At 46.8% G+C, this 72089-nt stretch overlaps 4 non-coding genes across 4 annotated transcripts; 3 read left to right on the top strand and 1 right to left on the bottom strand.

Moving 5' to 3' along the window:
• Positions 1 to 39497: 39497 nt before the first annotated feature.
• TRNAW-CCA (transfer RNA tryptophan (anticodon CCA)) lies at positions 39498 to 39569 on the top strand. Its single transcript has one exon. It is a non-coding gene; the product is annotated as a tRNA-Trp (tRNA).
• A 6967-nt stretch (positions 39570 to 46536) lies between these two features.
• Positions 46537 to 46610, bottom strand: TRNAN-GUU (transfer RNA asparagine (anticodon GUU)). Its single transcript has one exon. It is a non-coding gene; the product is annotated as a tRNA-Asn (tRNA).
• A 10424-nt stretch (positions 46611 to 57034) lies between these two features.
• Positions 57035 to 57106, top strand: TRNAW-CCA (transfer RNA tryptophan (anticodon CCA)). The gene has a single exon. It is a non-coding gene; the product is annotated as a tRNA-Trp (tRNA).
• A 14404-nt stretch (positions 57107 to 71510) lies between these two features.
• TRNAW-CCA (transfer RNA tryptophan (anticodon CCA)) lies at positions 71511 to 71582 on the top strand. The gene has a single exon. It is a non-coding gene; the product is annotated as a tRNA-Trp (tRNA).
• The last annotated feature ends 507 nt before the right edge of the window (positions 71583 to 72089 follow it).

The raw sequence follows: 72089 nt of genomic DNA, 5'->3' as shown, positions 1-72089 counted from the left end.
CATGTTTCGGAGCGTCATTTTGCAGAAGAGCGTGCAGGGGAGCCATGACTTCCGGCTCGTCAGGGAAGCAGGGTGTGGCGGACTTAATGTTTTGTCGCAAGCGTACGTATAGGAATGTATCCATGATAGAGGGTGCATGTTCCCCAAAGAATTGGGCTGCGCTGCGAAACTGCCCCTGAATGTATAAGTCCCCCCATGTATGCAGAGCTAGCTTGGTAAGCAGTTTGCGGCCAATTTCTTCCTGTGTGATGCTCAATCGGGGGTCATATGCCAGGGTCATGCGAGGGGAATATAAAAAGGAGACCTCCATGCGTTTCGCTATTCTACGCCAGGCTATCACCGTGCAGTCCACTGTGGAGGGGTCACGGCTTGAGGCAAGGGCCTCCGAGTAAAGATAGCCCGATGGTTTCTCGGGTCTCATGTACCCGTCTTCCACGGCCAGGTGTGCCATAAAGGGAGGTGGGTAGAGCCAGTAAGCGGAAAAGTGTCCCTGTGCGCAGTCGTAATACAATCTAAAGTTCGGCACATCAAATCCTCCCTGGTGGTACGGCAACATTAGTGTTCCTAATTTCATTCTCGCCTGTTTTCCCCCCCATATGAGTCTCGATAACTGGGAACCAAGGGCGTGGAAAAAGTGAGATCCCGGGCTGTATGGAATATTAGTGAATAGGTATAACAGCTTAGGGAGGAGTACCATCTTAATCAGTGATATGCGTCCTGCCATGGACAGTGGGAGGTGGATCCACTTAGTGACGCTATCCGTTAACTTGTCCAGGACAGTACCATAGTTCGCCCTTATCAGGGCTTCCCGGTTTCTGGTTATTGTGATCCCCAGGTATTTGATCTCATCATCTTCCCATAGCAGTGGGTAGTCTAGGGGGAACCGAAGCATCTTATCCGTTAGGGGGAAGAGGGCCGATTTCGTCCAATTTATCTGTATCCCCGCGATGGCCCCAAATTTGGTTATTTCGCGCAGGAGTGGGTTCAGATTTTCCTGCGGTCTGTAAATGTACAACGTCATATCGTCAGCATATAATGAAATGAGCAGTTGTCGCTCTGGATAGATCAATGACCGATGATTATGATGTTGTCTAAGCTTGGCCGCGAGTGGTTCAATAGCTATCGCGAAGAGCACTGGGGAGAGAGGGCAGCCCTGGCGAGTGCCCCTATGTATGTCAAAGGGGGCCAACCGGGAACCATTTAAAAGGACTGAAGCGTGTGGTTTAGTGTATAATAATCTGATCCAGTCTAAGAAGTTAAAGGGAGTACCCATCCGCTCCATCAGTTTCAGTAGATAGTCCCATTCCAGGGAATCGAACGCCTTAGTGGCATCCAGGAAGACAGCAGCCGCCTCGCACCTGGGATTAATGTCTTGAAGTACCGCCTGTAGGGTGCGCAGGTTGTGTGAAGTCGCGCGATTAGGGACGAATCCGGCTTGGTCCGGGAGAACCAGCCGATCCATTAAAAGGTTCAGGCGGGTCGCCAGGACCTTCACAAGGATTTTAACGTCAGAATTTAGCAATGACAGGGGCCTGTAGGAGTCACATTGTTCTGGTGGTTTGCCTGGTTTAAGCAAGGAGATTATCAGGGCTTTGCGCATGCTAGGTGGCAGGAGTCCTTCCTCCAGCGCCGCATAATAGACTTGCTTAAGAATGGGGGCTAGCAAGTGGATGTAAGTTTTATAGAAGTCTATCGGTAGGCCATCCGATCCCGGGGCTTTGCCGGATTTCATGGACATGATGGCGTCCTTGATTTCATCCAGCTCTAGTTCGTGGTGTAGGAATTTCTGTTGTGACGGGCCCATCCATGCTATACCGGTGTCCTCAAGATATGCATGTAGGTCTAGTGGCGACTGCCTATGGGAGGTATAGAGTGTCTGGTAATGATCAGAGAGTACCCGCAGCTGCCCTGGGAGGTTCCTCTGTGGCTCCTGTTGGTTATCAAGCAGGACGGTAACATAATTGTGTTGGCGGGGGGCCGAACCGCCGAAGCCAGTGCTTTCCCCGGCCTATCTCCCTCGTCATATATGCGCGCTGTAAAAGGCTTCCCCAGAAATTTGCTTTCCTTATCTGCAGCTTCGGTGTATGCATTTATTTTGTCCCGGAGCTGGGCTTGCGTCGCGCGTCCCTGCGCCTCCTGGGGGATATCACGCTCAAGGGTACGAATGTCTGCCTCCAGCCTACGCAGCTCGCCTCGTAGGGACTTTAGCACCCCCCACCTTTAGAAATGCACCATCCCCTTACAGTGACTTTAAATGCTTCCCACACAGTAGTAAGGCTCGATACAGAATTAATGTTACGGTCAACGAAGTCTGTTATGTCTTGCTCTAGGTCCGCCCTGAAGGCCGAATCTGTGAGGTGCGCAGGGTTGAGGCGCCAGTTCAGGTAAGGAGAGACAGCAAGGGGGATGCGTAAAGAAAGGAGGACAGGTGAATGGCCCAAGAATGTGCGCGCTAAGTGTATAGCTTTTAGTACCCAAGGAGCGAGGCCGGCAGTCAAGAAAAAGTAGTCGATGCGGGCCCACGTATTGTGGACGGCCGAGAAATGTGTGCCTTGTCTAAGGAGGGGGTGTAAGTGTCTCCAGGAGTCCGTCAGGTGGTGTTCCCCCAGGATGCCCTGCAGTATGCGTTGGGTTCGTGTATAGTGTTGAGACTGTGGGTGCGACCTATCCATGGCAGGGTTTACTGCAGTATTGAAGTCACCCCCCAGTACAACATGGGCTATGCCCAGGGTTTGAATTTTGCCCCACAAGGTGAGCAGCGCAGTCGGATCATCAATATTGGGACCATAGTAACAGGCAAAGAGCACCATGTGAGAGTACAGTTTCCCCCAGACCATACAGTATCGGCCCTCCGAGTCTGAATCAGATCCCGCCGGGGTAAATCCCACCCCTTTTTTATTAGGATAGTGACTCCCCTGGCATAGTTCGAGTAAGATGAGAAAACTTTACATGACGCCCATCTTGAAGCAAATAGGGGGGAGCAATTCGGCGCGAGGTGTGTCTCTTGCAACATAGCTATAGTGACACCATGCCGATCCAAATACCCCAGCACCTGTCTTTTCTTTCTAGGATTGTTCAGTCCCCGTACATTCCATGACAACAATTGGAGTTTGTGCGCAGGCATCGCGTCTGTTACCTCACCCATCCCCACATTGTAAGGTCAAAATGGCTGGCACGTATAACAACACAAGTCCGACAGACAGCAACGGATCGAAAAACAGCAACATCTCCCAAAACCTCCCCTCCCTCCCCTCCAGTGCCCAGTACCGCAACAAAACTGATACTCAAGGAATGGCTATAAGCATCAGTATGTAGCAAAAGATTGTGACATCCATGTTCCTATATCTCTTAGTACCACATGTAGAACCAAAACCCCAACTTCCCTCTTTGTCACCCCAACAACTATAATTCATGTCAAAATTGTCAGCAGTTCCAGTAACGTGTTGGAGCGAGACCCCTCCCACACCGGCAACCCCAATCCGCCGGGCACATAACTCCCGCCCTCCCCCAACCATTCCCACCCTTATCAAACCCAAAAACAGAGGTAGTTTCTCAAAAACCCATACTCTACTAACAGAGTGGGGGTGATGGGGCTCGCCCATTGGGGGTCGGTTCTAGGGGCGCCCAACCTGCCAACCACCTCCCTACTTACACCCACTAGGAGCTAGGAAGGTACCTAGTCTCTCTATGTGGGACGGAGGTGGTTGACCGAGCACGAAGTGTAATGGTGACCAGATCATGTAATAACATAAAATTGTACCTCACCAAACTTGTGGAGTCCTGTTGTTGACGTCTGAGAATAGAGTCAAAAGTCTTGCGCCACACGTTAGTCTTGTTGGTTCATTGGTGAGGGAGAACCGGATCGACGTCTTTCTGCATTGTCTCTGGCTGTGTCTTTCTTATGTTGTTTAAGGAAATCTTCCACTTGCTGCGGTGTTTGAAAAAAATGTTGCTTGCCTTAATGGGAGACCTTTAGTTTCGCCGGATATAGCATGGCGTACGTCATCTCTTGATCCTGCAGCTTCTTCTTGACTCCTGCGAATTTCGCCTGGCCTCCTGTACGGCAGGGGTGAAGTCGGGGAAGAAGGAGAGTGTAGTGTTGCAATATCCCACCGTGCCGATCTCTCTTGCACGTCTCAACACCGCGTCTCGGTCCCTGTAGTTTAGGAATCTCGCGATGATGGGTCGTGGCTGGGCTCCTGGCGGTGGGCGGGCAGCTAAGGATCGGTGGGCACGCTCTACTATGAGGTGCGGGGAGAAGGATTCTTTCCCAAAGAGTTCGATCACTAGGTTCTCAATGAAGACCTCCATTGTCCCCGTATTGGTGGATTCTGCTAGGCCCAAAACGCGAATGTTATTGCGGCGGGACCTCGCTTCCAAATCCTCGTTCTTTTCCGCAATAATTTTTAGTAGCCTGTCCATTTGAGTTACTTGTCTATTGTTAGAGGTGGCACCATCTTCCAACTCGGAGATTCTGTCTTCTGCCTCCTTGATACGAGTGTCATGGTGCTCCAATTTAGTGACAACGCTGTCCATGCGCGAGTTTATGGTGTCGATTTTGGAGTCAATGTTCGACAGGCTCTGTTGCATGTTGATCAATAAGGACTTCCAGTCGTCTCCTGGGGTTTCCGTGGCAGTAGGGCTGGTCTCGGGGCCCTGCGACCCTTTGGGGTTTTTCCTTGTTTTGAATGGTATTTTGGACTGCCTGGCATCGTTGCGGCCCATGTCGCGTCTTGGCGTTCGCGAGGCCGGTGTGGCAGCAGTAGCCAGGATGTAGGCAAGATTTGGCAGGCTAAGCAGGTGGTGAACAGCTTGGGCGGTGTGATCTCATAAATCGCGTGCCCTTTGCGAAATGTGGTAGCGATGCGGCGAGCAAGTGTCTCTGGGAGAGTGGCTCAGGATGGCAGGCAAGGTATCAGCACCTCCCGGGGGGTTTCCTCTATCAGGTATCTTGGTGCAATACACTGCTGCTGTTGTAGCGCTGGTGGTCACAGTACTGGCAGAGGTCAGGTGTGGAGCTGTATTTCTGGCCTGTAGTCGGGAAGTCTGTTGTGAGCCTCAGTGGGCCAGTAGTTATTTCCTATGAGAGTCTCTGGCAAGGGAGCCCCTCTCCACTGTGTGTAAAAAAGCGTATCTGTACACTGTGCTGCAAGGCCCAAGGCAGTGGCTAGATGGTCGGGGGGGGGGGCTGACTCACGTTCCGGTAAACTTTGCTGTTAACAAGGCACTGGGTCGACGTGCTTGGCGCCTTTTTTTGTTTTCCCCTTCAGTGCCGGTTACATGCAGGCCTCAGTATTGCCCATTGTCCACAGCGCTGTAGCTTGCAGTATGAGTCAGCAGTGCGATGGGGGGGGGGGGGGCCGTGTTGCTGGCCACCTATTAACTCCCCAGTCTCCGCAGCGTAGGACCCGAGCCCCGGGGGTCGAGCAGCAGCCTCCTACTTCTTCGGTCCACCCACGAGGCACTCAGGTTCTGGTAGGTGTCGGGGGAGGGAGAGGCGACAATATCCTCTGTGCGGCAGTATTAGAGATGCGAGGTGGGGTGCCTCCTGGGCCTATGGTCTCCCGCCCAGTATTTTCAGCGCAGTTGTACGCGAAGGGGCAGGGATAGCGGCCTGTTTACCTCTGAGGCAGCCCAGCAGCTGCATTGCTCCCCGAGGCGGCACCGGCAAGGTTCTCCAGCTCCGGTCCTCGATGCCGCCCACACTGCGCCTCCGTCGCACAGGCCGCAAAGCCCTGAGCTCTCCCAGCGGTAGTTCCCCGCAGGACCACAGGTCACGGAGCTCACTGCCCAGGCGCTCCAGACTACGGCTCCGTTCACTCGGCCGTCCTCCAGTCTTCCCGAGAGTTCTTGACACCGATGCGTTCCGCAGGCACTCCTGAGCACTGTGGTGTAGGTTTTGGGCAGGTTATACTGGTCAGGAAGGGCAGAAGGATAGTTTATGTGCTCAGTCCGGTGGGAGCCTCACTACAGTGCGGCCATCTTGGTTTGGCACCACCTAGCGCCCCCTAGAATTGCGAACTTTAGAGCTGGGGAGCTACGTTCGAATCTCGGCATCGGCTCAACATCCTGTGATTCCAGGCAAATCGCTTTGTCTCCCTGTGCCTACCACAAATGAATGTGTTCTTCTGTAATGTAAATTGTTCTCATGCCATGTTGTCGAGTTCGCGCTTTATAATATTGCAAGGAAAAATAAAGTAGGGAAACTCGAGTTTACACACTACTTAACGCGCACTCTTAAGTGCATCTGCAGTGTACTGTGAATCGGAGCGTTTCACAGACCTGTCACAGATAAGAAAGTCTACCAAAACGAAATCCTACAAAACAATATACTACTGGCCGGCAGCAATTCATACCCGGACAACGTCGGGGCGGGCTGCTAGTAAGCTAATAAAGAGACAAAATATTTTCATGATCTTTCCATTTGCACGTGTCAGGAATTTCCAACCATCTGGCCTCTATGTATCCCCTTTTTGAGGCCTGGATAACTTATGTATGTTCTTTGCTCAGGGGACAATATGAAGGTCATATTCTTGGCCATTTAAAATATACATGCTATTTTTTGCTGGTGACTTATATGAGTTTCTTACAGCACTGAATTATGAAATATTCTCAACTCACAAGAGAGTCTATTTCCTTATCCTTTTATCACAACAACAAGAGCCTATCCCTCATTCTCCAATCGGGGCAGCAACAAAGTCCTGGCACTAGTCAGGTGCACGCACTAACAGACCTCCCAGGCACTCAGATAGTGCCCAACACTTGAAACAATGGAGGCAACCAAAGCTATCTAAGTGTATCTTTTGTACAGTCCAGCCTCCTGGTGTCTTAATAAGTTCCATATCCAAACCTCAGGGTCATGGCCCTCTTCCATAAACTGTCAGAGGAATCATATTTACCCATGAAAGCCAATAGCCAATCACCGGGATGCATATTCATACTAGACAGGGTCAGACTGGCCTGTAGGGCAATCGGGCAGTGCATGGACTGGGCTGACGGGTCAGTGTGTGGGCCAGTTTTATAGCCTGCTGCCCAGTTTTACCTGTTGATTTCCCTGATGTTAAATCAGACATTGCCTTTAAGAGTCTCGGATCCATAAAGTCCTCCTTAATTTGCAAAGCACTTTTACTGCCTGGATTTGCAAACATGGGCCACTTTTTTAGTTTCTAATTCACTAATGAGGGCCACTTTTATTTTGATGCCTGGGCTAATTATCTGCCCCAGTCCCACCCTGATCCTAAATGGGCCCTTAGTCAATCAGTGTCTGAAGCTAGGCCTTCACAGGCTGAATTCAAGATATGGACTCCTTCCTCCGATGTACCCCATGTTTCCCTAAAAAATGAAATTGTAACCTTTTTGAGGGAGAGGAAAACCGGCAGAAATCCTTCACCCCTCCCATCCCATCGTGTGCACAGGAAGTAGTGGTGTAGCAGAAAGGCAAATCTGTCAGGGAAGTATTTACACCCACCTAGCCCCAGCCCAAACACCATAATTAGTACACAAGCTTAAACAACAATATTTTATTACCCATTACCATTTAATAGAGGCACTTCACCTGATGAACATTTTGGCAGCCCTCAGCAAACCTTTAATATTGGCTGTATTCTCTACTGAAGACGGTAAAGAAACCAGAAACACGCGCTGTGTCTAGAGATCAGTACTTCCTGCGCTAACTCTAGTGAAAAACTTGAACACTTGAAGAAAAACTACACTTCCCAGCAAGCCAGAGGCGAACCCGGGCTGAGAGGTCAGCGGGGTGCTCCCACACCATCTTTGACCATTTAATATATGCTATTCTTGTACGTATTGCGAAAACAAGGATCAACATCATAATTGGAAGAAGACATAGAAAGGGAATATGAATTCCAGTAGGAAGCCGGGTGTTTAAGTGATTTTAAGTGTTTTTGAGTGCCATTTTGAGTGGCAAGGTTGGCATTCCGTGCTAAGAGCGGGAATAGTGAGCAGATAGGCCAAAACTGTGAAACCAAACCGGCCCCATCTTGTAATAACCACCAGAGTGCATTGCTGCAGCATTAATATAAATGCAAAAACCACAGGTGATGGACAGAATGCAGAACAATGTCATACATTCACCCCAGTACAGAGATCTGGGCCTAAATCCATCGTTTTTTTGCACTCCACACCACCCCAGTTCAGACATGGCCATATGCAAATCAGTCTGACCCTGTGCCTCATGGGAACAGTCCAGCCCGAACTGCCAAGCCACGCCTTCCCTGGACCGGAAACAAGCTTCCGAGGACCGGTTTGCAGCAGTAATATATGCAAGGGCTTCAGCAAAACACACTTCAGAGAGTATTTGCCGGGATCAGAAATGAAGGCATAGGAAGGCAGGGAGTGGGATATGAATGATGTTCTCCTTTACAATGTTTCTCACGGATGCAGCAGCAGTGGGAAGAGCAGGCAGCTGTAGGAGGAGGGGGTTTCTACATGATGAGTGAATGCACAACTGACATCAATGCTGGAGAATCAAACTGCTGGGTGATTCTTGTTTGCTGGGAGAGGGTATATCTGTCTGTGCTTAGGGTTCCTGTACCAGACCCTGCTTCAGCATTAGCTCTTCGTGGGTTATTTAGATGAATACATTTCGCTCTCAAAGAAAGATCCTGCTAAATAATCGTATTTAAGAAACCAGCGTTGACAGCTGCCCTAGTGCAGGGCAGGAGAGGTGGCACGTGACCTGGTCTGAGCCAATATAAGCACAGAAGCCCAGAGACACAGTGTGTGACTGGTGGAGCCATGACATGTCAGGGACAAGGGACCTCCCTTCTCTCTCAGCCCTAATGAACGTCTTGAGCATGGGTACTCACAAACTTTCTCTCGGGGGGCCAAATTTGCAGTGTGGTTTGTGGCCGAGGGCCGCACCGGTGGAGGCGGGGTCAGTGGGGGAGGGGGAAGGGGCTATAAAGAAAAAAACTGTGACCATGAAGTTGAACACAGGCCCCTGCAGCTGACACATTCATCCACTGAGCCAACAGACCAGCATACACACACATCTCTCTCTCTCTCTCTCTCTCTCTCTCTCTCTCTCTCTCTCTCTCTCTCTCTCTCTCTCTCCCTATCTCTCCCTCCCTCTCCCTATCTCTCCCTCCCTCTCTCTGTCTCCCTCCCTCTATCTCTCTCTCTCGCTCTGTCCTTCCCTCTATCTCTGTCTCCCTCTGTCTCTCTCCCTCTGTCTCTCTCTGTCTTACCTCTCTTTCTCTCTCTGTCTCCCTCCCTCTCTTTCCTTCCCTCTCTCCGTCTCCCTCCATCTGTCTCCCTCTTTCTGTGTCCCACTGTCCATCTCCCTCTGTCTCCCTCCCTCCGTCTGCCCTCTGTCTGTCTCCCTCCCTCCCTCTGTCTGTCTCCATCCCTCCCTCTCTCTCCCTCCCTCCCTCCCTCCCTCTCTCCCTCCCTCTGTCTCCCTCCCTCCCTCCCTCTGTCTCCCTCCCTCCCTCTGCCTCCCTCCCTCCTTCCCTCTGTCTCCCTCCCTCCTTCCCTCTGTCTCCCTTCCTCCCTCTGTCTGTCTCCCTCCCTCCCTCTGTCTGTCTCCCTCCCTCTGTCTGTCTCCCTCTGTCTTTCTGTCTCCCTCCCTCTGTCTGTCTGTCTCACTCCCTCTGTCTGTCTGTCTCCCTTTGTCTGTCTGTCTCTGTCTGTCTCCTTCTGTCTGTCTCCCTCTTTCTGTCTCCCTCTCTCTCTCTGTCTCCCTCCCTCTGTCTGACTCCCTCTGTCTGTCTCCCTCAATCCCTCTGCCTCCCTCTGGCTCCCTCCCTCCCTCTGTCTCCCCCCCTCCCTCTGTCTCCCTCCCTCCCTCTGTCTGTCTCCCTCCCTCCCTCTGTATTTCTCCCTCTGTCTTTCTGTCTCCCTCCCCCTGTCTGTCTGTCTCCCTCCCTCTGTCTGTCTCTCTCTCTCCCTCTGTCTGTCTCCCTCCCTCTGTCTGTCTCCCTCTGTCTCGCTCCCACTGCCTGTCTCCATCCCTCCCTCTGTCTGTCTGTCTCCCTCTGTCTGTCTCCCTCCCTCCCTCTGTCTGTCTCCCTCTCCCTGTCTGTCTCCTCCCTTTGTCTGTCTACCTCTGTCTGTCTCCCTCTCTCCCTCTGTCTGTCTCCCTCCGTCTGTCTCTCTGTCTGTCTCCATCCCTCCCTATGTCTGTCTCCCTCTCCCCCTCTGTCTCTCTCTCTGTCTGTCTCTCTCTCTGTCTGTCTCTCTCTCTCTGTCTGTCTCTCTCTCCGTCTCTATCACTGTCTGTCTCTATCGCTGTCTGTATCTATCGATGTCTGTCTCTACCTCTATCTGTCTCTGTCTCTATCTGTCTCTGTCTGTCCCTGTCTCTGACCCTATCTAGCTCCGTCTATCCCTGTCTCTATCTGTCTCTGCCTCTATCTGTCTCTATTTGTCTTTATCTGTCTCTATCTTTCTCACGTCACCCGGCTCTCACTCCCTGCTCGCCTCTGTCACCTCACCCAGCTCTCACTCCCTGATGCCCTCCCACCTCACCCGGCTCTCACTCCCTGCAGCCCTCCCAACTCACCCGGCTCTCACTCCCTGCTGCCCTCTGTCACCTCACCTGGCTCTCACTCCCTGCTGCCCTCAGTCACCTCACCCGGCTCTCACTCCCTGCTGCCCTCTGTCACCTCACCCAGCTCTTACTCCCTACTGCAATCCCACCTCACCCGGCTCTCACTCCCTGCTGCCCTCAGTCACCTCACCTGGCTCTCACTCACTGCTGCCCTCCCACCTCACCGGGCTCTCACTCCCTGCTGCCCTTCCACCTCACCTGGCTCTCACTCCCTGCTGCCCTCCCACCTCCCACACCCGGGCTCTCACTCCATGCTCTGCCCTCCCACCTCCCTCACCCGGGCTCTCTCTCCCTGCTCTGCCCTCCCACCTCACAGGGCTCTCACTCCCTGCTCTGCCTTCCCACCTCACCGGGTTCTCACTCCCTGCTCTGCCCTCCCACCTCACTGGGCACTCACTCCCTGCTCTGCCCTCCCACCTCACACAGCTCTCACTCCCTGCTCTGCCCTCCCACCTCACCCAGGCTCTCACTCCCTGCTCTGCCCTCCCACCTCACACAGCTCTCACTCCCTGCTCTGCCCTTCCACCTCACCTGGCTCTCACTCCCTGCTGCCCTCCTACCTCCCTCACCCGGGCTCTCACTCCCTGCTCTGCCTTCCACCTCCCTCACCCAGGCTCTCACTCCCTGCTCTGCCCTCCCACCTCACAGGGCTCTCACTCCCTGCTCTGCCCTTCCACCTCACCTGGCTCTCACTCCCTGCTGCCCTCCCACCTCCCTCACCCGGGCTCTCACTCCCTGCTCTGCCCTCCCACCTCCCTCACCCAGGCTCTCACTTCCTGCTCTGCCCTCCCACCTCCCTCACCCGGGCTCTCACTCCCTGCTCTGCCCTCCCACCTCACCCGGCTCTCAGTTCCTGCTGTCCTCTCCCCTCTCCCCTGTGTGTCAGCCTGGCTAACACAGCCTCCCGGGCACCCCAGTACTTCACAGGTCTTTAAACGACCATTTGTTTGTTAATGAGGCTTTGTTCACCTCTTAGCGCCCCTGCAGCTCCACTCTTGACTGTGTCTGGAATCGCCCGGCCCCCACAGAGCAGTCTCTCTGATTACGCACCGCTGCTCCCCGAGGTGTTGGCTGAAGTTAAAAAAAAACACACAGGTGCGAAGTGTCTCAAGCTCCGCGGGCCACCACTGAAGGCTTGGCGGGCCGTTACTGGCCCGCGGGCTGTATTTTGAGTACCCCTGGTCTAGAGCCAGGGCCGGACTGCAAACCAAAACTGGCCCTGGCAAAGTGCTCGGCCGCCCCCCCCGCTTAACGGCCCTGTAACAAAAAACGGCCCCCTGGGCCCAAAACCGGCCACCACCCTTGCGGCGCACCGGGGGATTGCCCGGTGCCCGCAACGGCCAGCCCGGGCCTGTTTAGAGCTCTCAAGCTTCCCACGTCCAGGGGTGAGTTGCTCACCCAGACCAGGCTTGTACTGTGAAGTCTGAGACTCGTGGCCTGGATTTATAATGAGGCAAACAGGAACACAAACAAAAACATTAGCCTCGGTGAGCTATTCATGCCTGGACTTGGGAAATGGGAGACTTCTAAAGTTTAACAAGAATATTCTTGACTGGTAGGATAAGCTTCGATTTCCCACCCCATTAACACATAAACATCTCTGTTGTTTCCTGCATAGGTTTGTACTTTATAAATTCCAGCACATATAGACATACATTTATACATTGAAAATGTGCTATTGGTGGACAGTCTATTGAATTTGAGGGATGGGGGTGTCCAGTGGCCTCATCTTCAGCCACCTCGGACTTTCTAGAGAACCCTATGTCTCAATCTGGGCCTTGCACTTTTATTGTTCTCAATAAAACCATCAGCCAAGAAGTCTTAGGGGCCCATTATGATGTCGGGCAGATTGCCCCCGCCAGGCTGGCGGTAGCATCATCACCAGAATTCCCACCCACCATATTAGGATGGCGGGAGGGACCACAGCGGCCGGAAAGACCGTCCGCCGCTTTTCCGCTCCGGTCGCCTTGCGGCCGGGGCTGAAAAGGAATAATATGGTGGCGGTGTCTAATAGACACCGCCAAACATATTATGATGGGCCAAAGGAGATGCCTTTCCGTGGAGGCGATGCCGCCATGGAAAGGCATGCGGTCTTCAGTCTAGGGACCCCCTGCGGGCCCCCAGAGTTAAGGTGAGTAGGGGGGGTGCACATGGGGGATACCTGTGGTACCCCCCAGCATTTGCTTACAAAAAGCAGCAGGTATCGCGCGGTGCCTGCCGCTTCTTGTATGCAAATGCATACATTCATTTTTGACATTGCGGCGGGCGATGCAGAGAGCACCGCCTGCCACAATGTTAAAACTGAGGGATGCGCCCGCCACTGTGGCGGGTGCATCCTAATTCCACCATCGGGATCACCGCACTTATGGCGGGCGGTCCCTAGTCCCGATAGGATGGCGGGCGGACTAGGTCCACCCGTCATCCTAATGACCCCCTTAATGTTCAAAGTGCCGCTGGTTAAAGACCAGGACTCCGCTACGACCACACCACAGATTCCCGACCCCAACCACCTTCAATGCATCCTTCTCAACACTCGATCGGTCCACAGACACGCCATTGACCTATGGAATCTACTAGACACCATCTCCCCAGACGTCGCCTTCCTAACAGAAACATGGATGAACGCCTCCTCCGCCCCAGACATCACCATTGCCATCCCAGAAGATTATAAGATCATACGCAAGGACCGTACCGGCCACACAGGAGGAGGAATCGCTATCGTCCATAAGAAATCCATCCACATCTCAACCAGCTCTGACGTCAACCTCGCCAACTCTGAACACCTTCACTTCCAGATCCACATCGACCCCAAGACCACACTCAGAGGCACCCTCCTTTACAGACCACCAGGACCCTGCGCAAATTTCAGTGAAGACATCATGGACTTCATCACTCCACACGCGCTCCCCTCCAAAGATTACATCCTCCTGGGAGACCTCAACTTTCACCTTGAAAAGAACAACGACCGCAACACCACCACCCTCTTGGACAACCTCGCCAACCTCGGACTTAAACAACTGGTCACTTCCCCCACCCACATCGCAGGTCACACACTCGACCCCATCTTCACCTCCAGCAATCATGTCTCCTTCAGCCACACTACGGATCTCCTCTGGACTGACCACAGCTGCGTTCACTTCACCTACAACAAGCCGAAACCCACCAACCACCTCCAACCAACTCTGCAAAGAAACTGGAACAAAATCACCATCGACCAGATCTCCTCATCGCTCCTTCTAAACACCCCAGCCCACTCTTCTAACCCAGACCAAGCCGCCGCCAACTTCACCCTATGGTTATCCAACACCGCCGACATCCTAGCACCACTGAAAAAACGTCAACGCAAACCTAGCAGCAAGAAGGCCTCATGGTTCAACGATGACCTTAAGAAGTCCAAGAAACTTTGCCGCTCCCTTGAAAAGGCCTGGAAAAAAGACCCAACCACTAGCACCAAGGACGCCTTCAAAAACGCCACCCGCACACACCACCAACTAATCTGAAAGGCCAAGAAAACAGCATTCAAGGATCGACTAGACAACAACGCCCACAACAGCAAGGAACTTTTCAACATCGTCAAGGAATTTACCAACCCCTCGGCCAACTCCAACGACATCATCCCTTCTCAAGCCCTCTGCGACTCCCTGGCTTTATTCTTCCACAACAAAATTGCAGACGAATGTCTGACTAAATATCGAAATTAAAAATATCGACATACAAAAATATCGGGACAAAAATATCGAAGTCAAAAATATCGGAATCCTATCCCTAACAAGGTAAGTACAAAAATATCGGAAAAATAATATCGTAGTACAAAAATATCGAGAAAAAAAATATCGTTTTTTAAAATGTATTAATAATGATGTTAAAATAATTATAAAATACATATAATGTTACAAATATTAAATAAAAATATTAAAACATAATTAAAAAATTAAAACTAATACATATACATTTAAAATAAATTAAAAACTTAATAATGTAATGTAATTTTATATTTTGTAATTTCATTTAATTGATTAAATTTAAATTTATTTCATTTTTACCCTGTACGACTGTACCCCAAAAACCCAAAACTGACCCAGAACCCTAAAAATACCCCTTTACCCAAAAACTGAAAACTGACCCTGAACCCTAAAAATACCCCTTTACCCATGAACCCCTTTACCCATGAACTGAAAACTGACCCTGAACCCTAAAAATACCCCTTTACCCATGAACTGAAAACTGACCCTGAACCCAAAAAATACCCCTTTACCCAAAAACTGAAAACTGACCCTGAACCCTAAAAATACCCCTGTACCCATGAACTGAAAACTGACCCTGAACCCTAAAAATACCCCTTTACCCATGAACTGAAAACTGACCCTGAACCCGAAAAATACCCCTTTACCCAAAAACTGAAAACTGACCCTGAACCCTAAAAATACCCCTGTACCCATGAACTGAAAACTGACCCTGAACCCTGAAAATACCCCTGTACCCATGAACTGAAAACTGACCCTGAACCCTAAAAATACCCCTGTACCCATGAACTGAAAACTGACCCTGAACCCTAAAAATACCCCTGTACCCATGAACTGAAAACTGACCCTGAACCCTAAAAATACCCCTTTACCCATGAACTGAAAACTGACCCTGAATCCTAAAAATACCCCTGTACCCATGAACTGAAAACTGACCCTGAACCCTAAAAATACCCCTGTACCCATGAACTGAAAACTGACCCTGAACCCTAAAAATACCCCTTTACCCATGAACTGAAAACTGACCCTGAACCCTAAAAATACCCCTGTACCCATGAACTGAAAACTGACCCTGAACCCTAAAAATACCCCTTTACCCATGAACTGAAAACTGACCCTGAACCCTAAAAATACCCCTGTACCCATGAACTGAAAACTGACCCTGAACCCTAAAAATACCCCTGTACCCAAAATTAATTAATATTAATTAATTACCAATTAATTATTAATTAACAATAACAATAAAGTAAATATATTAGCACATTTGCTGTAATTAATCTAATTTAAATATTAATATTATTTTGCACAATTAATTAATTAAGAATAACAATAAATTATATATAAAAATTACTGTAATAAATTTATTACATAATTAATAATAATTAATTACCAACTAATGAATCATTATAAATATGAAAAAAATGATATTAATTAATTAAGTAATTAATAGAAATGAATTACCAATTAATTATTAATTAAAATATATACAAACATATATCAATTAATTAATTATTATGAAATTACTTCCCACCCTATTCCCCTATAAACCCATAACCCGCTACAGAACATATTTATCAATTAATACATTAATTAAAAATAATTTAAAATTAATTCTCAATTAATTAATTAATAATTCCTAATAATTAATAATTAATTTGACATAATTAAATTACTTCCCACCCTATTCCCCTATAAACCCACAACCCGCTACAGTAGTAAAACACAATATTTAATAAAATAACATTAAAAAAAATAATAAAACATAATTAATACAATATAATATACACTAAATTTATTTAAAAATAGATATTAGTAACATCAAAGTTATTAATTTCGATATTATTAACATCGATATTTACAACTTCGATATTACTGATATCATACCAATATCGATATTTAGACTGTCGATATTACTTACCTTCGATATTTTTGTATATCGATATTAAAACTTCGATATTTTTGCTTATCGATATTAAAAAATCGATATTTTGTCTGTGTACCATTGCAGACATCCACAACAGCTTCGACAACCAACCCGGAGACCAACCCACCCAACCATATGCTGAACATTCTCCCCCCTTGAACGCTCTTAACGACTGGAACCCAATCTCCACTGAAGACACCATCCGCCTGATGAACTCTATCCACTCAGGATCCCCCACAGACCCATGTCCTCACCACATCTTCAACAAAGCAGACTCCGTCATAGCACCGCACCTCCGAGACGTCATCAACTGCTCCTTCAACTCCGCCACCTTCCCGGAAAGCTGGAAACATGCTGAACTCACCGCCCTTCTGAAAAAACCCACAGCGGACCCCACCGAACTCAAAAACTACCGCCCCATATCGCTCCTTCCATTCCCAGCCAAAGTCATCGAGAAAGCTGTCAACAACCAACTCGCCGCCTTCCTCGAAGCCAACAAATCCCTCGACTCCTCACAATCTGGCTTCCGAGCAAAGCACAGCACTGAGACCGCCCTTATCGCAGCAACAGACGACATTCGAACTCTACTGGACAATGGAGACACAGTCGCCCTCATCCTCCTCGACCTCTCTGCAGCCTTCGACACAGTCTGCCACAGTACCCTTCTACAACGCCTCAGAAACATCGGAATACAAGGAAAAGCACTCGAATGGATCACCTCGTTCCTCACCGGAAGAACCCAGAGAGTCCGCCTTCCACCATTCAAATCCGAAGCCACTGAAGTCATCTGTGGCGTACCACAAGGATCCTCTCTCAGTCCCACCCTCTTCAACGTATACATGAGCCCCCTTGCGGCCATCGCTCGCCAACACAATCTCAACATCATCTCCTACGCTGATGACACTCAACTGATCCTCTCTCTCACCAATGACCCTAGCACCGCCAAAACTAACCTACACGAAGGAATGAAAGAAGTTGCCGAATGTATGAAACAAAGCCGTCTGAAACTGAACTCAGATAAAACAGAAGTCCTCATCTTAGGTACATTAAGCATGGGCGGAAAATCCGTTTCGCTCGCGGATTTTGCGGATTTTCGGGAAATTCGCAATCCGCGAGATTCGCGAATCTCCCGCAAAATCTGCAAATCCGCGAGCAGCGGATTTTGCTCGCACTGCTCGCACTGTTCGCGTGAGTTCGCGTGAGTTCGCGCCCCGCGAATAAGTGCAAAATTGCAGAAATACGATTTTAGCAAACTGAAAGTAACTACTTACCAGGTTCAAAAGTTCAGGCTCATCATTAGTAGCCATTTCCTGTAGTGCTTGCTGAGGGGCCCCTCCAGAGTTCAGTTGCCAGTTGCAACTATTATGTGACCCTGCTCTGAACCTCAGAATAGTTACACATATGCCACAAAGGTCCTGAATTACAGCTAAGGGAGACAAGCAGGAGCCAGGCTGGCAGTTCAAATCCATTAATCAGGACCTAATTCATTATTGTCAGTTGGGGCAGGGCAGGTGTTGTAACTAATTTTGCAACAATGAAAGCACTTAGCAAGTGCAAAAGTTCACTAATCAGGAAGCACCAAGGAAGCAGGTGCCAGCTAAAAAAATATTCTGTGACACATTAATCAGCCCCAAATTAATTCAGGTCACTTGAGGCAGGGAAGGTGTGCTTGCGTTGCCACAATAATGTACACTGACTGGACAACCAGAGGGTGCTGTGATGAAACAGAGGGTGGCATGGGTGGGCCAGAGGGTGGCATGAGTAGTCAGAGAGTGGCAGTGGTGACAGAGAGTGGCAGTGATGAAGAAGAGTGTCCCAAACAGGCTGGACACGTAGAAACAACAAGTTCGCAAAACTTGCGACCCGACAGGTAAGTTCGCAATTTGCGACATTGTACAAAACCCTCGCGAACTGGCAGAAACCCGCGCAAACACACAAAAAAAAAATCCGCAAATTCGCGAGAATTCGCGGATTTTGCGGATTGCGAGTTCGCAAATCCGCAAAATTCGCGAACGCGAGATTCGCAAAATTCGCCCATGCTTAAGGTACATCCCCCTCTGCATGGGATGACTCTTGGTGGCCGGAAGCCCTTGGAAAAGCACCCATCCCGACAGACCACGCACGGAACCTAGGCGTTATCCTGGACTCTTCACTCTCAATGAACAGACAAGTCAACGCCGTATCCTCATCCTGCTTCAACATTCTTCGCATGCTCAAAAAAACATTTCACTGGATCCCCACCGAAACCAGAAAAACAGTCACCCATGCTCTGGTCACGAGCCGACTGGACTACGGAAACACCCTCTACGCAGGTACTACCGCTAAACTCCAGAAGAAACTCCAACGAATCCAAAACGCCTCAGCCAGGATCATATTAGACATCCCACGTAACGAACACATCTCTGGCCACCTGAAAGACCTCCACTGGCTACCCATCAATAAGAGGATCACTTTCCGACTGCTAACCCACGCACACAAATCACTCTACGACATCGTCCCAGAATGCCTCAACTCACGACTGTCCTTCTACACCCCCTCCCGCCAACTACGTTCTTCCAGCCAAGCCCTCGCCACTGTTCCCCGCATCAACAAGACCACCATGGGAGGCAGATCCTTCTCATACCTGGCAGCTAAAACATGGAACTCACTCCCCACCTACCTTCGCCTTACCCAGAACCACCTAGCTTTTAGAAAGCAACTTAAAACGTGGATATTTGACAAGTAAGCGTCCTCCCCTCCCTAAGCGCCTTGAGACCCTCTGGGTATGTAGTGCGCTATATAAATTCTCTGACTTGACTTGACTTGACCAGGCTTCTATAGACGTCACCAGGGCTGGTGACCTTATTCTGTATATAGACATGGCCGCCTCCAGGGTCACTCACAGAATATTTATCACTAGCCCAGGCGGCCTACACTAGAGAAGAGAGATCCCACTCCATGCTCCCCATGACCCCTGGGGTGTCCACCAAGGCTTTGCAGATCGAGTTGAAATTGGCCTTTAACCCATCACATTGTGCAACCTCTTCCCTGTCTTTAAACGTCTGGTGCTGGTTTTCATTTCTCTACTCCGGTTACTTCATCTGCTCTCCTTCGAAGTGTTGTCAAATAGTGTTTGCTGAATGCGTTATTTTGAGGTAATATAAATTTTATGGTCATGTTGTGTTCCCTAGCGAGTACCCCACCGACTCCATGTACGAGTTAAAAGTGCATGTAACTTCCCTCCTGTACCAGCTATGAAGACGCAAATACATTTGCGTCCAACGTTAACTTGTCCTCTTTCAGACCCACCATGAATGGGTTTGATGGTCCGTTCCTAAGTATGCTATGCCAACGTCTTTTTGAAGTGTACTCCTACGTTTTTCAGCCTGGCTGAAAGTAGGCCCTGAATCTCTGCCACCGAGCCTCTTTTCTGGCTTCTGACTGCGAGGGCTTCTGCCCAAGCAGCCCCCGTTCCCGTGAACTCTGACTTACTTCTAGCGCGGCCCTCCGTGCTCAGCTCAGCCTGCTGCCTGCCAAGATTGACTATAACCTTCGAGTTATCTGTTTTCCTCCCCGAAGATACATTCCAGCCTGCTAGCTTCAGTAAACATCCTTCCTCAGCTACAGGGCTAAAGGGCCGACCTGTCTTTATGCAAGTAATTCATAGCCTCTGTTGCCATGCTTCCATGGAAGGCCCCATGCCCCCACGCTTCTCATACAGACACTCAGGCGCTTATACACGCACTCACAGCAAGTATAGAATAGCTTCTGCTCTAGAGACCTTTCTGCCCAGATAGCTTAGTTCCTAAACATCAGATATCAGGTATGATAGAAGCACAAGTTGCTCTGACATGCCAGACTTCTGTCTCTTTCCGTCAGTGTAAATGTCAAGTCCCCTGCACCCCGTCTATCACACGTCATGCAGTTGCGCGCGCATCCAAGCTTCCGATTTCTGCTGACATTGCAACATTCTGTTAGCACCACCCCTTGGTGCCACCCACTTGCGTCACCTATCAGTGACGTTTCTAGCACACACGCCTAGTTACGCCTAGTTTACGCCTCTTGACGATGTACTAGCACCACGTGTATACTGTTATCTTGTCTTCTCTCAGCTGTTACGCCTCTTACATTGAACATTATGATGTAAATCAAGTATATAAGCTATGTATTGTCAATAAACGTTAGCGCGCTCATCTATCCCTTCTGACACCCTGTGTGGTGGTCAGAACATGATATCCTGATTCCTTTATGAGGAATAAAACCCTTAGAAACTCTTACACCACGGACTCTGTTTTCCTTCATTTCGATTGAGTTATTATTGATTAAGTACTTACCTGCATAGAAATTAAGAGAGTAAATTAATTATTTACATCATTTTGGCGCCCGAATAGGGACCCCTCCCCCACCTCACGCGCCGGAAGGTGCGTTGCAATCCGTGTCCCCTGCCATCAGTTAGACGGACAACACGTGTACTGGCAGGATTTCCTGCATCCCCCTCTGACACACGGAGGTGACGAAGACTGCGATCAGTGCCCAGACGAGGCGGTGAGGAGTGCGGAGGATCCCGACCAGAGCCCAGCCGAAGGAAGCAAGGTCCGAGGTGTGAAGAGGCCCACCAGTTTTCCGAAGTTTTCCGAAGTTTTCCGAAGTTTTCCAAAGTTTTCCGAAGTTCCGAGTCGAGTCCAGTCGAGTTTCCGAGGCCTTCTGTTTTCCGTGCTTCCCGGTGAGTACCATTGCTGGGTCGTATCTAGACGGGTTTGGGTACGCAAGTCCGGTCTGCACTGTTTTTAGGCAGTGTATCTGTACTGTTTAGCAGTATATAAAGTATTCCGAATTTCTGCACTGTTACAGCAGTGTATCTGTATCGTTGAGCGGTACATTCAGAGTAGGGGGAAGTTAGCTATGTCTTTAAATGTTTCATGTGATTAATGTCGTGGTATGAATGTGATTGTTTTTGTGCATTATTGTGTTTTCTTGTTTAAATAGTTACATGCAAAATAAGTATTAAGGATCAAGCATTTCAGTATCAAGTAGGCACAATGCCGTTTTTCAACAAATTAAAGCAGATAGGAACTAGGAAAGGGATGTTAGAGGAAGAGATTCCAATCCCCCCTAGGGACACTCCAGGTAATTTTATGTACAATAAACATGGCATAGACGCCATCCTGTATCTCGAGTTATGGACCGATTATACCAAGCACCTAGAAGAAAGATACCGATGGCCAGTTAACGGAACATGGGATGCCGAGTGCATCATAAAGGTAGAAGAAATATTACGGAAAAAGAAAGCTAGACAATCTCAGAAAGACGCCATAGAATTTTGGCGTAAGGAATCACGTAAGCATGCTGATAGAGCACTCCGTAGAGAAGACAGGCTTAAAGAATCAGAAAAGGCCCAAGAAAACGAATTAGTTACTGAGGGAATTCGAGTAAAAGTAGAACAGATAGATCGTATCCAAAATAGCAAAGTGAACAACATGTATCTTTTGGCCGATGGTACCCCTGACGCCATTTCAGAAATACCGAAAAATTTGCCGTCACCATTAGTTCCAACTAAAGTAATGCATAAGACTACTAAAGACATATTCCTAAATTCATATCTCGAAGATGTAGCGCCAGCTTACACCAATCTGCCTGTTCGTGCCCTGCCTACTGACAGGGCCGGGGGTGGTACTGCCCCCCAAGATCACTCTCAGCCGACACCGAAAAAGACTAGTTCCGTTCCGCCAGCTCCGCCACTTCCCTCACCTAAAACTGATTTACCGAAACCACTTCAATCAGATCCTACTAAAAGACAAATCCAGATACTGACTACACACAGAGATAATGCCCAAGTTTCCGCTTCAGGAGGTGCGACCGCGGGTCTCCAGACCCCGCCACCGACTCACAGATTAAATCTCAGAGGTATGCAGAGTCCTCTTACGCACAGATCCCCCCGTTCTTCTAATTCATCCCGTCTTGATGCACTAAAAGAAAATATGTCAGTTTGTAGATATGATCCAGAACCTGGACAGGACGACTTAATGATATTAGCGTCTTTACGGTTAAGATCTGCTACTGATAGTTTGTTATGTTATGCAGGAATGAAGGAGCGCCTAGATAGAATATATGAGTTTGTTCAAACGGGAAAGGACCCCGACAGTATTAAGGATGCCCTGGAGAAACAGAAAGTTAACATGCAAGCACTGATACTACGATTTTTCATAAATTGTCTAATAAGAGAACGAGACAGGCCCGGAACAGAGCAGAGTGAATTAGATGCATTGAACAAGTGGGGTCAAAATATAGCCGACGGAAAACATGACAGACAAAATTGCATAGAGGCCATGTATAAAAAGATTAAGAAAGCAGTGATAGCAGTACACGACAAAGAGAAAGAAAAGGCTCCCTCCGAGGAGGAAGAAGAATCTGAAGAACCAGAACCAACTACAAGCACTATAGCATATGTAGGTAAGGGAACTTATCTTAGGAAGGGTATCCGTCCAGAAAGCAAGAGAGTTTTCTTCTCTGCCTTAACGAATCCGAATTCTGCTGAGCATCAGTTCCAGGAAACTGATAAACGGCTTCGAGATCGAGTTGGGTACCATGTACTCAATTCTATGGATGAACAAGAATTAGCCCGATCAGCGGTATCATGGGCCGAAAATGCAGACATATATAATGATGACACCGTAGCACAGACATTCCTGAACCTCTCCCCCGACGAACAGAAATTAGCAGGTGTATACATGATTCAGCACCTTCTCATTAAGTACAGAAAACATTATTCCGATCCAGGTCCCTTACATGAGACACTAGAAGCACTACTTATGGATAGATGGAGAGGCCTAAGCACTAAATTAGTTCAAATAATTCTAGAACAACGACGCAGATATGATACCTTTGTAAGTCCTGAATATGTCCCCGCCCCACCCCCAGAAAGGAAAATGTACCATATGCAGTGCAGGGGTGGTATTGAAAGTCAGAACCCCTTACGAGAAGTACACCCTGTTATGGGTGAGGACAAAGTTTTGAAACGCGTGTATGTACACACGCCTCTGACTAAATTAGAACTGTTAGAAATGAAGAAATTAGTACCGTGCCATGATAAAGACCCAGCAGGTTTCCATAGAGAGCTTAAAGACATGTTATTAATGGGGGACTACACATATGATGATATCATGAAAATGTTGAAAGTATTATTGCCTACGGGTATATTCGAGAAATTAAAGGAAAAGGAATGGGAGGTGGGAGACACAAAGATTGCCTGGGCAGAAATAGAAGACGAAGAGAAAAAACGGGTTCCAGGGTTAGGCCTTGGGGACAAAACTAAAGCATTACCAGGTTTGATAGTACAGGTCCTGCCCAGATTATTGACAACTAGAAAAGAGGATTGGGATGCAATCTCGTCCTGTAAACAGAAACATGATGAAGATACTAGCGACTTTTATTCAAGATTCGAGAAATGTTTTATTATCAATAGTGGCCTCCAGCCAAGTAGCGAGTCGTACCCACATCTTTTCGTATCAAAGTTAGTCGAGAATTCCCTACCGTTAGTTAAAAATAGAGTGTATAAAGTCGAGAGTACATGGCAAGCAAATACGCCATCCCAGATGTTACAAATGTTACAATATCACCAGAATAGAATTAGGGAAGAACAAGATCAGGAACAGAAACGTATGAAAGACACGAAAATGAAAATGTTAGTAGCCCAGACGGTTCCATCCGACAGTCACAGAAAAGGTACGACCCAGACAAGTCACACTGCAGCTCCTGTTAAAGGGACATGCAATTATTGCAAGCAGCCAGGTCACTACGTACACGAATGTACAGTTCTGAAACATAACATAGCGACAGGAAAAACTAAAGAGAGACCGCATCCGCCTAGACAAGACCATAACCAGCATCAGTCTACACAGAATACACAGCCCATGCATGCATCTGCACAGACAGCACAGACCGTAGCAGTACCGCAGCCACAGCCCATTGCTGCAACCCAGCAAGTCTCACAACAGATGTACCAGTATGCCCAGTCTGCTTACCCCGAATATTCCCGATATACATGAAACAGCCTAGAGAGGGAAGGTGGCTTGCCTCTTATCGAGATTCCTGTAGATCAAGAAGGTCCTTATGTACACAGTCAAGTATTGGGGAAAGATAGAAAGTTTTTAATTGACACAGGGGCAAGTCGCACTACAATAAGTCATGACGAAGTTCCAGGGGCACCCCTCTCAGGCTCACAAAATGTTTCCCTTGGGTTTTCAGGACAGCCTATTGTAAATGAAGTATCAGAACCAGTTCCCCTGGCTGTGGGTCCATTATCACGCGTTACAGACCTGTTACTAACAAAATCATGTCCGGAGAATCTATTAGGAATTAAAACATTGAAGGCTCTAGGAGCTATAATATGCTGCTCCCCGGAGGGGGTTAGACTCTTTCTGCGGGATTTCAAGGGTCATTACGTTCTTCGTGAGTTTGACGTCAGATTGAAAAATGTACCTGATTACTTGTGGGCAAAAGGCCCAACTGATGTAGGATGTATGCACATTACACCATACCGCGTTACACTCAAGGCAGGTGTTGTATTACCCAGAATCAGACAATACAAGTTACCACCCGATGCTGTAGCGGCTTTACTGAAAATCATTGAAGAGCTCATTGCCCAAGGAGTGGTCGTCGAAACCGACTCCAATATCTGTAACTCACCCATCATTCCGATTCTTAAACGTACTGATCCCAATGCACCGCCAGTATATCGGCTGGTGATTGATCTTCGAGAATTGAATAAATGCATTATCCCACAGTATCCTGTGGTCCCCGATATATCATCTCTATTGACTGCTATTGATTCAGAAGCAACGTTCTTTACTGTAATTGATCTCAAGAACGCCTTCTTCAGCGTGCCTATTGATCCAGAGAGCCAATATCTCTTCGGATTCTGTTTAAATGGACGCAGTTTCAAATTTTCGCGCGCACCTCAAGGATTCACAGAAAGCCCCAGCATCTATAGTCAAGCACTGAAAAGACAACTAGATTGTATTCAAATGCCAGTTAACACTGCACTACTACAATACGTCGATGATCTGCTGATCACCGCACGAAGTGAGCCCGAATGTGAAAAAGCATCACTGACAGTTTTACATTTCCTGGCTGACAAGGGACACAAGGTGTCTCCTTCGAAGCTACAATTCTGTGCTCAGCAAGTTGTGTACTTGGGTCACTTACTGTCCAAAGTGGGGAGACAGCTCACTCCCGATCGCATTCAGTTAATTGTGAACATGCCGCAACCCAAGACACAAAAGGAAGTGCGGGCCTTCATAGGCCTCACCTCGTACTGCAGACAATGGATTCCCCAGTATGCATTTCTAGCTAAACCACTCATCCAGTTAACGACACAGGAGGCAGCGACTTCGACTGTCCTCCCTTGGACTCAGGAACACACACAAGCTTTTGAAGAATTAAAGAAAGTTTTATGCCAAGCACCAGTTTTAGCGACACCATGTTACAGCAAACCGTTTACACTTTTTGTTACAGAACGTGATGGCACAGCGTTGTCTGTCCTCACTCAAGACCAAGCAGGTTCACATAAGCCTTGTGCTTATTTTTCTAGTACATTGGATTCAGTAGCTCAAGCACTCCCTGCGTGCTTAAAGTCAGTAGCAGCAACAGCGTTAGCAATAAGACAAAGTGATTCAATTGTTTTAGGTCATCAATTAACAGTTCAAGTACCACATTCTGTAGAGGTTTTGTTAAACAGAACCCAGACTCAACACTTAACTATAGCACGACTGACAGGTTATGAATTAACACTATTCCAGCCACACATAGAAATCAGACGTTGCAGCATCCTGAACCCAGCAACACTGTTACCTACAGTTATGACAGATCCAGCTCCGCATGATTGTATAGAAATAATTAATGCAGTAACTAAGCCTAGACGAGACTTAACAGATGTCCCATTGACAAATCCAGACCTGACATTTTATGTGGATGGTTCATGCATGAGAACAAGTACAGGAGAATTAGTGGCCGCGTACGCCGTGACCACTGAAACTGAAATTAAAGAAACACATCGTATTGACACACTGTCTGCTCAAGCAGCAGAGCTCATCGCTCTGACTCGAGCCTGTATTCTAGCCAAGAACAGAAATGTTAACATATACACAGATTCCCGCTATGCCTTCGGAGTTGTGCACGACTTCGGAGTCCTCTGGCAAGAACGAGGTTTTCTGACTTCCCATGGGGCCAAGATACAACATGGCCCCCTTATTCAAGCACTGTTAGAAGCAATACATTTGCCCTCGGGCATATCAGTCATGAAATGTAAGGCACATACCAAAGTCACAGATTCTGTTTCCCAGGGTAACGACCTGGCAGACCAGACAGCAAAACATACAGCACTGACTCACACCCAGACTACTGATGTGACAAAGACAATAGTCCAGACCCAGTGTATGGCAGTTAGAGATCCCGCCCTAGATGTAATTGATATCCAGACACATGCTACTCCAGAAGAGATAAAGAAATGGACTGAACTAGGAGGGATTCAGACAGATCAAGGTTGGGTGACGAAGGGAAAATCTATATGGTTTCTCCCCGACTCAATGGTTCAAGTCATGATAAATACAGCACATAGTCCTGCCCATCTTGGAGAGAAAGCCATGTTAGACAGTTTACAGAATCTCTGGTACAACAAACACTTACGAGCAGCAGCAAAACAGAAAGTGCGTACTTGCATGATCTGTTGTCAGTTCAATCCAGGTAAAAGTGTCCCTGTTGAGCAAGGTGGATTCCATCCTCCCGATCATCCTTTTGAAGTCCTCCAGATGGATTATATCCAGATGAATAGCTGTAGAGGATTTAAGTATGTCCTTGTAATTGTTTGTGCTCTGTCCCGCTGGACCGAAGCATACCCAGTCCCAGACTACACTGCTCCGACCACTGCCAGACAGTTGGTTCGTGAATTCTTCCCACGGTACGGTTTGCCCCGTGTCGTGTACTCAGATAACGGACAGCCATTCTCGTCCGAGTTGATGAAACAAGTTTCCCTCTTGCTAGGATATCAGTGGAGGTTCCACTGTGTCCGACATCCCGAAGCAGCTGGCCTTGTAGAAAGGCATAATCAGACACTAAAAATACGTCTTGCCAAGATCTGTCAGGAAAAAGGGGTCGACTGGATAGTCGCCCTGCCCGTGGCACTATTCTACATGAGAATGGTCGCCCACTCGAGATCAGGGCTATCCCCGTACGAAGTGGTCTTTGGCAGACCACCGAATATGTGGGGGACGCCCGTTCCGAAAAAGATCACTGATGTTGATTGTAACATGTTGACAGATTACCTTGCCTCCTTGATGTCTGCACTCCAATCATGTCGTTCACAGGTTGCCGCAGCCTTCCCTGACAACACCGATGTAAAGGCGCATGAGGTCCGTCCAGGGGACCTGGTACTCGTCAGGAACTTCGACCGGAAAAGTCCGCTGGAGCCCCGCTGGAAGTCTCCAAAGACCGTTCTGCTTACCACGAGGACCGCCGTGAAAATCGAGGGGAGAAAGGGGTGGGTCCACACGAGTCACATCAAACTATGCAATGAACTAAAAAACGGACTGAAACAGGACTCTGACTCGTCCACCCCCACCAAAGACTGTGTTGAAGCACAAGACGTTACTGTGCCTAAAAGAGAAAAGACTCCTCAAGAACTTTACCGTATGAAGCTTCGATCTAGCAAGTCAGACAGTTTAATTGTTTAAGTCCTCCCCTAGGTGAATCGGTTAAATAGTTTCTGACATGTATCCCCTAGATCGAGTTAGAGAGAGAGAGGAAAAGAGAAGAACATATTGCAAATCACTTCGTAGTCACTGCATAGTGACACTAATAATCATGTTTATTCTGAGTATTCTAATTATTATTGCCAGCATTCTGCTTCCCATGTACTGGCCTATTTTCAGGCGTGAACAATCTGCTTACAATGTCTCTGCTGAACACACTTTTAGTGAACTTCCTGCACATGAACTCTCTTACAGACTTGCGCTGCGCAACAATACATTCATTAGTATGTTACACCATTCCCATCAGACAAGTAATGCTACAGACTGCTGGATATGTGGTCGACTCCCTCCCTACCAGAATTATAAGGGAGCTCTGCCCCTCTTTCCGTACCCATTCACTCACAATGGCTCCTGTGGAGCATGGTTTAAAATAATTAATTCCTTAGATCCTGATATCGCTGTCTCCGAAGGGGGCTGGGTTTGGGGAAACTTGAACTTAGTCCTGCTCAACGTCTGTTATCCTGATAAAGAGGGACTTCCCACTCGAATAGGAACTGATCTAGAAAATGAAGTATATGGATTAGGTAATTATACAATTAGCCTTATGATCCTCACTGTTGAATCTGAAACTGCTCCAGTTTTGCCCCATATGTTAGTGTTACCAGTCACAGGTGAATTATGTGTTAGCAAGAAAGGTTCAGTACACGTAGGTCATAGTAAATGCACTACTGTGGTCGAGTTCAGTGACCATGGTAAATCGTCTTTTAAAGCTACCAGTCATTCCTATTTTGTTTGTGGTCATACCGCATACATACGTTTGCCTCCAGATTGGGATGGTACCTGTTACATTGCATTCCTTCTGCCACCTGTTTTCCTAGCTCCTCCTGATTACCATAGAAATACGAATCTAGCACCGAATAGATCCAAAAGAGATATTCCCCTTGTCGACTACACAGAAACGGCATGGGAACAGTACACTGATTTCAATAAAGGATTCTTTTTCTTCCTAGGACCTGTCCAAAACAGTAAATTAATACGCAGATTAACGAGAACACTTGAAGCAGTAGTGAACGAAACTGCCTCCGCTCTAGGTAACTTAACAGAGGAGCAGTCTGCTATACGGACTGTTGTCCTTCAAAATCGTCTTGTGATTGACGTCATCTTGGCAGATAGAGGTGGAGCCTGTAAGGTCATCGGGTCAAGTTGCTGTGTTTTCATTCCACAAAATGCACCATCTGTCTATCAAGCTATCACCCGTTTACATAAAATTGCAAATCAGATACATCAGAATCCAGGCACCTGGACTTGGTCCGGTTGGTTCTGGACTACGTTAACAGCTTGGGGATGGAAGATCTTATCCTTCCTAGGCATTGGTCTTGTTATAGTATTCAGTTGTTGCCTATGCCTGCAGTGTGGGCCAGCGATATGTGGACTGTGTGCCACATCCTGCATTGAGCATTCCAGTTGCCTCTCAAACAGTCAAAGAAAGAAAGACGAACATATAATGTTACAAGAACAAACCGATCGATTTATGAGGATCGACATATCATGAAGGGTCCGTAGGGAACAAGGAGGGAATGAGGTAATATAAATTTTATGGTCATGTTGTGTTCCCTAGCGAGTACCCCACCGACTCCATGTACGAGTTAAAAGTGCATGTAACTTCCCTCCTGTACCAGCTATGAAGACGCAAATACATTTGCGTCCAACGTTAACTTGTCCTCTTTCAGACCCACCATGAATGGGTTTGATGGTCCGTTCCTAAGTATGCTATGCCAACGTCTTTTTGAAGTGTACTCCTACGTTTTTCAGCCTGGCTGAAAGTAGGCCCTGAATCTCTGCCACCGAGCCTCTTTTCTGGCTTCTGACTGCGAGGGCTTCTGCCCAAGCAGCCCCCGTTCCCGTGAACTCTGACTTACTTCTAGCGCGGCCCTCCGTGCTCAGCTCAGCCTGCTGCCTGCCAAGATTGACTATAACCTTCGAGTTATCTGTTTTCCTCCCCGAAGATACATTCCAGCCTGCTAGCTTCAGTAAACATCCTTCCTCAGCTACAGGGCTAAAGGGCCGACCTGTCTTTATGCAAGTAATTCATAGCCTCTGTTGCCATGCTTCCATGGAAGGCCCCATGCCCCCACGCTTCTCATACAGACACTCAGGCGCTTATACACGCACTCACAGCAAGTATAGAATAGCTTCTGCTCTAGAGACCTTTCTGCCCAGATAGCTTAGTTCCTAAACATCAGATATCAGGTATGATAGAAGCACAAGTTGCTCTGACATGCCAGACTTCTGTCTCTTTCCGTCAGTGTAAATGTCAAGTCCCCTGCACCCCGTCTATCACACGTCATGCAGTTGCGCGCGCATCCAAGCTTCCGATTTCTGCTGACATTGCAACATTCTGTTAGCACCACCCCTTGGTGCCACCCACTTGCGTCACCTATCAGTGACGTTTCTAGCACACACGCCTAGTTACGCCTAGTTTACGCCTCTTGACGATGTACTAGCACCACGTGTATACTGTTATCTTGTCTTCTCTCAGCTGTTACGCCTCTTACATTGAACATTATGATGTAAATCAAGTATATAAGCTATGTATTGTCAATAAACGTTAGCGCGCTCATCTATCCCTTCTGACACCCTGTGTGGTGGTCAGAACATGATATCCTGATTCCTTTATGAGGAATAAAACCCTTAGAAACTCTTACACCACGGACTCTGTTTTCCTTCATTTCGATTGAGTTATTATTGATTAAGTACTTACCTGCATAGAAATTAAGAGAGTAAATTAATTATTTACATCATTTTAGTGCCTTCTATAGTTCTTTTTGTCATTAGAAGGTGGGGATTTTTTTTTTATGTGATTATCTCCTTTTTTAGGTTTCGACCTGGCCGTAGCACCTGCGAAGCAGGTGCTCCGCCCAGGGCGAAATCTTCTGATTCCACACTATGGGGTTTAGTCCCGCCTCTTTCTTCCATTGGCTAACTCCATAAATGGAGGCTAGCCATTGGAAGAGATTGGCTGTCAATCACGCTTTCCCTGTGAAAACGCGATTCGGGGGCGTTTCTGGGTCTTTCTTTAAGCCCCGCCCCTTGATGCTGTGTGTCCCGGGCTGCGCTGTGATTGGCTGCCGGCCCGGGACCTGACTTGCTTCAATATTGTATACAAGCCGTAGTTGCCGCGTATTTATTTTATGCAACTAAAAACTACTGACAAAGCCAATAGTCGGGACTTGTAGGTATGCTGTGACTTGTCGCATTATGCATCTGGACGCAATGATAGGTAGGAACAGCAAAGTACATGTCGGGCGGCACACTGTGCTAAACACATATTTTTAGTGTACGTGTTTTTAAAGCACATTCCTAATTCCATTTACCACGCCGCTTTTAGAGACCCCCCAGTGTTTTCATCCCATGTAAAGCCCTGCCCACGCCCTTGCTCAAACGTTATTGCAAGCATGCAACCGCAGGGGACCACAATATCCCCCCAGCCATCTGACCAGCACCACCTGCGCTCGCACTGAAGCTCTCAGCCATCTAGCTGCAAAGCGAAGTGCAGCTGGAAACAATGAAGCATTCCTGAATTAAAGCCCCCAATACCCCCGTCACCACTCCCTGCAGGCAGGAGGGGCTCGAACTCTGAATCCAGCCCCATTTCTCCTTCCCTGTAACGAGCTTCAGGGGAGCCCTGAGAACGAGCATCACCCGGGGCTAGACGGAGGCCCCACAGTTCGGGGTCTACACGAGCTTTAAGACTCCCCTTTGCTATTAGCGCAACACGCGCATTTTACATGGAACCCCCTTGAGTTCGCAGTCGGCCTCTGCCGGCCGTCTGTCCGCGTTCAATGGGGGTGTCTTGGCTCCTTTCAAACGTCTCTCAGCCGCGCCCAAATATTTACATTTCAACTGAATACAATAAACAAACACAAACTCACGGCCTTTAACATAAAACGAAAGCTACGTCGTGGTTCGATACAGAGACAATTCTTTTATTTTTTGTTAACAAAATGTGCCCAAAAAAGATCTCGGAAAAAGAAAGTATAATGAAGATAAAACTTTATAAAGGAAAATAAAAATAAATCTAATAAACGTAGAGCCGCTCTATGTGATTGCCAAAAATGAGAGCACCGACCATCCCAAACTTCCACCCGCAAATGAGGGTGTGGCAGGGCCAGGTATTTATGAGTAACTGAAGGGGCGGAGCTGGCAGCAGCCGCCTCATTGGGCAATGGAAGCGCCTTGGCTTCGTTGCCTGCGCGTGGAGCAATGGGCAGCCATTTCATTGGTCAATTAGAACACCCCATGCTTTATTCCATACGCACGGGGCAAAGAGAAACCACCTCATTGGCCATTAGGGCACCTCGGCTCAATGCCAAACTCAGGAAGTCAGGAGCAGCCGTCTCATTAGGCAATGGAAGCCCCTTGGGTTCGCGGCCTGCGCGCGGAGCATTGGGCAGCCATTTCATTGGTCAATTAGAGCACCCATGCTTCAAGCCAGGAGCAGCCGCCTCATTGGGCAATTCAGCGTTCTAGCGTGCATCGCACTGGCCCCGTAGGGGAGGGGTAATCTATCTCACTGTATTTCAAAGTGATTTATAAATGATAATTACTTTGCGGTTTAGCGCGCTCCGCGATAATCTATCTTCAGCTGTTTGCCCTGTTACTTTAGCTGGGGAGCCGAGCGGATGCTGATCGTCTCGGCTCCCGGTCCACGAGCTGCTCTAACCCGGTCCTAGGCTGCTACAGCCCTTCATTTTGAACGCTCCTTTTTAGGTTTCGCCTGGCGTCGGAGCTCCTAGCTCCGCCCAGGAGAAATCTTATGTCCCTACAGTGTAGGGCTTAGTCCCGCCCTCTGTTCCATTGGCTAGCTCCATAAATGGAGGCTAGCCATTGGAACAGGGATCTGTCCGTCATGGCCGGACCAGATTCGTGGGCGTTCCCGAGATTTTTTCGCTCTCCGCCTCTGCGATGTCGTCATCGCGGCCGTGGGCGGGGTTTATTTTTGTGTTTGTTGACGTTGCTTTTCGTCATTCCGCGGCCGACCGCCGCCCGAGGAAGTCCAGGTCCAGGTGAGTGCTTTCCGTGTGTTCCCACACCCCCCTCCCGCTGTCCGTCTTCCCGTTCCTGCCCCCCCTCTCCCGCTGTTCGTGTCTTTCCCGCCCCCCCTCCCGCTGTCCGTTCCTTTCCCGCCCCCCCCTCCCGCTGTCCTCATAGGCACCGGAGCCGTCGGACACAATGTGCACCAGGTGCCGTGTGCCGTGTGTCGGTGTGCCAAGAGCCGATGCCGGGAGCCGGGCACCGATTACTGGCGTGTGCGGCATGCTAGAACCACTCTGTTTCTCTCCCTGGGTCTCGGGACTTAAGGCACGGGGGTCAGGTTCTTTGTCCCTGGTTTCACGTGACCGCCGTCCGCTTGCTCCGCTGCACTAGCTCCTCTTTCCACCTCTTTCCGACTCGGTGCTCTGTGTTTGCTCAACAGCGCCCTCAAGCGATCATCCACCGCAGTCAAAACATCCACATTGGGAAATCGATCTATTCTGGCTCATACAGTCCTCCCGCTGTCCGTTCCTTTCCCGCCCCCCTCCCGCTGTCCGTGTGCCTGCCCGCCACGTTTCTGCTGCTTGTTTTTACCAGCCTCTGCAATTCCCGCCCCCCTCCCGCTGTCCATGTGCTTGCCCACCCCCCCTCGGCTGTCCTTGTCTTTCCCGCCCCCCCTCCCGCTGTCCGTCTTACAATATATAGCCCGTTGGCTGGATTTGATTTGTGTCAAGAGATTAGGAGGTGTGTCCGGAATAAATGTCAATAAAAATCTGAGCTGGAGATTAAAAATAAAAAAAGTAGCCCATAGAGGAAACAATATTGACCTTTTTGCCCGAAATGTACTTATAAGGGATCATCAAAAAACGTTGTCAAACTCCTTAGTAGGTAGCAACCATTAGTAAAGAATTGAAAGGAAGTGAGATGGACTTTCTAAGAGCAACTCGAATGTACAGCCTGCTTTTCCCAGTAAATACGGGTCTACATGGCTCAGCTGGCAGTGGCGTTTTACTGTTCGAGGTGCAGGAGCACCGTTTGCTTTCTACTGTTGCAAACTGGTGTCTCCGCACACCCTTGGGGAAGCAGTGGATCACCGTCACTCAGAGCGTGGCCCGGCGCTTATAGCTCTGATAGCCGTGAAATACTTCCCTACTACTGTTACGTCTGCAGTGAGTGTAACTGGATTAAGATACTGAAATTATTTTTAAAAGATTTATTTGGAAACCATGCATCACAATCCTGGACAAGTGTATGCGTCTATTACCCTCTTTGTATTAGGCTATAGCCACTTAAAGTCTGTTACTTTTTTAATAGTTTTAGGTTAACTGGGAGAGGTTTTAGTTTGTCATTAATATGTGCCTATTGTAGGTATTTGTCATTTAAGTGTACCTATTGTAGATATTTGCTATCATTTAATGTTTTAGGTCTTATAAATTAGATACGAGAAATGTATTACTGTGCTGATTTTTGGAAAATGGTTGATTTTGGAAAACATGACGATTTGTGTTACACTTTGGATTTCCTCATTTGACTTGCTTTCATTTGTTTAACATTCTGCAAGAAGTCTTTCACCCACTCAAATACAAAATCCTGCTGTGATCATTCAAACCCTGCCAAAATAGTCTAATAAAAAAAGTAGAATCGGATAAATACAGTAGCATACGATTAAAAATATGACACTTGTTTTGATCTGCATATATACGAATTTAGAGTAGATAAAAGGGTGCGGTAGATCAACCAGTTGGCCTCCTGAGTTAGATATGTAGACAAAATATTTATCTGATGGGAATATATATAACACCCACCTGTTCATCATAGTAACTTGTGCCAGGCATGAAAAAGCCAGCGTATGGAACATCTCTTCGTGTTCGGCTTGGGTGCAGTTATCTCATAAATGAGATGCATGAAGAAGGGTATATTTCATCTGGAAACCTATTTTTGAAATAGTGATGTACCGTTTGTCTACTAAACTTACTGAGTGTACCTGGGGTGTAAAGTAAGCCCTCGCGCCAAGAGTATTGCCCTCTCCAGTCCACGTGTTTTTTCCCTTGAATTCTGGGACGTGTACTCCTGGTTTTGTAATGGTATGAACAAGACAAGAAGTCCCAGATTCAAAGAAAAAACTGGAATGTGCATTGTCCTGGGAAACTTGGCTGGGCTGTAAAATGTGCCAGGCAGAAAAGTATGAATGCATATTTATTAGTAAACTAAATGTAAAAATATACAATTTTACGGTTCAATTTATTCTCAAAATACAAAAGAAATATGGGTAAATACCAAAAAGGTGTTTAAAAAATAAATACACCAGTTTTGTGTGTGCCTCTGTTGCCTGCTTGCGACCCATTTTTGTGTGTGCCTATGTTGCCTGCTTGTGACCCGGTTTTGTGTGTGTGTGGGTGCAAATGCAATAGGTGTCGCATTTGCGAGAGATTAGGCTATTGGCTTTGTAAATGACAATGCCATTTATTTATGTTTTCAAAGCCAACACATAAATAAAAATGTTGTCATTTACAATGCCAATAGCTCTAACTTTTCCAAAGGCGAAACCGTTGCATTGTAAATGCTTGTTCCATGTTGATGTCATTTTTCTGATGATTTGTAGTTTGGTAGCGGAGCGCATTAAAATGTGTCAATAATGTATCCAGAATTCCAATAAATCCAACAAGTGGAATAAAATCCTATAAAGTGGCAAATTCAATCTGCCAGGGATTTTTATTTTTATAAATAGATTCAAGTTTTTTCGTTTTGCCACCAAAATCCAGGTCACTTGCACCTCTTCCTTCCCTGATTTACACATTAGTACAATCCTCCGCATCAGAGACCTTGGCTAATGGTGCAGACAGGCTACCAGGTGCCCTCTTGCAAGCAAAGGACATGCACCCATGCCTCTAGCTAAGTAATAAATGACAACAGTAGTTGGGGTGTAGTATCCCTTTCAACCCCAATGACCCAGGGGCCGCTGCACCTGCTGCACTGTTGAGCGACAACTTTCTGATGCTCCTGGAGCCACGCCCTATCTACAATAGGAAGATTTGCACAGAGTTGAAAAGTACAGGACATTTGCAAAGCACGAGTAGTGACTTCACCGGGGGATCCATGTGCAAAGATGTTTCGGGGTGGGCCGCATTGCCGGCCGCTATTTCCAGGCTCTCAGTGGCACAGAAGCTCCTGACAGAGTTCACTACAAAATCGTCCCTCCGCTTGGAGCCACGCGTGACACTCCAACTAATCAAGTGACAGGGGACCATCAAAACACAGCCACTACCAATGGCGGTCCGAGGGGCCTCTGTGCCCTCGAGGAGTGTGACGTTTTCAATCAATCAATCAATCAATCAATCAATCAATACATTTGTAGAGCACGCTACTGACCCGTGAGGCTCTCAGGGCACTGTAGGGAGGGGGGTGCTGTTACTGCTCGAATAGCCAGGTCTTGAGGTGCTTCCTGAAGGTGAGATGGTCCTGGGTCAGTTGTAGGTGTGCGGGGAGGGAGTTCCATGTCTTGGCGACCAGGTAAGAGAACGATCTTCCTCCTGTTGTGGTTCTGCGGATCCGTGGGACGATGGCGAGGGCGAGGCTGGTAGAGCGGAGCTGGCGGGTGGGAGTGTAGAACGAAAGGTGGCTGTTGAGGTATTCGGGGCCCATATCGTGTAGCGCTTTGTCTGCGTGGGTGAGGAGCCTGATCGTGATCCTCTTGCTGACGGGGAGCCAGTGCAGGTTTCTCAGGTGGGCAGTTATGTGGCTGTGGCAAGGGATGTCGAGGATGAGTCGTGCAGAGGCGTTTTGGATGCGCTGAAGTCGTTTCTGAAGTTTGGCTGTGGTTCCTGCGTATAGGGTGTTCCCGTAGTCCAGTTGGCTGGTGACGAGGGCCTGGGTGACCGTCTTTCTGGTTTCAGTGGGCATCCATCAGAAGATTTTTCAGAGCATGCGAAGGGTGTTGAAGCATGAAGATGAGATGGCATTGACTTGTTTGGTCATCGTGAGGGAGGAGTCCAGGATGAATCCCAGGTTGCGTGCGTGGTCCGTGGATGTGGGTGCGGTGCCCAGCGCAGTTGGCCACCAGGAGTCGTCCCAGGCGGATGGGGATTGTCCGAGGATGAGGACCTCCATCTTGTCTGAGTTCAGTTTCAGACGGATGAGCTTCATCCATTCCGCTACGCCTTTCATCCCTTCCTGGAGGTTGGATTTGGCGGTGGATGGGTCTTTGGTGAGGGAGAGTATCAGCTGGGTGTCGTTGGCGTAGGAGATGATGTTGAGGTTGTGTTTGCGTGTGATGGCGGCGAGGGGGCTCATGTAGATATTGAAGAGGGTTGGGCTGAGCGAGGAGCCTTGGGGTACGCCGCAGATGATTTTGGTGGCCGCGGAGCGGAAGGGAGAAGGTGGACTATCCGTGTTCTGTCGGAGAGGAACGAGGTGATCCAGTCCAGGGCTTTTCCTTGGATCCCAGTGTTGTAGAGGCGGGTTGTTAGGGTGCAGTGGCAGATGGTATCGAAGGCGGCCGAGAGGTCTAGGAGGATGAGAGCGGTAGTTTCCCCATTGTCCATCAGGGTCCTGATGTCGTCGGTGGCTGCGATGAGGGCGGTCTCGGTGCTGTGGTTGGCTTGAAATCTGGACTGGGATGGGTCGAGCGAGTTGTTTGCTTCAAGGAATGCAGTCAGTTGTTTGTTGATGGTCTTCTCAATGACTTTTGCCGGGAAGGGAAGGAGATAGATGGGGCGAAAGTTCGTGAGGTCTTTTGGGTCGGCTGTGGGTTTCTTCAGAAGGGCGTTGATTTCTGCATGCTTCCAGCTTTCTGGGAAGGTGGCTGATGCGAAGGAGTTGTTTATGATGTTCCGGAGGTGGGGTGCAATGATGGCGTCTGTTTTGTTGAAGATGTGGTGAGGGCATGGGTCAGAGGGAGAGCCAGAGTGGATGGTGTTCATGACGTGGGTGGTGTCTTTAGTGCTGAAGGGGGTTCAGGCGCTGAGGGTGGTGGGCGTGATCGTTGGTTCGGTGGCTGGGGGCGGAGTCTGGGGGCTGAAGCTGTCGTGTATGTCTGCGATCTTGTGGTGGAAGAACGTGGTGAGGGAGTTGCAGAGGTCTTGCGATGTGCAATGTCGTTGTTGCTGGCGCTGGGGTTGGAGAGCTCTTTTACGATGTTGAAGAGTTCCTTTCTGTTGTGGGTATTGTTGTCCAGCCGCTCTCTGAACTATGTCCTTTTGGTGGTGCGGATCAGCTGGTGGTGTTTGCGAGTGGCGTTCTTGAGGACTGTCATGTTTTCTGGCGTCCGTTCGTGGCGCCATGTTTTTTTAGGGTTCAGCAGGATGTCTTTGAGGGCGTCGGTGAAACATGTGGTTTTCCTGTTGCTGGTCTTGCCTGGGGGGTTCTTTAGAGGAGCGAGGTCATCAGCGCAGTTGGTGATCCACTGTGCGAGATTCTGGGCTGCGTTGTTGGCGTCAGGGGTGTCAACTGGTGGGTTCCGGCTCAGCGATGTGGTTAGCTGGTCTCTGGTGACTTTGCTCCAGCATCTGCGGGGGATCTGTTGCATGTGGTGGTGGGATGTAGTCTTCTTGAAGGTGAAATGGATGCAGCTGTGGTCTGTCCAGTGTAGTCCCGTGGAGTGGCTGAGGGAGACGTGGTTGCTAGCGGAGAAGATGGGGTCGAGCGTGTGGCCGGCATAGTGGGTGGGGGTGTTCACCAGATGTTTGAGTCCGAGGTTGGCGAGGTTGTCGAGCAGGGTGGTGGTGGTGCTGTCATTGTTGTTCGCCAGGTGGAAGTTCAGATCCCCTAGGAGGATGTATTCGGGTGAGGCTAGGGCATGCAGGCTGATGAAGTCGGTAATGGTTTCGCTGAATTGTGTGCGCGGGCCCGGGGGTCTGTAGATGAGGGTTCCTCTGAGTGTGGTCTTGGGGTTGGTGTGGATTTGGACGTGTAGGTGTTCGGCGGCTGAGATTATGTCTTCGCCGTTGGTTATGACGCTGATGGTGTTCCTGTAGATGATGGCGGTTTGGTTGATGCGGTCCTTCCGGGTGATTTTGTAGCCGTCCGGGATGGCTATGGCGATGTCGGGGGCCGAGGAGGCGTTCATCCAGGTTTCCGTTAGGAAGGCGACAAAAAATCTGCCCACTGAGTTTACAGGATCTCGGCTGACGTGCGAGACAAATGTCTGATACTGTGATATGAAAACTGTTCACTTCATATCCTATGTCATACTTGACAGGACTATGAATTAAGTGCGCCAGCGGCCAAGCAAGTATATGGGTGTCATGAAAATAAAGTAGTACATATACAATCGTAGTTCGATGTAACTTTCAAAACAAATGAGTCCTGTTGGATAATCTGTGCTATTAAAAGGATTGTAAATGTTCACTTTAGAAACGGTTGCCTGAGTGTCCCGCCGGGAGTACCTTAAAGCATTTTAATCTTGTAAATCCGACCGAACATTCAAAAAACAAGAAATCACCTCAGCAACAGTTTCTGACCCTTACTCACATGTCAACTGTCTAGAAACTTGCAAAGCAGCTGACCTCGTGGCGCAACGGTAGCGCGTCTGACTCCAGATCAGAAGGTTGCGTGTTCAAATCACGTCGGGGTCACGCACAAATTGCTTTTTCACCTAAAATTAACAAATGGGTGACTACTTTCTAAATCAAATAAGTAATTGCATTTAAAACGCTCGTTTTATGTAAACATATATAGATTTATGGGGAACAAACCTGCTCCTCATAAATTGCTATGCATATTTAGAAGCCGTCGTGCGTCAGTTATGCTGCCTTTACACGTTTCCGCACAAATCGTCCTGTTGGAAAAAAAATGCAAGTGTTTTACATGCATTGAGTAGCAAAAATAGTGAGTGCTCACCGGTTCGTGAAGTGTGTAGTAATGTCACAATTCTGTAATTATTAACAGGAAATACTGCAGCCTTACTCCACCCGACACGGCTTGTAACACCTTAACTCTGTGTCGGACACTTCAGTTGAAGGGCAGTAGAGGGCGCTGTGGTATTACTAGATTGCCACTCACGATGAATCATTCTTTACAGTGTGGAATGGAAAACTAATTATGACGTAAATTATGACGTTTTCACTCAGCTGAAGTTAATTCAAAACTAATCATGAAATGTATAAAGAAAATATGCTGCTGGAAGTCAACAAGGTTTGCAGAAGACACAACCTTTGACACGAGGTCAATGGGCACAGCACGTTCTCTGTGCCGCTCAACTATGTTCCTAAAAGACAAGCAACTTGTAAAGAAAGGCAGTGATCCAGAAGTATTAAAATAACACTTTATTTAGTGTATAAGTAAATGACCACTGGAGCCACAGAGAAAGCGTCTAAGCTGTCTCAAGTCAACCGTTTTTATAAAGAATCACATTACACAAAACGTTCTACCATTACATCATTAGTGGCTAGGGCCAGATGTACGTGGCCGTTTGAGGCCATTTACCGAGCGGTAACGGCCGATTTTGGCCGTTACCGATCGGTAAATGGGTGACAGGTATGTAGGGGGCATTTTTTTACCGAATCGGTAATTTTACCGATTCAGTAAAATAAAAGTTCGGTAAGTTTACCGATTCTGAGGCACCCAGATGTAGGTGGGACTCTTCAGAGTCCCAGAGGCCTTACCGAATCGGTATTTTACCATCAAATCCAATTTGATGGTAAAATACCGATTCCGGTGTGCATGCACACCTATGCCATGTGACAGGCAGACCTGCCCTTACGGCATGTATCCCTGCCACATGGCGCCCGAGCCTGTTTTGGGGGTGCCAAAGGGTGTCAAAGTGACACCCCCTGCACCCTTGTGAAAATCGGTATTTACCGATTCGGTAAATACCGAATCGGTAATGCCCATTCATTCCTATGGGCTTCAAAGCACATAGGAATGAATGGGCATTACTGATTCGGTATTTACCGAATCGATAAATACCAAATTCTTCCGAATCGTTATTCCAGCACATCTGGAATACCTACATATCCACCCCTCAGATTTACCGATTTTTAATTACCGAATCGGTAAAATTCGGTAATTAAAAATCGATAAATCTATTTTACCTACATCTGGCCCTAGATGTAGGTAATAGCAAATTACCGAATGGTAAATACCGAATTTTACCGATTCGGTATTTACTAATCGGTAATTGCTATGTAGGAAAAAAATCAGTAAAAATACCGAATCGGTAAGATTCGGTAATTACCGATTTGGTAATTACCGAATCAGTATTTGCCATTGATTCCTATGGACCTTGAAGCCCATAGGATTCAATAGTAAAAACTGATTCAGTAATTACCGAATCGGTAAAAATACAGAATTTCCAAGGGGGACAGGGTGTCACTTTGACACCCTGTTGCACCCCTGTTTCTGGCTTGTGTGTCATGTGACACACATACATGCCCTTAGGGCATGTATGTGTGCCACATGGCACAGGTGTACATGCACAGATGTGCATGTACACAGAAATTCGTAATTTATCACCCAATAGTATTGGGTGGTAAATAACGCATTTCTAAGGGCCTGTGGCACTGTAAACTGTGCCACCTACATGTTGAATTACAGAATCAGTATATTTACCGATTCGGTATTTTACCGAATCGGTAAATTTACCGAATTGGTAAATATACCGATTGTGTAATTTTCTAGCCCACTACGTAACAATACCCAAATATCGGTCGGTAACGGCCAAAATCGGCCGTTACCGACCGATATTTGGGCTCCTACATCTGGCCCTAAGTTCCAACAATTACCCAAATACATTCTATATGACTAAACTAAATCTACAATCTAAAATAGAAACAAAGAAAAGACTCTCATACCACACAACTGCTTTCATCTTTTTATTCCGTAAATTCCGACAGTCCTACAACCATTGATCAGAGATGTGACTGAGCATAAATGTTTCTGCGGTAAAGCACACACTGTGCGATGCACGTGTGTGAGGGCAGATACCGTATACATTTCCAGTAAGTTGTAGACTAAACATTATAGATCATTGTACTTCATGAGAAGTGTTTATTTTACTTTTTTCGTTTTTTTCCTTTCTGCAGATTTCTTAGACCGCCCCTCGTATTTTTACCTCTCTACAGCTTTTCACATATTTTACTGGTGTGTTGGGTTAGTGGATGTGACTGGCCACAAACACTAAGGGGCAGATTTACTACTTTTGGCGCATCTCTGCTAATCAGCAGGGGTTCACCAGAAGAGTTGCAATGCATTTGCAACCAGTGTGCAACCAGTGATGCGCCACATTTACAATGCGGTGCACCGTGTGCACAGATGGGCAGATGCATGGGCAGGTGCGTCGGAAAGGCGGCACATTGCTGGAGTTGCAGCGCAAGCGGGCTCGGGGTGCCCTATCCCTAACATGCTGTGTCAATCCTTACGCCTGCTTCAAGCAGGCGCAGGGTTTTGACGCAGCATGGCCTTAAAAGTGACTGACTTGTAGATTTCACTCAGCCACTTTTAGGAGGCGTTCCTACACCGGAACGTCCCTCCTGTGCCGGAACGCATACATGTTGCGCATGGCTTTACAACGTGATGCATCTCCCAGATGTGTCACATTGTAAATACCACGTAGCATGGCGCTGGATTGCGCAGCCACTGTGTCACAAAAGTGACGCAACAGGGGCATAAAAGAGGCTGATTTACATCCCCTTGTGCCGCTTTTGCGTCACTTTTCCCATGTTAAAAGTGACGCGAAAGTGGCGCAACGTGCTTGTAAATCTGGCCCTAAGTGTCTAATAGCTGACTGAACACAAACACTCATACAATGCTCTTCACCCTTAAGATTGGTGGAGTGAGACCATTTGGAGGGGGCCCCTCTGTGTGCAATCACATTTCCCCTTGAGTGTCTCCGTCTCTCTTTATATTGCATCTGTTCCTCTGCATTAATCTCTTCTCTTCCACATTCTGCTCCCCTCCCTCCAGGCTCTTCACAGGTACAGAGCAGATGGTTCTAAATGGTCCCATCTGAATATTTAAGACACAAAGAAGCTTAGGGATCAGGGATCATGGCTCAGGGCTACTGTTTTAGCCACGGGTTTGGAAGCAAACAATTATATATTGTGCATTCAAATACACTTTTAACAGATTCATGAACTAAAACCACTTAAATATTATAGTGAACCAACCTATCTTTTATGATATGCTGTTATGTCACGTTGTGTTACTTTGTGTTATGTGTGTGTGTGTGTGTTGTTACAGTGTGACAACACACATTTGCCAATATCTTGGCCTCTTGGTGCTACTTGACAAAGAGTAGAGTTTTGCCCGCAGTTTGTTGGAACGAAGAACGCATTCAATGTATGCCTTGCTGTGGTTGTCGCAAAAAGAACAATTGATGGACAGAATATTGAACAATGTCAAACACTCACCCCCAGTAAAGAGATCTGGGCCTAAATCCATCGTTTTTTTGTGCCCCCCCATGCCATTCCAGTCTAAACCCAGCCATATGGAAATCAGTCTTGAACCTGCTCCCCATGTGAACAGTCCAGCCCGAACTGCCAGGCCAGGTCCTCCCTGGACTGGAAACAAGCATCCTGGGACTGGTTTCGGGGTATTGCCCTTCATCAGCGAGGCTACCTTGACTCCAGTGGCACGGACAGCTGCTGAGAATATTGATAATTTCCTTGCTTGTTCTAAATATAAGATTATGTCTTGGTGATATGGAAATCTAGTAATATGACGAACAAGCAATTTCGAATATGTGCTACTGAGTCAATGAGTCCACCTCAGAATGCAGGGCTGCAATATGGTGGTTTATCAGTCAGTATGACTGGAAGGAAGGTCTTGCATTCCTTGATGCAGTGTGGGTAAAGGTGTTCAGTCTGAGCCGCTTTTAATTGCTATGATACCTTTGTGGACGACCATAACCTTGACCATAACCTGTGTCTTGTGATTAAGCAATTTAGAAATTAACTATGTAGAACTTGTTTGTCTTAGGAAGTGTATGTCACTGTGATAAAGCGTAGATTAATGATTTATGGGGAGGAAGAGGAGATTATAGAAGATCTAAATATAGATGTTTGCGGCTGAGTGTGGCTACGTAGCTCTGAATGTGTTTCGGCCAGGTTTTAGGGGGTAGTAATAGTAACCTTCAGCGGGTGTTGTCGGTCACTACACAATCAGTGCACCTACATGGGTGTGTTGGTCAGGACTTGCTTCAGGTGAGGTTGTGTTAGTGAGTAGAATACTGTTGATGGGTGAGGGTGGAAGGTTTTGTTGGATTCTATGGTGAATCATGGGTTGTGGGCTTGCAGGGTTAGGCACGTATATTTTGACTATGTTGCTTAGTTTTATTCATGCAGGGTTATGATATGCTAAAAAAAAACATTTTTATAGAGCGCTTGTACATCCCATGGCACTAGCGTTAGTTTTTTTTGTTGCTGTTGTTGATCATTTTATTGACTTTACTTAACAGTAACATTCACAAAATTAGCAGACACGAAGGTAAACAGTCTCCACCCCAACCACCACCACCATCCCCTTTCTCCTCCCCAGAGACAAGCCATTTAAATGGTTCTTCTCAGAAATCGACCCGTTTGTGGAGGTCAAACTGAATTGACCGAAGCCCAGCCGCCCCTTCCTTGAATTCCATCTCTGCGTAAATGTAGTAGGCTACAGTAGTAGCACTCGTAGACCCCTTGGACATTCGAGTCCTCTGTGGACTTTTTACAAATGAATGTCAGAGCAGGGCCCACGCTGGTGGAAATACCTCATCCACACCCTTGACTGAATGAGTGCGGCTTTCCATCCTTAGAACATATCACACTTGGTGGTACCAACCTTCCACTGTGGCACCAGTACGGGGCACCATTTAGCAAGTGGGTCTGGCCATTAATTAGTGTGTATTTATCATCCTCCACCATTCTTTTATCCCCCCACCCCATGTGTATTCAGCATCCTGTCTCCACCCCAACCACCAGCACTTACTGTGACTCAGATGGAAAGCGCGCAGGCAGAGGAGAAGGAATTGGGAGGACCCAGAACCAAGGAGACGAGGAGGGAATGATGTAAGAGGAGTGACTTAGATTGCATTATTATCCATAGCTTTGTGTTATAACTCCCCTCCTGCAGGGCTGGGCTGCTGTCTAACACACTGGCGGCGAAAAAACAGGAAAGTGCTTGCACTTTGCAGCAGATCTGGAAACAATCATGAAATATTAAAATAGTTCATGTGCTATCATCATATCAAGAACTGTTATTTGTTTGCAGATCAAATCCTGTACACGACTTTACGGAAATATAAAGTCGATTTCTCAATTCTTTTTTCCTTTAAGTGCAAAAAAACGTCTCCAAGCCCTCTACCCACTGGGAATTTACCATAAGTCTCCTGTGACCAGTCCAGCTAGAGCCGTGGACTATCCTCTGAAGAGTGATGGTGCATCCGGGGGCTCCGGAGGGCTTCTCTCCTTACTCGTGGACTGAGCTACAGAGTGAGATCCTTTCTTGCAGGGCAGACAGTGATATGCTCAGAGCCATGGTTTCCATCTTGGTTCACCAGTGCGCCTTGGATCAGGCTGGGAAGCTGGGGTAGACGTTCAGTCTTGTGTGGTGCCTCCCCGCCCCACACCCCCCTCACCGCCCAAATCCAAGTCCTCATTCAGGACTAACAGTAGACGAGCCCAGTTTTTTTTAGATTCATTTGAATTTAAGTGCACTTTAAGAAGATGAGCAAAACCATTAGAATCGGGAAAATCACAAACAAATAAAACCAGGTGACTAAATCCATGATAGATGAATGTAGCCAGACTAAAATCCACCTCACATTCAGCACGAAGGCCAGTCAGGACTCCTGACAGAAAGGTAATGGTTTGACACAGAATCTGTGCGTTCTCAGAGTTTCCTTGGAACTTAATTCAATCCTTCAGGTGTGCACCCCTTTTCCCAAAATGACTCTCTGCAACCACAGTCTTGGTTAATAGTGCCGTAAAGACTCATAAAAATACAAATAACCAGTTCCCCAAGCCTGCAGAATGTGTTGCGTTTATTATGAAAATATAGTCACCTCTAAACTCCCATAAAGAAATTAAATGGAACCTCAGTCTAATGATGTCATGCCCTACAGTCTATTGCAGGTAAAGCCTATTCTAAAATAGGGCTAGAGACAGTCCAGTGTGAAAGTCCACTAGACCCCTCTTTAAATAAACACTCTTAAGACTTCTGTTTGTTAGTCCTTTCAAAGTTCTTTCTTGCGGTCAGGCTCGGCCCGCACTAAATAACATGACATGTATTTGTAAAGCGCAAGTTCACCCCTATCGGGATATCTTGGCGCTGAATAACAGATGTTTATTGTTACCTAACTAAATGGTACTCATTTTATCAACCTCAGATGGATGATAGGCTGAGAGAATCTGCAGATATTTGAACCTGTGACGAGGAGTTAAAACACAGGCCCCTACAGTGGGTGTATTAGTCCACTGAGCTCCTAGACCCAGCTGGAGGAGTGGACGTGTTTATTTTTGGCATTTGAGAGCTGAGGTGAATGACAGCAGGTGCAGAGGGGACGTGTAAGAGAGGAGGAGTGAGCCGCAGTGCAGGGATTGCAAAATGTTTAAAAAAGCACTGCGTCCCTGGGTGGGCTCGAACCACCAACCTTTCGGTTAACAGCCGAACGCGCTAACCGATTGCGCCACAGAGACCTGCTTGATGCTGCATGTGGAGGCAGAATTGCAGCCGAGTGGAGCCATGGAAGATTTAGCTTGGAAAAACACTGGACCCTTTCAAGCGCCAAGCTAGCACACTTCGCTCCACTTCGCGCTTTCTGCTGCACGTAGCAGCACATCTTTCACAATATTATTGCTTTAAATGCTCACAGTTTCACTCCAGAAGCAACTGGCACAGCCTGCCAAGCCCGGTGTCTGCCCCGTTCCCATGGACAGGCTTTATGCCTTTAACTGCCCCCCCAGGAAGGGCTCCCTCTGGCGGCAGCTCACGAGCTCTCTCCACAGCTCTCTTCCAGGCGGCTATTTTTACAGCATCGACCTCTCTCTCCGGAGCCTCAGGCGTCCTTGCCCATCCGAGGCCGGGCCTGGCTGGAGATAGGCATTAGGATAGCATCATATAGAATGACGTCACTGGGAGGGAGGGAGGGAGCGGAAAGTTTGCCCCAAAATATGCCCCGAAGCCTCCTCTTATTTACCAAAGGGTCAAGCGGCGCCTGCCACACCCAGAGGAGAGGCCCTGGGTGCAGCTGGGAGAGGGCGGGAAACAGACAACAAGACTGGGGGGGGGGGGGGGGGGGGTGAGGGGGTGAGGGGGTGGGGGCTTGGAGAGGGCTAGGTCCCAGGGTTGCACTTTCAATTCTGGGACTCGTGGCCATGAGATATGATGAGGTCAACAGGATACAAACCCCAGATGCAAAGAAAGCCTGGACTGGGTGAACCCCTCATGCCTGGAGCTGGAAACCTGAGAGCGGCGAAGTGTAACGAGGATCACCCTGTGTGGGGGAATAAACTTCCCCTTCAGGGTCACTCGCCAACGAAAATTGATCACAAGTCCAGGAGTCCTACACTAGAGAAGGGAGATCCCACTCCATCCTCCCCATGGTCCCCTGGGGTGTCCACCCAGACCTTGATACTTCAAGCTGATAGTGGCTCTTGTAGCCGCTTCCCTCTCTTTGAAGGGCTGGGGATGGTTTTCATTTCTCCACTCACGTTGCCTCATCTGTTCTCCGAAGTGTATTGTCTGCTTTTATGGTTTTTAACCGATAATAAAGCTTTTTGACTGACTGTTCGACGAAGTGTTTTCAGGTTATTTTTGCTCAGTGGTTATTTATAAGACCTACACATCGAACAGCATGCTCCTTACTATATTTGCATCATCTGCCTTCTTTATTTATTATACTTTTACCAGGCATGGGGGATGTGTCTGTTTTTTTCAGAAAAATGTGCCATTCTGTTTTGTTTTCTCCATTTTTATTAAATGTTTCCATTTTTTGTTGCTGGTTGGTGATTGATTCATGGCACAAACCGCACATGTAAAAAAATATCACAATAGTTGAATAAAAATGTGCATAGTGGCAAATTCAATCTGCCAGAGATTTATTTGTCATGGGTGAAATTCGTGTTTCGCTTTTGGTCATCACCAATCGCAACCATCTAAATTATTTGTTATTAATTATTTTTATGAATTGTGAAAATTCAGGTCCTTGCACCTCTTCCTCCCTTGATTTACACATTAGCACAATCGCTCGCAATGAAGGTCTTGGCCACTGGTGCAGTGAGGGTACCAGGGACCCTCACAGAATCAAGGGAATGCCCCCATGCCTCTAGCCAACTAGTAAATGGAACAGTAGTTGGGGTGTAGTGGGCCTTTAAACCCCGACGACCCCGGTGCCACTGTACCTGCTGCACTGTTGATAGATACCTTTCTGATGCTCCTGAAGCCATGCCCTACATACAACAGAAGAGTTGTACATGACTGAAAAGTTCAGGACATTTGCATAGCGCGAGTACCGACTCCACGCGGTACCCCTGTGCACAAGGGGTTAGGGCAGATTTCTTCAATCTATGGGGCGCGACCCCCAGGGGGGTTGTGGAGTCCTGGGAAGGGGGTCGCAGATTCTGTCAGTTTGCAGACTTTGAGGGCAGTCGTTTACGGGGCCTAATTATTCAATGTGGTATTTAATTGTTGAAACTAAATGTGATGTTCAAAATACTTTACTAGGGGGTGAGTCCAAATATATTGTTTCATTCTCAGTTCATTTTTGTAAACATAATTTCAAGACTATCGTGAGCTAGCCAAAATGTGTAGGTGTGCTTGTTAAGTATGCTTGTAACTTTGGATATGCATAACAAGTACGCATTCAGAAAGAACATTTTATGTAATAATTGCTGGCAATGTACAATGTAAACTTATTTCACTGAACATATGTTCTGGAAATAGGTGCCGTAATCTCATTTATGCATCACCTGCGTTGTCGTTTACGAGCAGAAGTGCAAGGGCAAGCATTCCTTTTGCAGATACATGTCTTACTGTACCCATTGTAATGCAAAAACCCGGGAAACATTCCTGCTTCGATCGTCATTTCTATCGTTATGGATTTCGTGGGATGTGTGTATACATGTACATTGGAAAGGGTGCGTTTTTTTGCCAAGAGGATTGCTTAGTGAGTTGCTAACTTGCTGCTGTGATGTAGTGATCTGCTGGTCACGAGGGCAACTTGGTCTAACATCCTTCAGAGAGCAGGAAATAGGGAATATATATATATATGTATATACCACACACACATCCCCTCTGTGGTATTCCATGACCTATGTCATTTGGAATTATCATATGTCATTTGGAACTACTCTATGTTTCTCAGAATGTTTTGCCTTGACTTCTACTGGATTGCTGTGGAGCTGAAGCTGTTAAGACCTATCTCCATACCTGTGGTTGTTAAGCTGTTCCTCTGGAATAAACCTTCTTGGAACCTACATCTGTGTATTTGGATTTACTACATAATTGCTGGCGACGATTGGGGATCCAGTTCTCAGAAGGAAACAGCGTTCACTTCTTTTTCTCCTGGATTGGTCATTTTTTTTTTTTTATCCTTTTCAATCTCTAAAGAATCTACATCCTCAGTGTGAGATACCTGCTTATTTTGAAACGTGAGACAAGACTTTTACTTCAATTGTGCAGAAGACCTGTTTCATGAAAACGCGAGAAACGTGAACAAATGTAAGTTTTCTTTTTTCATTGACTTTACCAACTTTCGATTTGTTGCCTTTTCGACCGCACCTATCGAGCGGTGTGTTCCAGGCATCACAAACCCGAAAATACTTGTTGCACGTTTTCTCATTTTCCTACACGGAGTGCGTTTCCCTGCTTGTTTACTTTTAAAGAGACTCACCTCGAGAACCTCGTAGTTCGTTTCTTTCACGAGGCGTTCTTCGAGTCTCCTCGCCCTGCCATTGTTATTGACGCGCAGTTGCATCCTGGGATACACGCGTCATTGCGCACGTCATTGCGCATGCGTGACGCTCTTGGCGGCCATATTGGTGAAGGGCTGAAGTAATTTCCTCGCGATTACCGGTAACATTTCAAAGTTACTCAAGACTCATTCCTGCTTCTTCTCACATTCTTAAGCGATCTTTAAGGAAATATACTCTGAATTACAATAGAATAAACAGCAAAGACTTCAGTCATTTTACAGAGAATAAACGACATTTTCAGCAAATCCTCATTTTACAGAGAAAAACGACATTTTCAGCAAATCCATTACTACGGTGATTTGCACACCAGTTATACTAATATTCTTATTTTTCAGGTTTCAGGATAATTCAATTACTTATATTGTTTATTTTCATCTGTATTTACAAATGTCTAATATTTCTGCTCCTCCTCATTTTCTTCAAGTTGCAGGTGATCCTTCAATAGAATGGGATCTTTGGTATCCCATGTTCATTGCATATGTAGAAGTATTAGAAAAAGATGGTTGTTCTGCTAAAAGAAAACTCGCTCTCTTGAGACATTGTCTAGGGGGTGCTGGAATTAAAGAATTCGACAACTTACCACCCTTAGATGATGCTGGTGATATGGATGTGTTTGATAAAGCTGCCAAACAAATGAAAATTCGATTCGGCAGAAGAATAAACACCGTAATGGAAAGGTTCAAATTCTATTCTCGAGAGCAGAAACCTGATGAAACAATTGAAGATTACGTGGCAGCATTACGTTCACTTGCTTGCACCTGTGCATTCGAAACTATATCTTACGAACAAGTCCTTAGGGATCAAATAATGATGAAGACTAAGAGCAAAAAGATCCAAGAGAGACTTTGGTTAGGGACTGAAACCACATTATCTGCAGTAGTGAACATAGCTAAAGGCATAGAACATTCAGAAATATTCGTATCCGAAATAAGAGGGAGAAATCAGAAAACAAATATTCCTGATGTTGAAGTAGCCATTGTCAAAAATCAGCCGATTTCAGGTTTTTCTGGTAACAAAACTAATTTTAAAAAAGAATTTGTTAAAAATTCCTATGACAATAGAAATTTTGTCAAAAAGAATACTATTCTCTGCTACAGATGTGGAAGTTCCACTCATGTGGGTAATTACAAAGGCTGTCCTGCCTGGGATAAAATTTGTGTAAAGTGTAAGAAAAAAGGGCACTTTGGTAATGTATGCAGATCAGGTCAGAGAATTAACTACATATCTCCTGAAGAAGAGGAGGTTCTTAACAGTTTGAACTGTATACTTTCTGTCGATGAATGTGTTCAGCAAAAATTCCCCTCTTGTACTATTATTATGGATGGTAAACCTGTAGAGATTTTTACTGATTCTTGTGCTTGGTACACCATTATCGGCAAAAATATTTTTGAACAATTGTGGAGTCATAGAGAATTATTAAGTCCAGACATTTACCCTGGTGGTTACACGGGACAAAGAATCTCCTTAGAAGGTTTTTTCTGGGCTAAGCTATACTTTAAGAATTGGGATATGATGGGAAAAGTCTATGTATCCACTAAAGGTGTATCCATTCTTGGTTGGCCTCATCAACGTTGTCTAGGAATCAAATTAGATCCCAATGCTAATCCTCCAGTCTATGTTGATGAACCTCGTTTTCAAAAGTCTATTACTGATTCCATGGTGAACTTAACAGTAGATGTATCCAACAGTAGTTTCACTAAATTAGTACTTGAGAAATTTCCTGAGATTTTTAGTGATGAATTAGGAAAATATGCAGACTTCAAACACAAAATCATCTTGAATGATAATGCTTTGCCTGTAAGACATAGAGTGAGGAATGTTCCTTTGGCCTACAGACCCAAATTGAAAGAAATTTTGGATGACTTAGTCAAAAGGAATATAATTGAACCCATCGAATCCTCCCCTTGGGTTTCGCCCATTGTAATTTCTCTTAAAAGCACAGGCGAATTGCGCTTATGTGCGGATCTTCGCAGTCTTAACAAAGAAATATGGATAGATAAACACCCTTTACCAAACATACATGAACTTATTTCTGCGCTTTCTGGTGCCACTGTGTTTTCTTCCATTGATTTAGCCAGTGCCTACCATCAGGTGGAGTTACATGAGGACTCCAGGAAGTTGACTGCATTTGTCACTCCAGAAGGTATGTTCCAATACCTTCGCATGCCTTTTGGTTTGGCAAGTGCAGCTTCTGTATTTCAGCGTCTAATGAAAGAATTACTAATGGAATGCAATGGTGCCATAGCCTTCCAAGACGACATTTTGATTTTTGGGCAAGATTGCATTGAACATGATAAGAACTTATTTTCTGTTTTGGAGAAAATCAAATCTAAGGGACTCACATTAAAGTTCACTAAATGTAAGTTTAGGCAGGATAAAGTAGAGTACCTTGGCCATGAAATTTCGAGCAATGGCATCAAACCAAAAGTAAATCATGTTCAGAGTATTGTGAATGCATCTGCACCTCAATCTAAAGAGCAACTCCTTTCCTTTTTGGGCCTCACCGAATTCTATGGCAAGTTTGTAAAAAACTACTCAGACATTGTACATCCTTTGAGGATTTTACTGAAAAAGAATGCAAAGTTTGAATGGAAAAAAGAACAACAAGATTCTTTTGAAATTCTGAAACACAAAATAGTAGAGGCCCCATTTTTGAAACCGTATTCCGTAGGTAAGGAATGTATCGTCTATGTTGACGCTAGCAATGTAGGTTTAGGCGCTGTATTAATGCAAAAAGACAAATCTGGTGAGTTTGTAGTATCATATGCCTCTAGAGCTTTACGTGATGCTGAAAAAAATTACTCAACCATTGAGAGGGAACTACTAGCTTGTACTTGGGCATCCCAGCATTTTAGACAATTCTTGTGGGGAACTAAATTCTCTCTAAGAACTGATCACAAACCACTGATCACCATGTTATCTGCTGGTGGTGGTAGGGTACTTACCGCTCGCTTAGCAAGGTTAGCGGCCAAGCTACAAGAATATCGTTGTGAGGTCGTGTATGTTCCAGGACGTCTGAACGTCCATGCAGACTGTATGTCACGTTTTCCTGCAACTGTAACTGTTGGTAAAAATGTTGATTGCGATGTTGCATTTTCACTTGCTGATGTCAACGTAATCTTGAATCAAGAAGGTTCTTTCTGTTTTTCTGAGAAAGACTGGTTTGAAGCTATGATGAATGACCATGTCTTAATTCAGGTCAAGGACTTCTTGATTAAAGGTTGGCCTGAAGAGAGGAAACTCTCTGGTGAGTTGGCATCCTTCTACAAAGTTAAGGATGATTTGATGTTGTCACAAGACATTATTGTTAGATCTGATAAAATTGTTCCTCCTTTGAAACTAAGAGAGACTATTTGCAAATTAGCACACGAGGGACACATGGGAATGTCTACTACTAAAAGGAGGATCAGAGAACATTACTGGTGGCCTGGTGTCGATGCCATGGTGGATAATTGGGTCAGGAATTGTTCTCCCTGCTCTCTGAGCGACAAGTCTGTTAAGAGTGTATCTGTTGACACAACTCCCATTGAATATGCCAATGGCCCTTGGCGTAGATTAGCCATTGATATCATTGGACCTTTTAGCTACCAGTCGGGAAAAGAGTTGTTTGCATTAGTTCTTATTGATTACTTCTCTAAATGGCCTGAATTGAAGATTGTTGAGAGAACTTCTTCAGAATATGTCATTGAATTTCTTGATGAAATTTTTGCTAGAGAAGGTCTACCTGAAGAACTTGTTTCGGACAATGGCCCACAATTCATTAGTAAGGAGTTTGAAGATTTCCTAAGTAATTGTGGTGTCAAACACAAGAGAACTTCAAATTACTTTCCACAGGCAAATGGCCAAGTTGAAAGGTTCAACAGGGTCATTAAGGAATCTTGCCAGTTGGCTGTGAAAAGTGGCTTGAAGTGGAGAAGAGCGCTTCAAGCGACCTTGTTGACCTATCGCTTATCTCCCAATACGGTGACTGGTTTGTCTCCTTTTGAACTATTACGTGGTAGGAAACCAGGTTCTAGGCTTTTACCTTGGTGGCTAAGAAGTAACTCTTCTTACGAAGTAGATTTTAAGGAATTGAAGGATAAAATTGGCAAGTACCAAGAAAGAATGATCCAACATTCTGAAAAAAGAAAGTACAATTCTTGTAGTATCAAAATTGGTGACCTTGTTCGAGTAAAGTCTGGTGGACTTCCACACAGGAGGGTATGTAAATGGTCTGATCCTGTCAAGGTCATTGAGATTTTTAGCAAAGCTGTCAGGGTGGAAGGAGGTAAAATATGGAACTTGAGGCGAATCTCTTTATGCAAGACCAGTACTACACTTGTTCCTCCCACTCAAAAATCTATTGTTACTGAGAAGTTCCACTTAGACCATAGCTCAAATGGGTTTCCTGGAACACATGAGGTATATGACAATTTAGAGAATAAATTTGTAAATAGTTCTAATCTAGGGACTCATTCTGACATTTTACCTAGTTCTTCTGTAGAAATTGATAATTCTTCGCTGAATGCTGACTTTGAGGAGACTTCCTTAAGACGTAGTGAGCGTGTCAAATGTGTTCCTTCCAAGTTCAAGGATTATGTTAGATCTTAAGTATTAACCAATATTGCTCATATGTTACTTTTATTGTTTTTTTTTTTTCCTTTTGTTTTTCTTTTCATTTTTTTTTTAAAAGGGGGGAGGTGTGTGGTATTCCATGACCTATGTCATTTGGAATTATCATATGTCATTTGGAACTACTCTATGTTTCTCAGAATGTTTTGCCTTGACTTCTACTGGATTGCTGTGGAGCTGAAGCTGTTAAGACCTATCTCCATACCTGTGGTTGTTAAGCTGTTCCTCTGGAATAAACCTTCTTGGAACCTACATCTGTGTATTTGGATTTACTACACCCTCCTCCATCAGTAATTGTGCTTGGAATAATGAATGACCAGCTAATATGGCTTTATTGGTATGGCCTCTTTTTAGCGTTGATTGGCCCTACTTTACTCCCTCAACACAACAGAACTGTTTTTAGACGATTCCTTAAGAGTTAGGATGGATAAGCAGCTATCACTTAAAAATACGAGTAAGAAATTTTTGTTTGCATTTCCTTTTGATAGAATGTATATGCTGTGGAAGCCACGTGCTTTATTGTTTGCCAGTTTCTACAAACATAAAGTTACTACAAAGTGGCAGTGCTTCTGCTTGATTTTAATGTTGATGGCATTTCAGAGTTCAACATGCTGTCAGAAAATCAAGTAGTGAAACGTGTAATAACGATGGTGATCAAAGTGGCAACGTTTTTCAGCGTGTGCTAACGCCGCCCTGCTCAAAATTAACTTGTAGCATATAATTTGTCAGTTATTCCTTTTTCCTGAAGGAATTTAGTGGTGTCGGGCTGATTGAGGGTGCTCAGGGCAGAGGCCTAATTCACATCGAGGTATGAAAAACATCAAAGCCTCATTAACAAGTAAAAGGTCTTTTAAAGACCTGTGAAGTACTTGGGTGTGGCTTTGTGTGTGTCCGCCGGGCTCACACAGAGGGGGGGGGGGGGGGGGGGGCTGTAGCTTTGAGTTCAATGGGCGTTGGGCGCCTGGAGCTGTGGGTCCCGCCTGTAAAGCATATGAAAGGTCTTCTCCCACCCCCCCCTCCCACACGTCCCATAAATCATTGGTTCAAGTCCCAGAGCCCTCATACCTGGGCACAGAGATGCCCTCCCATAAGAGAGGAAGAAGGAAGAAGACGCAGAGAGATACTGACCTCCCCCCCCCCCTGCCCCCATGGGAGAGGCACAGAATAGGTGGGTGGATGAATGATGGGTGGATGGATGAAGGATGAATGTATGGATGGAAGGATGAAAGGGTGGACAGATGGATGAAGGATGGATGGATGTGTGAAAAGCTGGGTGGTTGAATGATGAGTGGATGGATGGATGAAAGGGTGGATGGATGAAGGATGGATGGATGAAGGATGTATGTATGAATGGAAGGATGAAAGGGTAGATGGATGGATGTATGGATGGATAAAAGGTTGCATGAATGGATGGATGTGTAAAAAGGTGGGTGGATGAATGATGAGTGGATGGATGAAAGGATGGATGAAGGATGGATGGATGAAAGGGTGGATGGATGAAGGATGTATGTATGTATGGATGGAAGGATGAATGGGTAGATGAATGAAGGATGGATGTATGGATGGATAAAGGTTGCATGGATGAATGATGGATGGATGTGGGAAAAGGTGGGTGGATGAATGATGGGTGAATGGATGGATGAAAGGGTGGATGGATAAAGGATGGATGTATGGATGGAAGGATGAAAGGGTGGATGGATGAAGGATGGATGGATGGATGGATGTGTGAAAGTGTGGGTGGGTGAATGATGGATGGATGGATGGATGTGATGAGGTCTAACAGGCACATTTATGGTTGTCGATAGTTGTTGATGATTTGGAGTACCAGTTTCTAGAAACTTTTGTCGGAAGGGGGTCCTTACGCCTAAAAAAGTTTTACAAGGGGGTCTCAGCATCAAAAAGTTTGAAGACGTCTGGGTTAGGGGTTGGGGGGGTTGGGGGGGCAGTTTTGCCGGACGCTGTTTCAGGGCTCTCAGTGGTACAGCTGAATGATGCCAACTGACACAGTTCACTCCAGACCCATCTCGCCGCTTGAACTCATGCGTGACCCTCTAACTAATCTTGGTAAAAGGGTGATCCCCAAAACACAGCTCCTCGTAGTGATGGTCTGGGGGAGGGGCTGAAAGGTCTATCCCTCAGCTGGAGGGATCTCGGCTGATCTGCGTGACACAGTTTGATCTTGTGATGATGGAAGAAATGCTTATTTTTCACAGTCTATGGCCGGACCGTAAAGCAGCAGCGCCAGCAGAAAAGTAAGTTATGGGGTGACAGGAAAGGCTGGGGTGAATACAACGCAGGAGCTTGAATTAGTCTTCTAGCCGGAAGGAGTCGTCCTGTGCAGCCTGATTTATTCACTCATTCGTACATTTCTAAGGTAAAAACACTTGACTGAGGGTCCGCTAACAAAATAACGTCATTCATCGCAACCCCTTATTTCCTCAAGCACGTTGGAAAAACAACAAATTAATATCTCAGTAGCATTCCTTCACAGAGGTCGATATTTACCTGTCGGTCATTCTACCGCGCTAAACATAGCTGACTTCGTGGCGCAACGGTAGCGCGTCTGACTCCAGATCAGAAGGTTGCGTGTTCAAATCACGTCGAGGTCACGTGCACATGCTTTTACACTTAAAATTGACAAATGGGAGTAGAGACTCCTTTCTCAATCAAATAAGTAATAGCATTTAAAAACGCTCGTTTTATGTAAACATAAATGCATTTAATCGGAACAAACCTGCTCCTCATAAGGTGCTATGGGTATTTAAAAGCCGTCGTGCGTCAGTCATGCTGCTTTTACACGTTTCCGCACAAATCTTCATTTTTTGAAAAAAATGCAAGTGTTTTAAATGCTTTAAGTAACAAAAATAGTGAGTGCTGTCCGCTTCGTGAAGTGTGTAGTAATGTCACAATTCTGTAATTATTAACAGGAAATACTGCAGCCTTCCTCCACCCGACAAGGCTTGTAACACCTTAACTCTGCGTCGGACACTTCAATTGAAGGGCAGTAGAGGGCGCTGTGGTATTACTAGATTGCCGCTCACGATGAATCATTCTTGCCAGTTGTGGAATGGAAAACAAATTATGACGTTTTCATTCAGCTGAAATTAATTCAAAACTAATCATGAAATGTAAAAATGAAATTATGCAGCTGAAAGTCAACATGGCCCGCAGAAGAAAGACCTTTTGACACGAGGTCACTGGACCCAGCTCGTTCCCTGCACCGCTCAACTATGTTCCTAAAAGACAAGCGACTGCTTTAACCTTTTTATTCGTAAATTCCGACAGTCCTATGAACATTGATCAGAGATGTGACTGGGCATAAATATTTCTGTGGTAAAGCACACAATGTGCGATGCACGTACGTGAGGGCAGATCCCGCATACATTTCCAGGAAGTTGCAGACTAAACATTATAGATCATTGCACTTCATGAGCTGTGTTTAATTTACTTTTTTCGTGTTTTTCCTTTTTGCAGATTTCTTAGACCGCCCCTCGTGTTTTTACTTCTCTGCAGCTTTTCACATATTTTACTGGTGTGTTGAGTTAGTGCGTGTGACTGGCCTCATACACCTAAGTGTCTAATAGCTGACTGAACACAAACACTCATACAGGGCTCTTCACCCTTAAGATTGGTGGAGTGAGACCATTTGGAGGGGGTCCCTCTGTGTGCAATCACATTTCCCCTTGAGTGTCTCCCTCTCTCTTTATATTGCATCTGTTCCTCTGCATTCATCTCTTCTCTTCCACATTCTGCTCCGCTCCCTCCAGGCTCTTCACAGGTACAGAGCTGATGGTTCTAACTGGTCCCAGCTGAATATTTAAGACGCAAAAAAGCTTAGGGATCAGGGCTCAGGGGTACTGATTGAGCCACTGGTTTGGAAGCAAACAATTATAATTTGTGTATTCAAAAACACTTTTAACAGATTTATGAACTAAAACCACTTAAATATTATAGTGAGCCAACATATCTGTTATGATATGATGTTATGTCACGTTTTGTTACTTTGTGTTATGTGTGTGCTGAGTGTGTATGTGTGTGTGTGGTGATACAGTGTTGATATCACACATGTGCCAACATCTTGGCCTCTTGGCGCTACTTGACAAAGAGTAGAGAATTCCACCTCTCCTTCATGTAGTAGGCCACAGTAGCAGCCCCTGTAGTGTAGCTGGGCAGGTGAGCCCTCAGTGGACGTTTGCAAAATAATGCCAGGAGCAGGGTCCACACTGGGGGAAATACCTCATCCACACCCTTGACTGAAGGAGTGAGTCTTTCCATCCTTAGAACATACCACACTTGGTGGTACCAACCTTCCACTGTGGCACCAGGACGGGGCACCATTTAGCTAGTGGGTTTGAGCCATTAATTAGTGTGTATTTATCATCCTCCACCATTATATTGTCCCCCACCCCATGTGTATGCAGCATCCACCCAAGTAGGGTGCATTGTGGGGTCTCTGGCAACTGAGCCACAGTGATTTGTTTCACCGCCTAAAAAACCCCTAACAAGAAGGGGGTATTAAAGGTCACCCCATAGAATGGAAGGTGGGTGTCACCACCTGTAGGCTCCCCAGAACCTGCCCATCTGGTTTCGTCCAGCGCATGACGTCAGTACGGGGCCCTACGTCACCTCAGAAGAATGTTTGCCACATCCGTCCCCCGATAGGCCCGTGTGATCCCTTAAATGCAGTGCTGAGTTTGGGGCCCTCTCTACCCGTGCCTCCGCGATGCCCTGACACACAGTGGCGAGACTGGTGTAAACTGAAGGTTGGCCTCTCTCCCGGCTCCTTGAAAGCACGCCTTCTGAGCACTGTGGACATTCTTGAAGTGATGGGGCGGTGGGGTGGGGTGAAGCTGAATGTTTGGAGCGGGTTAATCCCTTGGAGACACCCCCGATCTACGCGCTGCAGGTGGCCTGTACCCGTCCTTCGAGACAGCTCGAATCCACAGTTTCAGGGCGCGTGGGCGCAGCTTGCATCAGTGCAGAATGTGCAGCGGCACCGGGGCGGAGGCCCATTAAGGCTCCTGACACTAAGGCTACGGCTAGAACAGGATCGAAGCCGAAATCAGCATCCCGGCACCTGCGGGCTTTGGGTGAATGGTACAGCCGGTTTCTTTGGAGTAAAGATGAGGGCTCCAGTGTGAGCGCTGCTCCGCCTGAGGAGAGGCTGTTAAAAGCGGCCGGACTGAGGGTCTTAGAAAGGTCATTAGAGAGATAATGTGTGTGTGTACATATCACCCTACAAGAATATAGCACGTCTCATGCCCATTGATATAAAAAATACCGGAAGGGGTACTGCCAGAAAGCGTTGGTGGTATAGTGGTGAGCATAGCTGCCTTCCAAGCAGTTGACCCGGGTTCGATTACCGGCCAACGCAGCTCATATTTTTCTTAACTAAAGATTAAATGTAATATTACTCTGTATATTTTAATAGCAAATTATTCATTCCACACAGTACTAGCATTGTGCGGGACCCTTCTCTTAAAAACAGCCACTGGGCAAGGATGCAGCTCTTCCTGTGACTCCGATGGAAAGCGCGTGGGGAGAGGAGAAGGAATTGGGAGGACACAGAACCAAGAACAGGAGGAGGGAATGATGTAAGAGAGAGGGGAGTGACTTAGATTGCATCATTATCCATAGATTTGTGTTATAGCTCTCCACCTGCAGGGCTGGGCTGGTGTCTAACACGCTGGCGGCAAAAAAAAGGAAAGTGCTTGCAGGCAGATATGGAAAGAATCGTTACATTTTAAAATAATTCATGTTCTACCATCATACCAAGAACTATTATTTGTTTGCAGCTCAAATCCTGTACACGACTGTACGGAAATATAAAGTAAATTTCTCAATTCTTTTTAGGTCTCGCCTGGAATTAGCATCTGAAGGATGCGTCCAGGCTGGAGACTTATAGCTGGCTGACTTGGGGGAATGAAGGACAAGAAAGTGCCACGCGCTTCTCTTTTGCTGGATTTGACTGCGTGCACTCGCACCCACACACGCATGCGCACATACACAGCCACACGCATACACAGCACTCACGCATGCGCACATACACAGCCACACGCATACACAGGCACACCCTCCCCGCCGCATCTACACACACTAGCGCACCTACACGCACACACAGAGACCCCCCACACACACCAGCGCACCTACACACTCGCACGCACACACACACACGCGCACACACACATACACACATGCGCCCCCCCGCTCCCGAATACAGTCCCACTTACCGCCAATCCGGTGTTCTGTAGCCTCCGCGGGGCTCTCCCTCGGGCATGGGAGCCCCGCGTCACCACTGCTACTCGGGCCAGCAACTCCGTAGGCGCTGATTCGCGCACAAGACGGAAGTCCCGCCCCCACGCTAAGTTTCGTTTTCAAGAGTGCGCGTGCACATCTTGTTATTTGTTTTATGAGCTTAAGCCGGGCGCACTTACGCCACAACATTTGTATCCTGATTACAGTGTGGAGTAGTTCACTTGGTCCCAATAAACTGCTCTTTGTGGGGGCATGTCCAAGATGGTGCACCGGAAAGTAGATCAGCGGGTTCCCGGGGGAGCGGCAACCGCAAATCAGCAGCATCGGGTGCGAAATGTGTGTGGCTCTGCCCTGAGGGATCTGCTGAATTCTAAGGCGCTTGCCGCGGCAGTGTCGACTGCTTGTGGACGGAGGGCGGCCGGCCGGCAGCTCTACTAAATTGTGCCGGAGTGAAGGCTACAGTGCTGTGCCGAAATAAGAAGCTGCATTGGGGAACGGGTACCCCAGGTTGCCGGCACTGTTCTCAAAAGGAATGCGGAGCTGCCCAGGCGTGCCCTTGAGATTCGGTGGCGCCCCACTCTGCTGCACGAGTGCTCGTGAACAGGGTGCGGCCGGCCACCTGTTCAGCAAATGGTGCCAAGGTGAAGTCAGTGGGGGCAACACCAGGCGGCTGGGCTACTTCAGTGAGTGGCTGCCCCAGACCATCCGCACAGAGTACGGAGGGAATAAGGAGCAGCCCAGGTGTACTGAAAGTTCCCAACACTGACTACCACAGCTGCGCCGAGTGTTGCAGATGGAGTGAGGCCGGCTGGCAGTGAGGCAAGATGGCAACAGAGGAAGTAGCAGCAATATGTTGCAAAGAGGAACTGCTTTGGTGGAGAATGCTGGCGGCAGTGCAATAAAGCGGCCCTCGTCCCACCACCTCAAATCCTTGCAATAGCCCATATTGCCGCGGGTGAGTACAGTGGCTGACAGCGCCAGACTCGGGTAAATGATGCAAGCCCACCCCCTGGGGAGATGAGTGGCCTGGAGGGCATCAGCTGCAATAAACGAGGCAGCAGGGACGGACAGCAGAGGTAGGTTGGACTGTCTTGATTCCCGGGCCATGCCTGGATATTGAGGTGCCCAAATACACGGCCTCCCCACACAGCTCCCAGCATCGCAGGGGTGTAATTGATAAGAGACCTGGTGGCCCCAACGGGAGGGTTGTAGCGGCCCTGCGACCACGAAGCAAGCTGTAAGTCCACTAGAGAGCTGAGGCACTCTAGTTGGGAGAAAAGGAGTGGGCCATTAACGCTGCAAGGTGAGGAGCCCCCCTTGAGGCCGTGTGACCCTGTCAACGAGAATTGGACACTAGTTTTTAGTTTGGTGCGCGAAGAGGACAAAACATGTGCACGCCTGGACAGGCGATGTGCACACGCACGGCAACAGGAGATGTGCACTACGTACACGTGCACATCTCCCGTCCTTGTGTCACTTTGCCTCCCCCGTCGGCTCCACAGAGACAGCTTGTTTTCACAGCAGCAGGCTTTTTAGGTTTCGCCTGGGGCACGGAGCGTTAGCTCCGCCCCCAGGAGAAATCTCTAGTTTTCAGTAAGGGGGACTTGAATACACCCCTCTGTTCCATTGGCTAGCTCCATAAATGGAGGCTAGCCATTGGAACAGAGATCTGTCCGTCATTCACGGACCAGATTCTGGGCCGTTCCCGAGATTTTTTCCATGGGCGTTCCCTCTGTGTAGTCATGCGGCGGTGGGCGGAGTTTTTTTTTTTCGGAGCCATGTTGCTCTCATTCTGCGGCCGACTGACGTTGGAGGAAGTCCAGGTGGGTGAGTGCTTGTTTTTCCTTTTCCTTGCCTTCCCGCCCCCCCTCCCGCTGACCGTGTGCTGTTCCCGCCCCCCCCTCCCGCCGTCCGTGCCTTTCCCGCCCCCCTCAGTTAAGTAGATTTGGACCCGTTTGGCAGTATGCTGCCCCCTGCTGCTATCTCGCCCTCCGTCTGCCCCGCCCGGGGGCAGTTCAGTCTACCAGTATGGGCAGGGCCCGGCGGCGCTCTACAGCCCTTACCCTGGGATGGGCGGCAGCGCAGGCGGCCTCGGAGGCTCCGGCCAGGGCCTGCGGGCTCAGGTCTTCCTCTGTAACCGGCCCCTCTGGCTGAAGTTTCACCGGCACCAGACGGAGATGATAGTTACCAAGCAGGGCAGGTAAGGAGCCGGTCTCATTTTGAGGGGGGCAGAATTTTGAATGCAAGGATTAAATTTGGTGTTTAGCTGTCAAAAATGAGTGTTCAAACTTTTGTTCTGTGCCTTAAGCCATTTAAAAGTACCCTTCAATTGAACTAAACGAGCGGGCCTTTATGTGTTAACGCACGTGCAGATGGTTATTGACACTTATTTTAAAATTAACCTGCCTACGATAGAGCATCTTAGTGACCCCGGGTAGCAGCGTTATTTGGTTTTCATGACCCACCCGCGTACTACCTATTAATCTATCATGTTCATGGGTCTCTCGGGCCTCTCTTGCCTGGTATGCCAGCTGGTCTTTATTGCTTAACAGCGATATGTACACAAAAATAACTCCATTAAGGCCTCCAAATGTTGACGGCTAGCAGTCCGTTATTTCGTGTTAATACCCTCGTGTCACATAGCAACTACATGACCAGCAGACAAACCCCCATGGATGACTAATACCAGAGTACGTTTGTTGGCGTCTACTGCATGGCAAGTGCTTTTCCGTGACACTAGTGGGACGTTATGAGCTAATAGTGCCTCGAATACGAAAGAACCACTTCGTGGTCTGGAGCGCTATAAATCGATGTTAAAAATAACCCTACTTATTGATGGGTGCCTTTATCGTTAGTGGAGAGCGTTAATGCCACACGTTATATGTAAACGCCCGTCTCTCCCCTGACGAACCATAATAGACAGTAACTGCCACTTAACCCCAGAGGTCCGTTAGTGTTTAATTATGCCAGCGATGAGGTCACTAATTAATAAACCAATTCAGTTGCAAAATAAGTTTTAAATGTAGTTTGAAATCTAAAATAGCTTAAAAACGAATTCAAACTAGATTATAAACGAACATATTTAAAGTGATCACTATATCATATCTGTAGGGATATTTTGTGTTGATGTGTTTTTCTCTTTGTATCCTATCTGCATATCATTTTAATAAACTTCTATTTCCTAAACTTAAAAAAATGATACCTGTCAAAATGTTGCATATGCTGAACCATTATACGGGGCACAGTAACTTTAGAAGGTAATACTGGCAAATGATACATTTCCCAAACACCATTTAGTTTACCTTTATAAGATGTCTTATTTGCCCCCTCGCAAGTTGTTTAATTGTTCAGTTTGCAGGCAACACCATTCCGACTTTATGTATCTTGTGGCGCGAACGTGCTCGGGGTGTCTGACCCCCGCTCTTTCGTGAGCGGTTTCCTGTTTGTTCATTGTTTTTGCTGCTCATGTTTGACAAACCATGTGTGACAAATTGTTTCGTTCAAACACGAGCCCCGCCTTATTTATTCGTTGTGATATAAATTGTCGGATGTGAACGTGTTCTCGTCCCTGACCAAGAAAACCACTCTTACAGCCTTTAAGGTTGTTTTGTTTAAATACCGCCTTTTAAGTTGTTTTTTCGTTGCAAACTTCGCATGCCCCTTTAGTTTTATAAACCACCACAAAACTGGGGCTCCCACCCAGCTCAGCCATGTTCTGAGCTCTTTGATTGGTCACCCCGCCGGGCTTAGATCTCGAAATCTTTTGCGATACTCGGAGCATTCATCAAATATATTTAGCACTGAAAATATATCAAGTGTCTGGGCGCTTCAATGTGATTTCTACAACTAGCTATTCACATGACTCGAGTTGAATTCCTTCGTCTTTTTTATTTATCTATCAGAATCGCTAATGTGAAACAGGCTTTTAAACTTCTATGGGAAAAACAAAACTGCAAAAGTGTTTTCTAGTTCGCAATTTATAAACTGATTATAGGACTAAAATGTCACTGTCCATATTTAAGCACATCATCTGTCACTTTAAAATGGCAACGGGGGTTAAAAAACGGAATAATTGGACTAAAAAACAAACATTACTGCGCCAGCGAGATGCCCGCTGGGCGACGCATGCTGCTAACAAGCGCCCGCTGTGAGACAATCACAGAACGGCGTTCTGAGGCAAGTATTCCTTGTGTGCTTGAATGGTTGCCCTGAGATTCCCAGGGGGTCTACCTTTCTGGCTGCACCCCGTTGAGGCGTGTGTGTGGGTGGGGCTCTGTGTGGGTGTGGGTGGGGGGGGCTCTGTGTGGGTGTCAGGGGTTGGCTCTGTGTGGGTGTGGGGGGGCTCTGTGTGGGTGTGTGGGGGGGCTCTGTGTGGGGGGCTCTGTGTGTGTGGGCAGCTCTGTGTGGGTGTGTGCGGGGGGCTCTGTGTGTGTGGGTGGGGCTGTGTGTGGGGGGGGCTCTCTATGGGTGTGTGGCATTTGCTAGAGATTAAGCTATTGGCATTGTAAATGACAATGCCATTTATTTATCTGTTTTCAAAACCAATACATAAATAAAAATGTTGTCCTTTACAATGCCAATAGCTCTAACTTTTGCAAAGGCGAAACCGTTGCATTGTAAATGCTTGTTAAATGGGTCAGTCGGGGCTCAAAATGAATCCAGGCCTTTTGGCTTTGCCATTGGGTTTTGTTTTTAGCTTGTACATTCTAACAACCATTGTGTTTTCTCTTTTTTCACTGGTGTTTCAACATACATTATGCGTATGAGCGATGAATATGGATTTATTCTTGATATTGGCACTGAGCTTTTTTCTACGTAATTGAACACAGAGATTGTACTCAATGATCTCATGCCTCACGGGGCCCTGCTTCCACTGACCCCCACACTTCCCAAGACGAGTGGACAAAAAGATGCATAAATCCTGGATAGCTTCAGCTGTAATCATTTGAGGTCCTTGCAGGTCATATGTTGCTTTCATACCACAGTTGTTAGCTGACTGGACTCTTTGACAGGTTGATTTATGGCACCAGGGGTTGCCCTTTGCAGAAGGCCCAGCCTTTGACCTTCGATCAGCTGTCTACACTTTTCATCTGCTCCGTCTTCAAATGCAGTCATTATTCGCAGAACTGCATGTGTACGTTTTTGGCTGTTTAAATATCACGCTGTGCTTAAAATCTCCCATACAGTGTCTTCCCTCCTAACTGTGTATGTTTTGTTTTTAAGATTAAGGAGGTTTTTAAGGCCAGTTGTCACTAAGATCTATTTTTGGCTACGTGAAAGGGCTGTCACGTGCGTCATAATTTTAACCAAAACAATAGGCAAGCGTTCTTGTGTTTTTTGTTTACAAGGTTCAATGTGTTGTCTTAGCGAGTGGCCGTGGCGAAACAAGTCAGCAAATATTTATTCCCGCCGTAAATCTCCAGCTCACAAAGGTCCACTATAAATAAAAGACGTGTTTACTGTACCACTTGTAAGTGTGAGTAAATTACCCAGGCAAATTTATAAACCAACTAACACATAAAGAGTGGTTTAAACCACATAAAGAAAAGATATTCCACTACTGTTTGTACATATATAGAATTCAAATTTAATACTCATTAGAATTGCATCACAATTGATAAAATTGACATAATTATACACACAAGATATAAAAAATTATTTTGCATTGTAGCATATGCATGATTACAAAATATACAGTAATTCATAGATATAAAAAACAATTGGATGGTTTACTGTCGCCTGTCTACGCGTTTCGACACTTTAACGTGCCTTCTTCAGGACTGTACCATCATGCTATTATTAGGATAAAACAGGATAAACGTCTCCGGCCTAAACAGAACAATGCTAAATGCCATAAAGGGTTGCCGTAGAGAGATGGTTTGGGTTTGGTTTTCAAGGCTGATAAAATCGCGTTATAACACACAATCTTCAGTTTTCATTGCCCATAAGTGCCATATTTAATGTTTTTCAGTCCACATTAGAGGTACATCATCCAGATCTTATATACGGGTAAGCGCACCAAACGTTGTTGCCAGCGTTGTGTTCAGCGTTTATAATCTCTGATAATGTTATTCAAACAGCGGGGGAACTTGGAAGCAGATCCCGGGCACACACCGAGCCGCACCCGAACGTTTCACAGGTCTTTAAAAGACCATTTGAATGTTAATTAGGCCTTGCAGTTGTTTCACCCCTTCTAAGAGCCCCTGCAGCTCCACTGCCTACTGATTAAAGGTTCAGCCCCCCCCGAAATTTTTTCTTAGCCCCCACGAAATTTGGCTCTAGTTGCGCCTCTGCCTGTTCCCATGGACAGGTTTTATGCCTTTAACTGCCCCCCAGGAAGGGCTCCCCCTGGCGGCGGCTCACGAGCTCCCTCCACTGCTCTCTTCCCCGCGGCTGCCTTTACAGCATCGACCTCTCTCTCCGTAGCCTCGGGCGTCCTTACCCATCCGAGGCCGGGCCTGGCTGGAGATCGGCATTAGGATAGCATCATATAGAATGACGTCACTGGGAGGGAGGGAGCGGAAAGTTTGCCCCAAAATGTGCCCCGAAGCCTCCTCTTATTTACCAAAGGGTCAAGCGGCGCCTTCCACACCCAGAGGAGAGGCCCTGGGTGCAGCTGGGAGAGGGCGGGAAACAGACCACAATACTGCGAGGGCTTGGAGAAGGCGAGGTCCCAGGGTTGTACTTTCAATTCTGGGACTCGTGGCCTGGAGATATAATGAGGTCAACAGGATACAAACCCCAGATGCAAAGGAAAGCCTGGACTGGGTGAACCCCTCATGCCTGGAGCTGGAAACCTGAGAGCTGTGAATTGTAATGAGGATCACCCTGTGTGGGGGAATAAACTTCCCCTTCAGGGTCACTCGCCAACGAAAATTGATCACAAGTCCAGGAGTCCTACACTAGAGAAGGGAGATCCCACTCCATCCTCCCCATGGCCCCCTGGGGTGTCCACCCAGACTTTGACACTTCAAGTTGATAGTGGGCCTTACAGCCACTTCCCTCTCTTTGAAGGGCTGGGGATGGTTTTTGTTTCTCGACTCACGTTGCCTCATCTGTTCTCCGAAGTGTATTGTCTGCTTTTATGGTTTTTAACCGATAATAAAGCTTTTTGACTGACTGTTCGACAAAGTGTTTTCAGGTAATTTTTGCTCAGTGGTTATTTATAAGACCTACACATCGAACAGCATGCTCCTTACTATATTTGCATCATCTGCCTTCTTTATTTATTATACTTTTACCAGGCATGGGGGATGTGTCTTTGTTTTTTTCATAAAAATGTGCCATTCTGTTTTGTTTTCTCCATTTTTATTAAATATTTCCATTTTTTGTTGATGGTTGGTGATTGATTCATGGCACAAACCGCACAAAACAAGTAAAAAAATATCACAATAGTTGAATAAAAATGTGCATAGTGGCAAATTCAATCTGCCAGAGATTTATTTGTCAAGGGTGAAATTCGTGTTTCGCTTTTGGTCATCACCAATCGCAACCATCTAAATTATTTGTTATTAATTATTTTTATGAATTGTGAAAATCCAGGTCCTTGCACCTCTTCCTCCCTTGATTTACACATTAGCACAATCGCTCGCAATGAAGGTCTTGGCCACTGGTGCAGTGAGGGTACCAGGGACCCTCACAGAATCAAGGGAATGCCCCCATGCCTCTAGCCAACTAGTAAATGGAACAGTAGTTGGGGTGTAGTGGGCCTTTAAACCCCGACGACCCCGGTGCCACTATACCTGCTGCACTGTTGATAGATACCTTTCTGATGCTCCTGAAGCCATGCCCTACATACAACAGAAGAGTTGTACATGACTGAAAAGTTCAGGACATTTGCATAGCGCGAGTACCGACTCCACGCGGTACCCCTGTGCACAAGGGGTTAGGGCAGATTCCTTCAATCTATGGGGCGCGAGCCCCAGGGGGGTTGTGGAGTCCTGGGAAGGGGGTCGCAGATTCTGTCAGTTTGCAGACTTTGAGGGCAGTCGTTTACGGGGCCTAATTATTCAATGTGGTATTTAATTGTTGAAACTAAATGTGATGTTCAAAATACTTTACTAGGGGGGAGTCCAAATATATTGTTTCATTCTCAGTTCATTTTTGTAAACATAATTTCAAGACTATCGTGAGCTAGCCAAAATGTGTAGGTGTGCTTGTTAAGTATGCTTGTAACTTTGGATATGCATAACAAGTACGCATTCAGAAAGAACATTTTATGTAATAATTGCTGGCAATGTACAATGTAAACTTATTTCACTGAACATATGTTCTGGAAATAGGTGCCGTAATCTCATTTATGCATCACCTGCGTTGTCGTTTACGAGCAGAAGTGCAAGGGCAAGCATTCCTTTTGCAGATACATGTCTTACTGTACCCATTGTAATGCAAAAACCCGGGAAACATTCCTGCTTCGATCGTCATTTCTATCGTTATGGATTTCGTGGGATGTGTGTATACATGTACATTGGAAAGGGTGCGTTTTATTGCCAAGAGGATTGCTTAGTGAGTTGCTAGCTTGCTGCTGTGATGTAGTGATCTGCTGGTCACGAGGGCAACTTGGTCTAACATCCTTCAGAGAGCAGGAAATAGAGAATATATATATATATATATATATGTATATACCACACACACATCCCCTCCTCCATCAGTAATTGTGCTTGGAATAATGAATGACCAGCTAATATGGCTTTATTGGTATGGCCTCTTTTTAGCGTTGATTGGCCCTACTTTACTCCCTCAACACAACAGAACTGTTTTTAGACGATTCCTTAAGAGTTAGGATGGATAAGCAGCTATCACTTAAAAATACGAGTAAGAAATTTTTGTTTGCATTTCCTTTTGATAGAATGTATATGCTGTGGAAGCCATGTGCTTTATTGTTTGCCAGTTTCTACGAACATAAAGTTACTACAAAGTGGCAGTACTTCTGCTTGATTTTAATGTTGATGGCATTTCAGAGTTCAACATGCTGTTAGAAAATCAAGTAGTGAAACGTGTAATAACGATGGTGATCAAAGTGGCAAAGTTTTTCAGCGTGTGCTAACGCCGCCCTGCTCAAAATTAACTTGTAGCATATAATTTGTCAGTTATTCCTTTTTCCTAAAGGAATTTAGTGATGTCGGGCTGATTGAGGGTGCTCAGGGCAGAGGCCTAATTCACATCGAGGTATGAAAAACATCAAAGCCTCATTAACAAGTAAAAGGTCTTTTAAAGACCTGTGAAGTACTTGGGTGTGGCTTTGTGTGTGTCCGCCGGGCTCACACACAGGGGGGGGGGGGGGCTGTAGCTTTGAGTTCAATGGGCGTTGGGCGCCTGGAGCTGTGGGTCCCGCCTGTAAAGCACATGAAAGGTCTTCTCCCACCCCCCCCTCCCACACGTCCCATAAATCATTGGTTCAAGTCCCAGAGCCCTCATACCTGGGCACAGAGATGCCCTCCCATAAGAGAGGAAGAAGGAAGAAGACGCAGAGAGATACTGACCTCCCCCCCCCCTGCCCCCATGGGAGAGGCACAGAATAGGTGGGTGGATGAATGATGGGTGGATGGATGAAGGATGAATGTATGGATGGAAGGATGAAAGGGTAGATGGATGGATGTATGGATGGATAAAAGGTTGCATGAATGGATGGATGTGTAAAAAGGTGGGTGGATGAATGATGAGTGGATGGATGAAAGGATGGATGAAGGATGGATGGATGAAAGGGTGGATGGATGAAGGATGTATGTATGTATGGATGGAAGGATGAATGGGTAGATGAATGAAGGATGGATGTATGGATGGATAAAGGTTGCATGGATGAATGATGGATGGATGTGTGAAAAGGTGGGTGGATGAATGATGGGTGAATGGATGGATGAAAGGGTGGATGGATAAAGGATGGATGTATGGATGGAAGGATGAAAGGGTGGATGGATGAAGGATGGATGGATGGATGGATGTGTGAAAGTGTGGGTGGATGAATGATGGATGGATGGATGGATGTGATGAGGTCTAACAGGCACATTTATGGTTGTCGATAGTTGTTGATGATTTGGAGTACCAGTTTCTAGAAACTTTTGTCAGAAGGGGGTCCTTACGCCTAAAAAAGTTTTACAAGGGGGTCTCAGCAGCAAAAAGTTTGAAGACGTCTGGGTTAGGGGTTGGGGGGGTTGGGGGTGGGGGGGGGGCAGTTTTGCCGGACGCTGTTTCAGGGCTCTCAGTGGCACAGCTGAATGATGCCAACTGACACAGTTCACTCCAGACCCATCTCGCCGCTTGAACTCATGCGTGACCCTCTAACTAATCTTGGTAAAAGGGTGATCCCCAAAACACAGCTCCTCGTAGTGATGGTCTGGGGGAGGGGCTGAAAGGTCTATCCCTCAGCTGGAGGGATCTCGGCTGATCTGCGTGACACAGTTTGATCTTGTGATGATGGAAGAAATGCTTATTTTTCACAGTCTATGGCCATAAAGCAGCAGCGCCAGCAGAAAAGTAAGTTATGGGGTGACAGGAAAGGCTGGGGTGAATACAACGCAGGAGCTTGAATTAGTCTTCTAGCCGGAAGGAGTCGTCCTGTGCAGCCTGATTTATTCACTCATTCGTACATTTCTAAGGTAAAAACACTTGACTGATGGTCCGCTAACAAAATAACGTCATTCATCGCAACCCCTTATTTCCTCAAGCACGTTGGAAAAACAACAAATTAATATCTCAGTAGCATTCCTTCACAAAGGTCGATATTTACGTGTCGGTCATTCTACCGCGCTAATAACAGCTGACTTCGTGGCGCAACGGTAGCGCGTCTGACTCCAGATCAGAAGGTTGCGTGTTCAAATCACGTCGAGGTCACGTGCATTTGCTTTTACACTTAAAATTGACAAATGGGAGTAGAGACTACTTTCTAAATGAAGTAAGTAATTGCATTTAAAAACGCTCGTTTTATGTAAACACAATGGATTTAATCGGAACAAACCTGCTCCTCATAAATTGCGATGGGTATTTAAAAGCCGTCGTGCGTCAGTCATGCTGCTTTTACACGTTTCCGCACAAATCTTCATTTTTTGAAAAAAATGCAAGTGTTTTAAATGCTTTAAGTAACAAAAATAGTGAGTGCTGTCCGCTTCGTGAAGTGTGTAGTAATGTCACAATTCTGTAATTATTAACCGGAAATACTGCGGCCTTCCTGCACCCAACAAGGCTTGTAACACCTTAACTCTGCGTCGGACACTTCAGTTGAAGGGCAGTAGAGGGCGCTGTGGTATTACTAGATTGCCGCTCACGATGAATCATTCTTGCCAGTTGTGGAATGGAAAACAAATTATGACGTTTTCATTCAGCTGAAATTAATTCAAAACT

Source organism: Lissotriton vulgaris, chromosome 12 (genome assembly GCF_964263255.1).
Source record: "Lissotriton vulgaris chromosome 12, aLisVul1.2, whole genome shotgun sequence".
Taxonomy (NCBI): Eukaryota; Metazoa; Chordata; class Amphibia; order Caudata; family Salamandridae; genus Lissotriton; species Lissotriton vulgaris.
Note: the sequence above shows the minus strand (reverse complement) of the source record. Positions and strands in the feature narration are given on the sequence as shown.